Source organism: Protopterus annectens, chromosome 2.part1 (assembly GCF_019279795.1).
Source record: "Protopterus annectens isolate FY-2018-M chromosome 2.part1, PAN1.0, whole genome shotgun sequence".
Taxonomy (NCBI): Eukaryota; Metazoa; Chordata; order Ceratodontiformes; family Protopteridae; genus Protopterus; species Protopterus annectens.
This window is the reverse complement of record NC_056729.1, coordinates 1,563,602,998-1,563,675,086: the sequence shown is the minus strand read 5'-3', so window position 1 is coordinate 1,563,675,086 and position 72,089 is coordinate 1,563,602,998.

The window sequence follows — 72,089 nt, the reverse complement described above, 5'->3', positions numbered from 1 at the left end:
AGCATTCCTGTCATACCACGCCTATGTCTGTTGTTGGGCTTCTGCCAGGTTCTCCTGGGCCAAACCCATGAGTTCCCTGAGCCTTGTCCTGAGGTTTAAGACGTATGCCACAACAGACTCCTTCTAAGATTCGCACTCACCTTCCCACTCATCTCAAATTAAATCTAGAGGTCCCTTCACCCTATGCCCATATAGCAACTCAAAGGGTGAAAAACCTGTGGATTCTTGGGGAACCTCACTGTAAGCAAACAACAGATGGGGCAAATATTTGTCCCACTCCCTCTGAAACTGATCTGCAAATGCCTGTAGCATGGACTTGATTATAAAGTTTAACCTCTCAACAAGACCATTAGTCTGGGGATGGTAGGGGGTGGTCTTCATGTGCTTCACCCCACAGGACTTCCACAGACAAGCCAGCAGGTCTGACATGAAATTGGCACCTATGTTAGCAGTATTTCTTTTGGGAAACCTACCCTGCTGAAAATCTCTAACAAAGCATTTGCCACCTTCTCTGCCTCAATGGAGGACAAAGCCACTGCCTCAGGGTATCGTGTAGCATAATCCACTATCACTAGGATATGCTTTTTCCCTGTGGAACTTGGGGTACTCAGAGGACCCACAATATTCATAGCTACTCTCTGAAATGGCTCCTCAATCACAAGCAAAGGCATCACAGGAGCTCTCACCTTGTATCCTGCCTTGCCTACCTTTTGGCACTGCTTACAGGTCCTGCAGTACCCTGTTACATTCCTGGAAATTCCAGGCCAATAGAAGTTCTGCATAATATGCCTCTTTGTACGTTTTATGCTCATATGACCTGCAAAGGGAATATCATGGGCTATGGCTAGAAGTGCCAGATGGTAGGCTCTAGGCACTACACCAAGTGCTGTACTCTCTCACCACCTAGCCCTCCCTCAGGGGTCCACTCTCTGTACAGTAACCCTTCGTCCCAGTATACAGATTCCCCCTTTCCTTGAGAATCAGGTGCCTCCCTAGCTACCTGCCTCAGGCCTTGCAATGTAGGGTCTGAGAGCTGAGTTGCTATCATATAATTTTCTTGTAGAAGGCTTGTGGGAAGACGTGAGGATATGAGTAACTGCAGGTGAGAAATCATGAAGCCTGACTAGGGATGGAAGTGGAGCAGCCACGCTGTCAAGTTGAGGGTGTGGAGGCAGGGGTGGAAGGTGCCTGACGTGTGTCAGAAGGTCTGGTACTGGGTCCAGAGTCCATGGATCGTCCAGAAGGTGAGGCCCAAGAAAGGGGAACCAAATCTGACGAAGGCCAGTAAGGAGTGATAAGAATCACTCTGCTTCCCAAGGTCTTTGCTTTCTGGATCACTTTTGATATCAGTGGAAAAGGAGGGAATGCATAAAGAAGCCCTGGGGGCCAATTGTGAACAAGTGCGTCTCTCGGTGTCTCCCCCGGGGGCATAAGGGAGAAGTAGCTGCTGCATTTGGCATTGACTGGACTGGCAAACAGATCGCAGTAAGGCTGTCCCCATTTGCGAAAAATCTGTTCTGGGACTTTCTGATTAAGAGACCACTCGTGAGGCATCAAGATTGCCCTGCTGAGCTTGTCGGCTATCAAAATGGTTGTTCCCGGTATATGCGTTGCAACTATAAAGCATTGGGAAGAAATCGCCCACTGCCAAACACGAAGAGCCTCTCGACATAGGGGGTAGGATCTTGTTCCTCATTGTTTGTTTATATACCATACCACTGACATATTTGTTTGACTGGATTGCTATCATCCCTACAGGAAGAAAGTTGTGAAGTGCTTGCAACGCTAGTAGCACTGCTCTCATCTCTAGGACATTAATATGCAAGTGAGCCTTGTGATCTTGCCATGTGCCTTGGACAGTCCTGCCTAGTAATGCCCCCCCCCCCATCTGGGAGGCATCCGTGGTCACAGTAGCAACGGGTTGGCGAGGAATGAAAGGGGTTCCTATTGTTAGTTGATCGGGCTGAATCCACCAACAAAGGTCCTGTTTGCAAGATTCCGTTATCAGAATAGGATGAGACAGGGGCAGTTGTTGAAGAGACCACTGGGAAAAGAGTAGCCATTGAAGGATTCTCATATGTAGTCTGGCTAGTGGAACTAGAGTGGTAGTAGAGGCCATGGTTCCTAAAACTTTCAGCACTGTCTTGGCTTTGACTCTTTGTTGAGGAAGTAGACTGTACTGTATATCTCTTGTCTCAGATTTTGTATTCTGTCTGCAGGAAGACGAGCTATGATGGCGACTGTGTCTATTTCTGCGCCTATAAAAGTCACATATTGAGAGGGTGACAAGGCAGACTTTTCCCAATTTATCGTAATGCCTATCTGAGTGCAGAGCTGGATGGTTGAATCCCTGGCTTGTAGAAGTAGGTGCCTGGTGGTGGCGGTCAGGAGCCAGTCGTCCAGGTATGAAAACACTTGGAATCCAAGACGTCTCAAGTGAGCTGTCACTACCGCCATACATTTGGTGAACACCTTGGGGGCTGTGGTGAGACCAAAGGGCAGAGCACGAAATTGGTAATGACTGGCTCCCAGCCAGAAGCGTAAATGACTCCTTGCTGCTCTGTCCATTTTTATGTGGTAGTACGCATCTTGGAGGTCTATGGAGCACATCCAATTGTCTTTCCCTAACAGAGGATGTATAGACTGCAGTGTTACCATTTGGAACTTGGACTTCTTCACTGATTCGTTTAATTTGCTGAGGTCCAAAATGGGCCTCTAGTCCCCTGTTCGTTTTGGCACTAAAAAGAATCTGCAATAAGTTCTGAATCCTATCTGGTCTGCGGGGACGGTTTGGATGACTCTCTTTTGAAGCAACTTTTGAACTTCTATGGTTGCTTGATCCCTGTGATTAGGTGGAACATCTGGGATTTTCTTGGTGGTAAGGGGTGGGAAAGAGAAGGGTATGGAGTATCCTCTGGTAATCATTCTTTGTACCCACTGTCTTGGGTGATGCTGCGCCAGGCTTCTATATACAAAGATAAGCGACCTCCGACTGGCTCCAGAGAAGCGTTGTTGGGCCCCACTTCAGGAATGCTGATAGGGACGGCCACAAAAAGAATTGTGGCCACCCTGGTTTTGCGGGGCCCCCCTGCCTCTAGGGCAATATCTACCATTACTTCCTCCTCCTCCTCTGCTTCTGAAGGAGGAATCACCCTGTGCGTCTGGGAAAAATCTCTGAGATTTCTTGAACCACATTTTACCGCCTCTCTGACCTTTAGGGTATGGTCTAGAAGGGATGGAAAAACATACTCCCACAGCAGAGAGGGTTTTCCCTTCCTGCTCGCACCTGGAGAGTGTATCTTTTACCTTTGGTCCAAACAGAGAGGAACCGTCAAAGGGGGCATTGGTAAAAGTAGATTTGAAGGGCTCCACAAAGTTACATAAATGCATCCAGGAGTGTCTCCTACGGGAAATTACTGAACCCGCTGCTCTACTCGCTCCATCTGCTGCAAAGGATATCAGCGTCATGGAAGAGTTAACAACAGAGTTTAAGGTGGACAACTGAGCAGTAACCTTCTCAGGGACTCCTTCAGCTAATGTACCTTGCAGAGTATCTCCTAGCTCCTTTAGATCATCTCTTTGAAGCCTAGTAAAATGGGTGAGGTAATTCAGCAATCTGAGTGTAAATGCCGCTGAGGAGAAGATATGCTTCCTGTATCTATCCATCGTTCGAGACTCCTTGTTCGGTGGATGGACAGATGAAGTTTCCATTAGTTCCTTCTTTGCAGCTGCCGCCGCCGCCACCACAGTGGCATCTACAGGCACACCTTTAGTCAGAAAGTCTTTCTCTTAGGGGGTTGAAGGAAATTTGTTGGGCCTTCTAGGGACTGGTTCCACGGCATCAGGAGTTTCCCACACATTTCGACTAACTAGGTCCAAGAGCTCATCAAAAGGTGGAGACACCCAAGAGGCTGAAGGTCGAGACCTGAAAGCCTTCAGGTACACCGACTCCTCATCAGAAGGGGTGACAGTGGGCCAGCCACCTCTCTGTTTCAGGATCTCTAAGATATCTACAAAGGAGCTATCATCAGAGGACGACCTAGGGGACCCTTCTGACTCCTCGAGGTCAGTGTCAGAGGTGATGGACTCATCAGAGGAGTCTAAATGCTTCCTCTTGCAAGTTCTCTTCCAGGGGGGCTCCTCAGAAGGGTATTCTGGGGAGGTCTCAGAAGACTGGGGGCCACCCAACGGGGGTTCCTGAGGCTGCGGGTCTCTGCTGCCAAGAGAGAGAGAGATGGTGCTGAGACAGAGGTCGGAGCTTGAGGGGGAACAGCATCGGCACCCTTGTGAGGGGCTGAAGACCCAGAAAGCACACTCCTCATCATCTCGAATGCAGATCTCTCTGGCTCCGAGGACAGTCCCGGTTTCGAGGAAACCGAAGTAGCCCTCGGCTCAAAAGCGATCGGATCCAAGATGGATGTAGGATCCGAGCTCAGTTTAGCCGACCCACTGAGAGGTAGGCTCGGAACCGAAGAAGTCCAGGTCCAACCGTCCCTGTTGGGGCTGACTGGTGAGCTTCGACTCCTAGACACCAAGGACGGCGCCAAAGATGTCGGAGTGGAACTCGGCTCTGAGACAGACATGAGAGGTGCTGGAAGCAAGGGTTCCACAAGTGGCACCGATAGCTCTGACTCCGAAGGACCAACATGGCTCGGAGGAGGAATGGCAAAAAGGAGTATAGTCTTAGACGGCTCCGGAACCGATTGGGTTGGAGCCAACAAAAAATTAGCTAGCGCCGACGACTTCCAAGAGTCTAAGCACTACTCTCTCTACATCCTCGTCAGAAAGACTCTTGGAGGATCTGGAAGATAAGGTAGGTGACCTAGATCTCTGCAAATTGTGATATCTGAGAGTTGGGGAGACCGGCAATAACTCTCTAGACCATCTCCGAGGTAAATGTTCAGTAGTCGGCTCCGAAAAACTTGGGGCCGACACTGGAGTGTCGATATCGATAACCTTGACCGGCTCTGAGGACAGTGGAGTCGAAGAGGTAGAAGGTTTGTCCAATTTTGAGATTTTCTGAGGAGGTCCAGATAAAATAGTTGGTGTGGGAGAATGTCTCTTGGCCGACTTGACCTTCTCTTTTTTTGAAGGAGATCTGGAATGTGAGGATGAAGATCTGGCTAAATCCTCCTCAAAGGAAGGCTTAAGGAGACCTTTCAGGATCAGTTTGTTCTTCCTTTCCTGGAGAACTCGAGAACTGAAAGAGTGACAGAAAGAACATGTTTGCTGAAGATGTATGGCACAGAGACAGCAAACACAATTACTATGTCAGTCAGTTATTGAAATTTTTTGAAAGCATTTGAGACACTTTTTAAAACCCGAATGTTTATGATCCTTAGACTCCTTAGACATCTTTACTCAAACAGAAACACGAGGGAAGGCAGAAAGAGAGGACAAGGTCCTCTAACTTAAATGGGCCTAGCCCTGCAAGAATATTGCACACAAGGAAAAACAACAGAGGACTAGGTCCTCTAACTTAAACGGGCCTAGCCCTGTCAAGAACAACACACAAAGACGAGCAAAAACAGAGGACTAGGTCCTCTAACTTAAACGGACCTAGCCCTGCTGAGGAAACAACACCAGAAAAGGTTAATAGAGAACTAGGTCCTCTATCTTAAACGGACCTAGCCGCAACAGAGGAGAAGCTAAATAAAAAAAAAAAGCTACCAAAAAATTGCAACTTCAACAACACGCTAATTACTAATTAATAAGAATTAGTAAAGACACTCCACATAGCTATCAATTATAGTACTATTCTAGTGAAAAATACAATATTAGAATAGGTCCTAACCCAAGCATGGACCTGCGCTAAGAAGAGTAAATATAACAAAAACTACCACACAAGAAAGGGATACCACTCAGGGAACAAAATAGGCCTGCAGAAGCAATGGCCAACAAGTTCTCAATAACAACTTCACAAATTGAAAAAACAAACTACAATTCTTATCTATAATAACTACGACTAAGCTATATAAACTAAGCTAATACTATTATGACAAAAATATCACTATGAACAATAATAGTAATATCTTTCGGCTTTTCCCAGTTAGGGGTCGCCACAGCGGAACTCCGGTCCGCTTATGATTGTCAGTAAATTTTTACGGTGCCGAGGTGCCAGCCCAACCTTCAACGAAGGCACACCCATTCACGCACACACCTACCTGCATGTCTTTAAATGTCACTCGACCATGGGGAGGACATGCAGACTCCACACAGAAGGAGCTCCAGCTAAGAATCGAACCGGAGAACCTCTTGCTGTGAGGCGACAACGCTAACCGCTGCACCACTGTGGCCTAAATCATTATGATGAAGAAAAATCCAACTTAGCCATGGCCAAGAAAGAGAGCCTGAACTCGTAGACGCGGCAAACGAGATCTGGGGATTCTTACTAGTGCATTATGGGATACCTACCTTGCCACGAGCCAACTGAGTGACTTCGAGCTTTGTAATCGGCTCTGAACCCATATGTAAAAATGAAGGCGAGATAGGACTACAGAAGATACAATGATTCACAGCCATTTTTGCATGTTCATATTTTGAAAAATATATATTAAAATAATAATGGCTAGATTCATAGATGTGATTTAACTCAGGCCCACAAACAAAATGCTATTCAGAAAGAGGGCTCCAAAAAGAGACCTCAAGAATAATTAAGAATCTTCTAGCAGTAGCATAACCAGCCTTTACTTAGTGAGTCACTGTCTCCAGCAATCTGGCACTACATTGACGTCAGAGGGGCATCTCTCATTGAGCTACTCAGCAAATGGCTACAGATTGCACCTGAATTTATTATAAAGTAAACAGATGAAAATACATTGCCTCCATCACTGTGGCTACACATGGAGCTCCTTCAATATACCACATTTATTAACAATATACTAGCTGTGCAAAACTTGGATGCTGTCCCGGAAAACTCCAACTTTTGAGTCACAGGGCTGCTTGCCTGATGCTGTTACTTCCAAAATGTTTTGGATCACTTATTATACATACAGCAGTGACAACAAATAAGGGTCTGTAACATGGTAGGACTCCATAGGATTAGGATTGTCAGTTACAGAATTAGGGTGTCCTCTTTAAGCATATCTATACTTTCAATTTATAGGCATCCACACAAGACTACTAACTTATTACCCCCAGTTATTATTGTTTTTACTATTATTACATATTTCAGCATAGATTTCTTGCTAAGCCAGACTAATAAATGATTGCTTGTTTGCTTTAGCTAATCTTTCAGAACATATCTATTGATTGCTTTGTATTTTCCCATTACATGCCCCATGCTATCTCCAACTAATTTAAATGAAAAGGAAGTTATGTACCTACCATAACGTTCGATGTTTGTAGTCCATCTCACCATACATTCTTACACTAGGGATCGGAGCCAAACCTCGGCTCCAACTCAGCTATACTCTAGCTCAAAAACTTCTGGTTGGCTCGTGGCTAGGAGGTATCCCATCATGCATCACCCACATTCCCCAGATCTTGTTTGCTGCGACAAAATACAGAGACAAAGACACAGAACAAACCAAATTGAAAGGACCACAATAACAGTAGGTACTCTACTCCTAGGTCCTCAAGGAGGGGGCAGGAGGGCGGGTTTGTAAGAATGTAAGAAAGTAAGAATGAAAGGCTACGGAGGTAGACACAGACCTGGTAGAATGAGCTTTCACCTTGAAAGGCAGATCTTTACCACTGGAGGAATAGACGAATGAAATGCAAATGGAAATCCAGTGAGATAATGTGACTTTAGAAACTGGGAGGCCCTGTCTAGAGTCTGAAAAGGAGATAAATAACTGGTCTGATTTTCTGAAATTTTTAGTTCTGTCCAGATAAAAACGTAACTGTCTATGGACATCCAATTGATGGAATTTATGCTCTGCTTTGTTTGAAAATTCAGGGGAAGAACACAGGCAATTCAATAGACTGATTAATGTTGGCTTGAGAAGAAACCTTAGGAATGAAGGAAGGGTTTGTCCTCAAGGAGACCCTATCTTTATGAAATACCAAATAAGATGGCTTAATGGAAAGAGCTTGCAGTTCAGACACCCGTCTAGCGGAAGTGATCGCCACTAAAAATATAGTTTTCCAAAATAAAAACTTGAGGTCACATGTCGCTGAAGGTTCAAAAGGACTGGACGTAAGTTTCTGGAGAACAAAGTTCAAATCCCATGAAACCACAGGATCCATGACTGGAGGTCTTAGTAACGTGGTCCCTTTGAGAAAGGCTCTACAAAGCCTATGAGCCATAAGATTAGGTTCGTTAGCAACATGAAAAGTGGAAATAGCTGCCAACTGGACTTGAATAGTTGCTGTTTCTGAACCATGATTGAATAACTGTGAGAGGAAGTCTAAAACAGCAGAAATGGGAGCTGTGTAGGGATCAAGGTTTCTCTCACGGGCCCAAAGAAAGAATCTTTTCCATTTACTAGTATAAATCTTCCTAGTGGAAGGCTTGTGGGAAGATGACAGAATGTGTACAACCTCAGGGGAAAAGTCATGAAGCCTGACTAGGAATGGAATTGGAGCAGCCAAGCTGTCAAGTTGAGGGCGTGGAGGGAGGAATGAAACGCTCCTGACATGTGTGTCAGTAAATCTGGAACTGGATCCATAGTCCAAGGTTCGTCCATTAGATATGGTCTGAGGAAGGGGAACCAAATCTGTCGAGCCCAGTAAGGAGCAATTAGGATCATCCTGCTTCCCAAGGATATTGTTTTCTGAATTACCTTCGAAATGAGGGGGAAAGCATAGAGAAGTCCCAAGGGCCAATTGTGAACGAGTGCATCTCTTGGAGTCCCCCTGTCCGCGGGAATCAGGGTAAAGTAGCTGCTGCATTTGGCATTGAGAGGGGTGGCAAAGAGATCACAGCAAGGCTGACCCTATTTGCGAAAGATTAGTTCCGCAATGTAAGTGTTCAAAGACCGCTCATGAGGCATCAGAATAGCCCTGCTGAGCCTGTTGGCTATGACGCTGGATTTCCTCGGTATGTGCATTGTCACCAGAAAGCGCTGGGAAGACACTGCTCACTCCCATACACGAAGGACTTCTCTGCAGAGGGGGTAAGATTTGGTTCCTCCTTGCTTGTTTAGGTACCATTCCACTGACATGTTGTCTGAGTGGATTGCAATCATTCCTAGAGGGAGAAAGCTCTGAAGTGCTTGCAATGCTAGAAGCACTGCTCTCATCTCCAAGACATTGATATGCAAATTAGCCTCGTGATCTTGCCATGTGCCTTGGACTACTCTGCCAAAATAATGCCCCCCCACCCTATCTGGGAGGCATCCGTGGTCACTGTGGCAACTGGGGGGGGGGGAACAAATGGTCTGCCTGTGTTTAGGTTGCTGATCTGGATCCACCAACAAAGATCCTGCTTGTACAAATTCGTTATAAGGATAGGATCAGACAGAGGGAGCTACTGCAGTGACCACTATGCAAAGAGTAACCACTGAAGGACCCTCATGTGCAGTCTGGCTAATGGAACTAGTGTTATTGTGGAAGTCATGTTCCCTAATAGCTTGAGCACCACCTTTGCTTTGACTTTTCTAAGATGAAGTAGGGTCAAGAATTGTTCCCTTAGACTCTGAATTCTTTCGATAGGCAGGTAAGCCCTCATTAACACAGTGTTTATTTCGGTGGCAATAAAATTCACATGCTGAGAGGGCGACAATGTAGATCTTTGCCAATTTACTGTAATTCCTAGCTGTAGGCAAGTTGAAATGGTGGCATCCCTGGCCTGTAACAGTAGATGCCTGGTAGTGGCAGTGTGGAGCCAGTCGTCCAGATATGGAAACACTTGGAATCCCTGATGACTCAAATGAGTCGTTACCAGTGCCATACATTTGGTGAACACCCTGGAGGCTGTGGTGAGACCAAAGGGCAGGGTGCGGAACTGATAATGACTGGCTTCCAGCCGGAAGTGTAGGTGACTCCTTGATGCCCTGTCCATTTTGATGTGGTAGTATGCATCTTGGAGGTCTATGGAGCACATCCAAATGTCTTTCCCTAACAACAGGAGTATCGACTACAAGTGACCATTCGGAACTTGGACTTCTGCACAGATTCGTTCAGTTTGCTGAGATCCAAAATGGGTCTCATGTCCCCTGTTCTTTTTGGCACAAAAAAGAATCTGGAGTAAGTTCCTAATCCTACTTGGTCTGCGGGGAGGGGTTGGATGACTCTCCTGACGAGCAACTTTTGGATTTCTAGAGTTGCTGAATCCCTGTGATTGGGTGGCACATCTGGGATTCGTCTGGTTTGAGGGGGTGGAAAAGAGAAGGGAATATGATAACCTCTGGTAATTATCTTTAATACCCACTTGTCTTGAGTGATGTCGTGCCAGGCTTCTGGGTATAAAGAAATACAACCCCCGACTGGCTCCAGAGACGCGCAGTCGGACCTCCTTTCAGGAGCGCTGATAGGATCGACCACGAAAGGAATTGCAGTCTCCCTGGTTCTGTGGGCCTCCTCTACCTCTAGGGCGGCGTCTACCTTTACTTTCTCCTCCTATGCCTCTGAAGAAGGAATCACCTTGTGCGTCCTGAAAAAACCTCTGCGATTTCTTGAACCACATTTTGCTGCCCTTTGGGATAGGGTCTAGAGGGGATATAAAAATGGACTCGCACGGCAGTCAGGGTTTTTCCTTCCTGCTCGCACCTAATGAGTGTGTCCTTTACCTTAGTTCCGAACAAAGAGGAACCGTCAAATGGGGCGCTGGTTGTTGTTGTGTCTTTCGGCTTATACCGGTTAGGGGTCGCCACAGCGGAACTCCGGTCCGCTAATGTTTGGTAGTGGATTTTTATGTGCAGACTTACCAGCCCTGACGTACAACCTTCAACGAAGGTACGCCCATTCACGCATGCCTCCACACAGAAGACGCTCTAGCTGAGAATTGAACGGGACAACGTCTTGCTGTGAGACGACAACGCTACTGCAGCACCACAAATGGGGCATTGGTAAACATAGATTTAAAGGCCTCTGCAAAGATGCACAAGCGCATCCAGGAGTGTCTCCTGAGAGAGACCCCTGAACCTGCTGCCCTACTCGCTCCATCCGCTGCGTACGAAATCAGCCTCATGGAGGAGTTCACAATAGATAAACATCTGTACGTTGACCTTCTGAGATACAGCATCAGATACGTTACCCTGTAGAGTATCTCCCAGCATTTTTAGGAGATCTCTCTGGAGACTTGTGAAATGGGACCGATAGTTCAGCGACCACAGAGTAAAGGCCGCTGAAGCAAAAACACACTTCCCATACCTGTCCATCGTTCAAAACTCCTTGTTCGGAGGATGGACAGTGGAGGAAGTTTCGGCAAGTTTCTTCTTGGTGGCTGCTGCCACCACCATGGCATCTACTGGAACACCCTTAGTCAAAAAGTCCTTGTCTTGGGGTTCTGACAAAAATTTATATGGTCTTCTAGGAACCGGTTCCACAGAATCAGGAGATTCCCACACCTTTCGACTCACTACATCCAGTAGCTTGTCGAAAGACGGAGACACCCAAGAGGGGGAGGGTTGAGACCCAAAAGCCTTCAGGTACACTGACTCCTCATCAGAAGGGAATTTGGTGGGCCAGCCGCCTATCTGTTTCAGGATCTCGAGGATATCTGAGAAAGAGATATCATCAGAGGACAATTTGGGGGACCCTTCTGACTCCTCGAGGTCAGTGTCTGATGTAACGGACTCATCGGGGGAGTCAACATGCCTCCTCTTACAAGTTCTCTTCCTATGTGGTTCCTCAGACAGATATTCTGGGGAGACCTCGGAAGACTGGGGACCACTCATGGAGGCATCCTGAGGGTGCGGGTCTCTGCTGTGTAGGGGGAGAGAGAGGGAGTTGAGACTGAGATCGGAGCCTTACGGGGAAGAGTGTCGGTACCTCTGAATGAAGCTAAGTCCTGGACAGCACACTCCTCATCACCTCGAATGCTGATCCCCCCCGGCTCAGAGGATGCCCTCTGCTCCGAAGATACAGCGGCAACCCTCGGTACCGAGGAGATGGGCTCCGAAGCAGATGTGAGGGTCCAAGCTCACCCGCAACAAAACACAGAGAGGTAGGCTTGGAACCGAAGAAGTTCGATTCAAAGCATCCCCCTCAGGCCAGACTGGAGAGCTAAGGATCCTCGACCCCACGGACGGCACCGAGAGGGTCGGAGCGGATATCAGAACTGAGAGACCAACTGAGGTAGCTGGAACCGACCTATCCACAACCAGAGGCACCGACAGCTCTGGCTCCAAAGGCTCAGAGAAGCTCGGAGGAGGAACATCAATCGAGCAGGATGGAACATTGGGCTCCGGAACCGATTAGGACAGAGATGAAAGCAATTTGCCAGCGTCGAAGTCTAAAGCAGTCTACGCACCACTCTCTCGACATCCCCATCAGAAAGGCTCCTAGAGGACCTAGAAGATAGAGTGGGGGATCTGGATCGCTGTAAAAACGGCGACCTAAGGGTCGGAGAAACCGGCTGAAGATCAGATGACCGGCTCTGAAAAGTAATGTCAGTCATCGGTTCCGAAGCACCTGGAGCCGAGACTTATGGATCCACTAAGCTACCCTCTGTCGGCACCGAAATCAGTGAAGCCACTTTAGCAATTTTGTCTGGCGGCTCTGGCGAAACAGATTTGGTGGGAGACTGCCTTTTGATAGTTTTTGGTCTTTCCTTTTTGGAATAGGGGGGAGACTTAGAGCTGGATGATGAGGATCCCAATTCCTCCTCAAAGGAATGCTTTAGTAGTCCCTTCAAAATCAGTTTGTTCTTCCTCTCCTGAAGAACACGAGGACTGAACGCATGGCAAAACAGGCAAGACTCCTGGAGATGGATAGCCCCCAAACAGTAAACACAAAAATTGTGCCCATCAGTAAAGGGCATCATCTGGGCACATTTGGTACACTTTCTGAAGCCCGAAGGCTTATGGTCCTTAGAGTCTTTTGACATAATCCCCAAACAAAATACTACAACACACAACAATGAAAGAGAAAGATAACGGAGGACTAGGTCCTCTAAGTTAAACTGGCCTAGCCCTAAGGGGAAACAGAATAAACTGAGGACTAGGTCCTCTAATTTAAACGGGCCTAGCCCAGGGAGAAGGAAAAACAGAACCGAGGACTAGGTCCCTCTAATTTAAACGGGCCTAGCCCAACTGGTGACAAAACAGCAGAAAGAGGACTAGCCCAAGAGGAAAACAGCAGTACAGAAAAGCAATACAGGGATACTAGAACGGCCAATGGAAAATGGCCAAACAACAGACACAGAAAATAAGCAGCAAATCATCCGAGACAAACAGAAACTGCAAATACACACACTAAATAGCAAGACAATACAGCAATATCCAAAAATGACAATTCAATATATTGAAAAAAAAAATCACTTAGCCACGGCCAAGAAGAATCACGTCTGCTGAACGAGCAGCAAACGAGATCTGGTGAATGTGGGTGATGCACGATGGGATACCTCCTAGCCACGAGCCAACCAGAAGTTTTTGAGCTAGAGTATGGCCGAATTGGAGCCGAGGTTCTGCTCCGATCCCAAGTGTAAGAATGAAGGCAAGATAGGACTACAGAACATCAATAGTTTTAATGTATTACTCCGAAAGGGCCTTCACATTTATGGCAGGCCATGAACCTTGCTAGCTAAGTTTTTCTCACACACACACACACACACACACACACACACACACACACACACACACACACACACACACACACACACTCACACACTGTTCCAAGATTCTCATTTCCGACCGTGTACATCACCTTTAAGTGAATAATTCATGTAAATATAAAAGCCAGAGTAACATACTTAACATACTTCAGCTTGCAGATGTTACAAACACTGCCCCTCCAACAAGCCATACCAATGATAATTCAATAATAATTGTGTAACTGCCCTCTAGGTTCACACACAGCCTGCTGTCCCACCACCAAACAAAAAGACAGCCTTATTCTTTACACTACTGATGTCCTAATGAAGAAAAAAAATGAAAGACATAATAGTCATACTAAGGAATTTCTATCTTTTGCTATCAGACACTTGCACTACAGTGCTAGCCATATCAATGATTATTCAATAATGATCATGTAAGTTGCCCTGCATTCTCACACACACTGCACAACTCCTCACTTCTTCTCCAAACTCTGATGTTCAGTTGTGAGAAAAACAAAACAAATAATGACCACAGTAATGTAGTACAACTTGCTGTTCTTGGACAGAAATACACTGTACCTCAAGAAGTCATATCATTGATTGTTCCACATGGGTCATGTAAACGGTCTCAGCTTTTACAGAAGCTGCTCCCCACAAAAGACAGCCACTTTAGGTAGACATTTCTGATGTGTGATTAAGAAAAGAAAAATGAAAGACACCATGTCCTTATTTATTCTTCTCAACTGTAAAAAAACAACAAATCCAACACTAGCACTTACAGATGCCAAATAAAAAATAACCAAAAGGAACAGCAGATGCGGTGTCCCAATTGCAACGCCACATGAAGGGTAAAATCCAAAAATGTATTAATACAATTCAAAAAGAACTGGTTAAGCACTTTTGTCTGTTTAACATCTTTTCCACTTCATCAGGCCCATCTGTAAAACATTATTTCCTATATACCAGTTTCAATATCATGCGCATTACCTAGAAACAATTAATTTAATGTTTACCTAAATATGCAAAATCAGTGGCTAAAAATTACATAATAAATAGCAGTGACCATAACATCAACTTTTTGTGCTTACAGTTAACCTAAAACAGCTGCCCTTCTCTTCTGCACACTGTTAATACTAATACTTTCATTAAGCCCTTGTGGTTTTAGTAAGATCCATTTTAATCTGCCATAGCCTCCGTATAATCTAAAAGGGTCTTCCAATCCCCTCCCCTAAGAGGTACAATTGATTTCCTCCAAAATCAGAAATAAAAAAGAAACCAGAGAACCATTTGCATGCCTAGCAAGAACGCTTTTGACACCCTCCCCTTATGTATACTGTAGCCTCATATTTTTTGGTATGCTCTTCATAAAATTTGTGGATTTCTGGCAAATCACTGAGAACTGAAGTCACTAAATAATGACTTGTAATTGTGTTTCAGAACTCATATCCTTCCGATAATGCACGTTAACACAAATTCTGTTACTCTAGCAACTTTCTAAATTTAGAAGAGCAATATTTAAGATCTGTCCCTACTTTTGGGCCTTTGTCCCTCTGTTATTTTAGGCTTTGTCCAGATTTCTTGTACTAAAAGGCTGAAAGGTATAGTACACTGTGAATATACTGATGCACACTTTCTCAAAAGGAGTTCTGTTTTTCCTACGTAAAAAACTCTGCATGTCTCATGGCAGGACAGGTATACCACACTTTGGGTGTTGCAAATAAACCTCATTGCTTGTCTCCATTACTGTATAGTTTTAATAACATCTCCTTTTTCAGGGATAAATATACAGACATTTAAAGGTTCAGGCAGCCCCATTACTGATAAAAACAGAACCCATCTTTTACAGTAATTTTTTTTATGTTGGGTTTTCTTCTGGACACAATATTCAAGTGACAACGTGTCCTAGTACCTCTAGGCGCTTAAGAACTTACCCATTTTGGTGTATGATGCAGAGTAAATGTCCTGGTGCGTGGCATACTGCTTCTCTTATATCCTGTGCACTATGTTTTTCTATGCGCATTTTAAAGTTTCTTGTTTTTCATAAATTGCTATGTGTATTATGGTAAATGAATCATACCTTTATACGAATAAGGCATTTAGCTAGCACATATTGATTTGCAGTGCACACTATAACATCTGAACCACACCTTCAGTCAGTCTCTACAAGTTATAAGGATAAAACATTTAAACAGACAAGGCTTGTCAAACATAACTCATAATACCAATCTATTTTAATTTATATACTATCTGTTGACCAGGGTAAAGCACTGCTCCAGGTGATCCATTTTTAGGCTTATTGCAGAAAAAGCAGAAACAATGTTATTGCAGAAAAAAAGTAGCGGTTTACAGCATAGATAAAGAATACAAACACAATACATGTAAAAACGTTACAACATTGCAGTAGTCTATCTAGCATAATGGGTGTCTGTCTAATATAATATCCAGTATGCAAAACTTTATAATGATAAAGTACAAGACTATCTAACAAATCAATCTAATTTTAAGGTATGTTCAGTTCTGCTTACAAAGTTATTTTAGTTTTGGCTATAGTGACAGGACATTAAGGTGTATGGTTTAGGACAGATAAAACTGTGAGGATGGGAAGTGGTGGAGAGTGTGATGCAGTGACAGTATGGGGAAAAAGAAGATGCAGGAGAAAGAGACAGAGGTCAATTAAGCATGGCTGTCTGTGTTGTTAAGAGACAAATTTAGTGAGGTAGGACAGAATAATCAAAGTGGAGTTAAGTAATACCTTGTAAAAAAAATGTTTACAAGTCTAAAATTGTGGAAGGCGATGATGTGTCTCACGTCTGCAGGGAGTGATTCCCATATCTGGGGTGCTATTACTGAAAAGCTGTGGCCAGTGAAGTTAATTTTTTTGAGTGGGGTGGAGAGAGGGAGAGAGAAGACTGTGATCTGAGATTAGCAGAATGCAATTCTACAGTAGGCCACAGAAGAAAATAAGGAAGTTGTTATAAGACTTTGTGAATTAGGCATGTTAGTAAGAGTGTGTACCTTTCACTTATGGAAAGCCATTTTGCTTTAATTAGGAGTATCTATTTATCCATCCATCCATTAATCCCATTGTCCTGGTGAATGTTGCAGTGTTAGCAAGCTGAATAGTGCAGCCCAGACTTCCCTATTCCCATCAGCAGTCTCTTCGTGGTTGATCTCAAAGCATCCTCAAGGAAGCTATAGAGACAATATATTTAAGGTGAACTGGGCCTGCCCTAGGGTGTCCTCCTAGTAGGCTGTGCATGATGCACATCTTGGGAGAGATGCCTACAAAGCATTCCCACTGTGTCCAACTAACATGAACTGACTCATACGTTCATAGGTTCACAGGTAGGTACTAGGCTATTGGCCCTAGGGTCTATACAAGCCTAGCCAAAAAGGTACCCTGGCTTTTGCCACCCAAGAAAATTATTTTCCTGTGCCCCTGTCGAGCAGAGCCACAGAGTTGAGCCTCGGGGTGAATTTCCTATTTCCCATCCAATCATCAAGATTTTTCTTGAAGAATGCTAATGAGGAGCTTCATTTGATATAGATAGGTAGTTTGTTCCAGAGTATGGGAAGTCTCTGGGACAGGAATCCATCCCTCCAGCATGTTCTGTTTATTGTGGTGACAAGGTTTAGGTCCCTATAGCGTGTAGCTCGGACGGATTGGGATTTCTTTAAGTGGAGCATGTCCAACAGCTCTGGGTTTGGCATAGTTTTGTATGTTAAGCAGAGATCGCCTCTGAGTAGACAATATGCCACAGAGTATAGCTGGAGTTTTTTTAGACGGTCAGCATAGGGCATCTGCGTTAGGCCTGTGATTCTTTTAGTGAGATATTTCTTAGGCCTTTCCAGCTGCTGCAGATGTTTTGTGAGGTACATACCAAATGAGGTGTTATACTCTACAATGGGTCTGAGGGATGAGTACAGTGGGACAATGACCTTCTTTTTTCTGGATGAAAAGCCCTTAGTGATGAGGTGTGCCACATAGAAGAATTTTCCAATTGTTGTGGCGATGCGGTTATCGAAGGTGAGACCACTGTCCACCTGTGTCCCTAAGTCTCTCATAACACTTTCGGTGTTTAGTGTACTGCCACCTATGTGGTAATTCATGGGTACATGTTTTTTCCCAAAGGGGATAATAAGAAGTTATGTACCTACCATAACGTTCCATGTTAGTCTTCATCTTGCCTTCTTTCTTGCTGTTTGGGATCCTCGGCTCCGACACGGCCATCTTCAAAAGCTCGAGAGCTGTTTACTGGCTTGAGGCTACCCCTTATCCCATAATGCCTAGCAATAGCTACCCAGATCTCGTTTGAAATAGCTAAACCAGACATAAGAGAAAAAACAGTTATCAAAAAACTGGTTGTTCCTAGCATTCTAATATCTAGAATAGTGTAGGAAGACCTGGCCAGAAGAATAACAATAAAAGAATACTCAGCCAGTGAAAAAAGGAATTCCTCTCAATCCACTAGGACGGGGGACTGAGGGAGGGACGCAAGAAAGAAGGCAAGATGAAGACAACTAACATGGAACGTTATGGTAGGTACATAACTTCTTAATGTTAAGTTGTCTATCTCGCCTTCATTCTTGCTGTTTGGGACAGCATCCCTAGCACCTAACACCCTGGGTGGCTCAGTGGAACAGACTCTTCAGAACAGTGGAACCAAAGTCAGCTCTGCTCCGGGAGACCATATCCACCTTGTAATGAGAGATAAAGGTACGATGGTTTTCCCATGTGGCAGCTGCACAGATGGAATCCATGGGCAACCTAGACTGAAAGGCTACAGAGGTGGCTAACGCCCTAGTAGAATGACCTTTCGGTTTAATTGGTAACTCTTTGTTCCTTAACTGATAAATAAAAGTAATAGTGTGGGACAACCATCTGGATAAGGTCACCTTGGAAACTGGGAGACCTTGTTTGTTTAAGGCATAAGAAAGGAATAATTGGTCTGACTTTCTTATTTCTTTAGTTCTGTGCAGGTAAAAACGCAATTGTCTATGAACGTCCAATTGGTGAAATTTGTACTCTGCCTTGTTGCTTTGATTTGGGAAGAACACAGGGAGATCTATAGACTGGTTTAAATTATTTTCTGAGCAGACTTTAGGAAGAAACGAAGGATTAGTCCTCAGAGCAACTCTGTCCTTGTGAAACACCAGGTAGGGAGGACAAACACATAATGCCTGGAGTTCTGAGACACGCCTAGCTGAAGTGATAGCTACCAGAAAGAGTGTCTTCCAAGACAGAAACTTGATGGAGCAGGAAGCTGCTGGTTCAAAAGGGGGCAGAATTAAAGAAGTTAGGACTAAATTAAGGTCCCAAGGGGGAGCAGGATCTCTCACTGGAGGTCTAAGAAGAGATGTTCCTCTCAAAAAAGCTTTACAGAGCTTATGAGACATAATGTTAGAATTTGACCAACCAATATGAAAATTAGAAATGGCCACTAATTGTACCCTGATCGTAGCGGAAGTGTCCCCGGAGTGAAACAGTTGTGCCAGGAATTCCAAAATTTCGTGGAGTGGGCCTGAGAAGGAATCCACATTCCTAGACTCCCCCCAACAAGAAGTTTCCATTTGCTAGCATAAGTTTTTCTCGTTGTAGACTTGTGAGAGGAGATGATAATCTCACGTACTGCTGGGGAAATGCTGGGAAGCCTGGCTAAGGTTGGAAGTGGAGCAACCAAGCTGTGAGCTGTAGAGTTTGGAGGGATTGATGCAACCCACCTGATTGATGAATCAGATCATCTGGAATTGGGTCCAGAGTCCAGGGTTGATCGAGAAGGTAATGGTGCAGGAACGAGACCCATATCTGTCGAGGCCAGTAGGGGGCAATGAGGATCATTTTGCAACCTGATGATTTTGCTTTCTGTATGAGTTTCGGTATCAGGGGAAACGGAGGAAAAGCATAAAGAAGTCCCTGAGGCCAATCGTGGACTAGAGCGTCTCTGGGTATGCGACCTGGAAGCGGAAGAAGGGAGAAGTAGTTGCTGCATTTGCTGTTGAAGGGGGTAGCAAAACGATCGCGGCAAGGCTGTCCCCATTTGCGGAAAATAAGATCTGCAACTTCCTGATTCAGAGACCACTCATGAGGCATGAGGATAGCTCTGCTGAGCCTGTCCGCTATGACGTTGGATCTCCCAGGGATGTGCGTCGTGATCAGAAAACGTTGGGAGGAAATCGCCCACTGCCAAAGTCTGAGTGCTTCTCGACACAGGGGGTAGGATCTGATTCCGCCCTGCTTGATGATGTACCACACTACTGATATGTTGTCTGTTTGAATTGCAATGGTCCTGGAAGGAAGAGAGTCTTGAAGAGCTTGCAACGCTAGGAGCACGGCCCTCATTTCTAGGACATTTATATGCAGATGGTACTCGTGAGGTTGCCAAGTGCCTTGGACTGTCCTGCCCAGATAATGCCCCCCCACCCTATCAGGGAGGCATCTGTCGTCACTGTGGCTACCGGAGGGGGGTTGTATGAAAGGTCTTCCCTGAGTAACTAATGGCGAGACCATCCACCAAGAAAGGTGTCTTTTGCATGCCTCCGTGATAAGGATCATGTGAGACGTGGGTAGCTCTTGGAAGGACCACTGTGTGAAAAGAAGCCACTGAAGAATTCTCATGTGGAAGCGCGCTAGTGGGATTAGAAGAATGGCTACTGTCATGGAGCCCAGAGTTTGAATGACATTCCTGACTTGGATCCTTTTGCTCTGCATTAGAAATTGCACTTGTTGGCGAATTGTGGACACTCTTTCTAGTGGTAACCTTGCGAACATATCCCTTGTGTTTAAGTCTGCTCCTATGTAAGTGATAGATTGACAGGGCAACAAGGCAGATTTTTTCAAAACTTATTGTAATACCTAGCTGGGTGCAGGATGTGATTGTATAATCCCGCGCTTGTAGGAGTTGATGCCTGGTGGTAGCAGTGAGGAGCCAGTCGTCTAGATATAGAAACATCTGGAATCCTTGACGTCTCAGGTGAGCCGTGACCACTGCCATACACCTGGTGAACACCCTAGGGGCTGTGGTGAGACCAAAGGGCACAGCTCTGAACTGGTAATGACTGGCCTCCACCCGAAAGCGAAGAAATCTCCTGGAGCGTCTGTCCATCTTGATAATGGTAGAATGAAGATCTATCGAGCACATCCAATTGTCCTGGCCCAGAAAGGGTAGAATGGACTGTAGCGTGACCATCCGAAACTTTGTTCTTTGTACAGACTTGTTTAGTCTGCTGAGATCCAGAATCGGTCTCCAGTCCCCTGACTTTTTTGTACCAAAAAGAACCTTGAGTAAGTTCCGGATCCGTGCTGGTCTGCGGGGACTTCCTGGATGGCTCTTTTTTTCTAGCAGTTTTGAAACTTCTATTACTGCTTGCTCCTTCAGATTGGGTGGCACATTTGGAAGGATTTTCTTTGACTGTAAGGGGGGTTGATGGAAGGGAATTTTGTAACCTCCAGATATAATGGACCGTACCCATCTGTCTTTTGTTAAATTTAGCCAGGCTTTTGGGTACAATGAAAGTCTTCCCCCGACTGCCTCCAGAGGTGAGCAGCCGGGCAACCCTTCAGGGATGCTGGAAGGGCTTATCAGAGAAAGATTCTCTGTTGCCCTGGTTCTGCGGACCACCTCTGCCACGAGGGTGGCGTCTATTATTATTGTTTCCCCCTCTGCCTCTGGAGGAAAAATCACTACGTGTGTCAGGGCAAGGCTCCCTGAGATTTACGGAACCACATTTTCCCACTCTTCTGACACTTGGGGCAAGGTCTAGAGGGAGTGGAAAAATGGACTTCCACGGCAGAGAGAGTCTTGCCTTCTTGCTCACACCTAGTCAACATGTCTTTCACCTGTGGCCCAAAGAGAAAGGAGCCATCAAAAGGGGTAATGGTCAAGGATGCTCAAAAGGGTTCCGCAAAGTGACACAGCCGCATTCACGCATGCCTCCTAAGGGCTACACCCATGCCCGCGGCTCTACTTGCACCATCGGCTGTATAGGAAATGAGCCTCATGGAGGAGTTAACTATAGAATTAAGCATGGCTAGCTAGGAAGCAACTTTGGCTTGTGCTCCCTCAGCTGTAGGATCTTGAAGGGTATCTCCAAGCTCTTTAAGGAGATCCCTTTGAAGTCGAGTAAAATGACATAGATAGTTCAGTGACCTCATGGAGAAGGTTGCTGAAGCAAACATTCACTTTCCGTACCTGTCCATCATCCAAGACTCCTTGTTAGGGAGATGAACAGATGAAGAGGTCTCTGCTAGCTCTTTTTTGGTGGCTGCTGCTACCACCATGGCATCAAAGGGCACACCCTTAGAAAGGAATTGCTTATCCTGGGGGGCTGTAATAAATTTACTAGGTCTCCTCGGAGTTGGTTCCACTGTGTCCGGAGCTGACCAAGCCTTACGAGCCACTACGGACATAAGTGGGTTGAAAGGCGGAGAAACCCAGGAGGTGGAAGGTCGGGAACCGAAAGCATCCAGGAATACAGACTCATCCTCGGTAGGGGCTAGGGGATTCCAGTTCCCCCTCTGCCTAAGCATTTCTAGGATGTCAGAGAAGGAAACATCTTCAGAGAGGGATCTCAGGGACCCTTCCGATTCATCTAAGCCTGTATCAGAAGTGACAGACTCAGGGGAGTCAATGTGCTTCCTCTTGCACTTCCTCTTCCGAGGGGGCTCCTCTGAGTGATCAGGGGAGGCCTCGGAAGAAGAGGAAATACCCAATGGGGTGTCCTGGAGCCTTGGTTCCCCACGCTTGGGGTCTGGAGGAGGAGCAGAGGTTGGCACAGGCACTACGGGGGACAGAGCTGGTGGGGCCAGTAGTGGAGCTGACTCTGGGGACAGCACACTCTGCATGACCTCAAAGGCATCCCTGTCTCGAGGCAGAGAAAGCTCCGGTTCTGAAGAAATAGGAATCTTTCTCTGCTCCGAGGGGGACGGCTCCAAGGCCGATGATGGAGCCGAGCTCACCTGCGCCGATGCTCCGAGGGAGAGAACGGGGTCGGACAAGGGTCCAATGCCACTCACCCCCTCGGAGCTGACGAGGGAGCCACAGCATCCAGATCCCTCGATGGAAGGTACCATCGAGGTAATCGGAGCCAACATCGAAACCGAAGGGGATATGGTTATCGGAGCTGACGGTTCCACTACTCGAACCCCAATGAACTCCGGCTCTGAACTCATTGGAGTCGGAGGAGGAACATCAAGTGTAGTGGACGGAGCCGATACCTGTTGAGGAGGGCTGGACAATAATTTAGTTAGTGCCTGCAACTTTAGCAACCTACTGAGTACTCTCTCCAGATCGTGATCCGACAGCCTAGAGGATCGAGAGGAGTGAAAGGATCGGTGGCTACGCTCACTTTGAAGTAATGGAGACCGAGGAGCCGAATGCACCGACTCTAAGGAAGGGGACCTCAGCCTCTTGTGGCTCTGTGACAGCTCCAAAGCATCCGATGGAGCCGACAGGGAGGTTGTCTTGTTGGTGCCAGCCGGAACAGACTTAGAAGGTGAATCCTGCACAGGAGTCGGCTCCGAGGGTGGAGCCGACGGCTTAGTGGATTTTGGGGATTTCACTGGCTGTGAACTCTTTGTTGGTGAATCCTGGGGTTTTAACAGACCCCTAAGAATCAGTTTGTTCTTACGCTCCTGCATGACTCTTGGACTAAAAGCATGGCAAATAGAACAAGAGTCCTGCAGGTGAACAGCGCCCAAACAGTAGACGCAACTAGTGTGCCCATCTATCAGAGACATTTTCTGACAGCATGAGTCACACTTCTTGAATCCAAAAACCTTAGCTTCCTTAGACATTACTGTACCAAAAAAGGGAAGACTAAGTAAGTAAATACAGACAAAATAAAACAGTACTACACTAGACAAAACACACCAGTACCATCTATAACTATGAAAGAAATCTAAGATATAATATAATTAAATATTATTTTATATATATATATATATATATATATATATATATATATATATATATATATATATATATTTTTTTTTACAATAAGGGAAAAAAGAAGTAGAAGAGCCTCTAAGTTAAACGGCTAACCTAGGGATGGGGGAGGGGTGGAGAACTCTCTAACTTAAACGAGTTCTGTCAAAAAAGGTAGAGAATATAAAAAATATAACTACAACACGTATAACTAACTCTAAAATAGAAAGGATACTAGAAAATTTAAATTCTAAGGAAAGTTTACACAAAAAGTTAAATATACGAGCCTGAGCCAGAAAAACGACACCCTTGCAGCTGAAGCGGCAAATAAGATCTGGGTAGCTATCGCTAGGCATTATGGGATAAGGGGTAGAGTCGAGCCAGTAAACAGCTATCGAGCAATTGAAGATGGCCGAGTCGGAGCAGAGGATCGGCTCCAATCCCAAACAGTAAGAATGAAGGCGAGATAGACAACTTAACATCTATACATTTCTTGGCATTTAGCTTGAGCCCATGGCTCTGGTGGCAAGCATCTGTTTCTGTAAGGCCCTTTTGTAGAGTATCCACATCATTTGGGGATTCAATAATGGCTCCCAGTTTGCAGTCATCTGCAAACTTTGTTAGCCAGAGTCCCTTAGTGTTGGCCTGTACTTGAGGGAAGTAGATGCCACACAAGAGCAGTCCCAGGACTGAACCCTGAGGTACTCCACTTGTCACTTGTCTGGAGCTGGATTTGGAGTTGGCTAATTTTACAGTATGGGTTCTGTCAGTAAGCCAGTTGGCAACCCATCGAGTGACGTAGGGGTTTATGCCCAGCTTAGTAAGTTTATCTATGATTCCAGAGTGGGGGGTGGTGTCGAAGACCTTGGCGAGGTCCAGATAGGCTGTGTGGACCACCTTACCCTCATCCACAGCTCTGGAGACTAATTCGAAGAAGTCAATCAGGTTCAGGAGACAAGATCGGCCCTTCACGAACCCAAACTGGGTGGGGTCCAGTGTTTGAAGGTTGCCAATGTCTTTGTTTATAAGTTCCATGACAATGCATTCTATGCCCTTGCAGATCAGGCTCGTCAGACTGATGGGACGGTAGCTCCAAGGATCCAAGGTGGATCCCCCCTTGTGGAGTGAGATAACTGTAGCTGTGCGCCACTCAGTGGGCACGAAGCCTGAGGTGAGGCTATGATTAAATATGACACTTAGGTGAGGTGCCAGTTCATTTTGTAGTTCACGTAGTACACAGACTGGGATGTCATCTGTTCCCATGGATGCTGTATTCTTAGCTTTGGAGAGTGTGGTTTCTACCTGTGTAGCGGAGATTACCGGAATTTGGCAATCTTTTGGTATTGAGATGGGCCCTTTAGGGAGTGAGAGGGGGGTGAAGTTGGCACTAAATCGATCTGCCAGGATATTGGCAGTATCCTTGGGATCGGTATATTTAATGCCATTCTGTTGTAGCTCAGAGCAGATCTGAGCACTGCCAATTAGATTCTTCACATAACTATAGAATGCCTTGTGGTTGTCTTTGGCAATTTTATTTTCGTAACTAGCTTTGCAGGATTTTATGAGGGATCTCAGCTTCTTACTGAGGCTGGTAAGGGAGTTTTTTTTGCATCCTGGGATTTTCCTATTTTCTGCAACAGTTTCTTCCTTCTGTTGTATAGTTTGTTTATGGCAGGGGACCACCAGATTGGCTTCCTTTTTTTGGAGGAGAGCGTCTTGGTTCTATTTGGGATGACACAATTCATCCACGAGTGGATGTGCTCGTACAGTGCCTTAGAGTAGGATTCAGCAGTCAAACTTTCAGCTCCCGTCTGCATGGGTGTCATGACGTTTGTCACTTCTGACTTGAAAAGCATGAAGTTGGCTTTGGAGAAGTTTTTTATGGAGGTTTCCTTACTGGGGGTGGGGGTGGGGGGTGGGATGTGGATGTCAAGGGTGATTTGCTTATGGTTAGACTTGACCAATGAGGGTGTGACCACTGGTGTGGAGCATCTATCTCCCATGTTGGTAATGACCAGGTCTAGGATATTGGAGCCCCTGGTGGGGCAATGGATTAGTTGATCCAGGGCAATGGAATTTATGAATTCCAAGAACCGTTGGGAAAAGGTGTTGGTACCCAAGTAGTTTTCCCAGTTAATGGCAGGGTAGTTGAAATCACCCAATATTATGGTGTTTGGTTGTATCATTATATTTTCCAGTATGTTTAGAAAGGTGTAGTGAGAATCTTGGGGCATGGTGGGGGATCTGTAGAAAGCCACAATTTGGATTGCAGTTTTACCTAGTGTTAGTTGCACCTGGAGAATTTCAGATGCATTGTGTTGTGCGACTAACCTGGAGGTGTGAATATCCTTGGTGAATATGGATGCTCCATCAGCTTTAGTGTTTCAGTCTTGGTCTGGTGGCCGAAAAGTGGTGTGGTAAGAGTTGTAGCCTGGTATTGCAGGGGTGCACTCTAGAGCCTTGAACCAGGTCTCAGTTACTGCACAGATATCGATGTTCTCCATTTTTAGGAATGCCTCGAGAGAGTGCTCAGGGCTAGGGTCATACCTGCCTGGGCCACATGATCCAAGAGCTCTTCCATGTCTCTTTTCATGTAGTCTAGGGAGGTACGTTTCAAGTTATTCACTCCAACATGGACAATGACAGAGTCGTATTTGTACTTGTTGTTGAGTGACTTGAGTGCATGGGTTATGTGGCGGATCCTGGCACCCGACAGGTAGCTGACTGTAATTTTCTCCTTGTTCAGCCTGGTGAGTGGGACATCACTGCGCCTGACCACAGAGTCACCAATGACTAAAGTGTTGGGTATATTGTCTTGCCTTAGGGGCTGTTGTTGGGTGGCACACTGGTGTTGTGAGCTACGTGTCACTTTGGTTGTGACTGGTGTTTGTTTGTGTTTCAGCTTCGGAGATCCTTGTTGCTTGGGCAGGTTAATGTTAGGGGCCTCCGCATATGTGGGTTTAGTGTTGCTATGTGTGAGTGTTGATGGTATGGGTTTTGAAGGGCTATGTGTTGCTTGAGGTGTAGTGCAGGTGCTAACCTTCTCCTCTTGACTGTCTAGCACAATCTTGGCTGGAGTGAGCTTTGCTTCCAGTTTGGCTATGTAAGTGCATCTCTCGTAGGTTGTAGTGTTGGGTGGTAGGAGGAGAGGGTTGTCTGTGTACAAGAGGCAGTTGTTGCCCCAGTATGCCCAGATTCATTGGGTAGACAGGAGAAAACACTCCTCTCATCAAGGAATACTAACCTCTCTCAATAAAGACTAGAAGTAGTACTAATACAGGATTCTCTCCAAGTACCAAATGTATTCCTGCAAGACATTCATTGTTATCCCCTGTATTAAGTGATCCTAACCTTTCAGTCACTACTCACAGATCATCACCATAGATGAAGACAGGGTTGAGGACTAATTTGTAAAGAGACAGTTTCATCTTGCAACTCAACTACTGCTTCGCAACCACAGTCTGGTACAGCACTTGCAGTAGTACCTCCACTACACCTATGTACTGATCAATGTTCCAGTCTCTTCTAGCATCACATCTCATAAATAAGACCTTAGATACTTAACACGGCAACCATTTCAAATGTCAGGACCCGCTAGAGAGAGAGAGAGTCCCAAAACAAGGAGACTTAATGGCAGAAAAAAACAGACTTACATACACCAAGACTGAGACTGAGACAGCCATTTCTCTGAATATTCCTTTTCTCTGAGTTATGGAGAACTGGGAGTTTGGGGGGGGGGGTTGCCCCCTGCAAAAAAGAATTTTAAAGGAGAATAGTGAAGTTTGAGATTTGCTTTTGTCCCGCAGTTTCGTTCTTTATTTTTTTGGCTTAAAAGCACTTGGCATTTCAAGCGCTGACATTTCAATAGGGATCCACTTAAAACTCTTCCACTACATGTAGCTGCTCACTCATCATCTGCTGAAAGTAATCCACTACTTTCTGAGACAAAATAAAGACATTCAGTCTGAGGTGCCGATTTTCATTGCAGGTATTTTACATTCATCAGTGAACTGCATCAAAGTACACCAGATATCACACTCACTTGAGGTAAAGAGGATAATAGCAACTGGGCATAAGAAATGCCAAAATGGGTGCACAGTACTAATCTTACAGCCATGCTTAAACATATTCACCTGTGTAGTAATATGATTAAGAAAACTGCCCTACTAAACAAACCATTTACACAAATTCCTGGCATAAATTTACCCTATCCCATTCAATCTCCAAGGCTGGTTTTGAAGGTGAACAATGGTTAATTTGTTTGATGTGGAAAAGGAGTTTATTTTAGAGAAGTGATGCAATGAGTTATGAAATTGTCATGCCAGCAGATCTTGTTAATCCTTTGATGATTAAGGGTTAAAGCAGAGGTATTTGGTACACCAATGCTTTTATAAAGGTAGAGGTGACTGAATAATGAAGGATCTTTCACTTCAAGAAAACCTATACAGAGGTGACCCCCTCAGAAACTACACAAGGTGAAGCAGAGGTAGAGGGCTTTTAATCTATCAGGAGAGCTTAGGTTGCATAATCTGCTAATCTTTTTTGATAAGAATCTTTAGGGTCCTTCAAGTTAGTCAAGTTGCTTAGGCATATACATTCCAAAAGGGAAAATATACACAAAAGTTATGTACTTACCAAAAAGCTAAATCCGTGTTGTCTATCTGTCCGGTTCAATGAATGGGTTGTCAAAACTGATCAGATCCAACTTTGGCATCTCTTTTCCAGCTTTTGATCTGGGGCTCAGGCTGCTCACCTATCCATAATGCCCTTCTTCTCCCTGAAATATCTCAGATCGAGTTTGCCCCCATATATTGCACATAACCATTAGATATGCTTATGAAAATCCTAATATAGTGCCAATACTGATAACAGGGAAGATCAGCTCAAAGGCAGAAAGTATGACCAGATTCTGTTCATATTCAATTGGTCAGTCAAGAATTGAATGGTATACTTTTGGCAAGGGGGATGGAAGAAAGGATGTTGAGCTGGACGGATAAAGACAACACAGAATTAACATTATGGTATGCACACAACTGTTTTATCTGTTGTTGTCTTAGCTGCCCAACTCAATGAATGAGATAGATTCCCCAGCTGCTAAAACTCTAGAGTGGTTTCAGGGAAGGATACTCAGAAGGCTGGTTTAAGTGAGACACAAGGGTATTAACTGTAGACCAGCACAAATCTTGTCTATAGGAACTCTGACAAAAAAAGACAGTGGAGGCTGACACCCGTCTGGTTGAAAAAGCCTTAGGTTTTATGTGGAAGAGCAAATCCTTTTTCTTTGTGGATGAAGGGAATGCAATTGGACAACCACATTTACAATATAAGTTAAGAAACACCTTTGAATATAAATTATAAAAAGCTGATCTGTTTTTCTGACTTGCTTGGTCAGAATTAAATAAAATCTCATTTGATGGTGAAAATCCATCAAGTGCAAGAAGTATTCATGCTTGTTAGAAAAATTTGGAAAGAAAAATAGTTAATAGTCTGATTAAGAAAGGTTTCAGAAGCCACCTTAGGAAGAACATTAGGGTTAGTTCAAAGGGAAACCCTGCCCATATAAAAAATCAAGTAGGGAGGTTTGCATGATAAGGCCTGCATCTCTCTGAAATTCTCCTCACGTAAATGAGAGCCATGAAAAAAAACAGCTTTCCAAAACCAAAACCTCAAATCTACAGAGGCCGCTGGCTCAAAAGAGAGTTTGGTCAAGGCATGAAGCATTACTGTAATATCCCAAGGAGGACTGGGATCTTTGATAGGATGTCTTAGTAGAAAGTTTTCTTTGAAGAAAGCCTTGGACAACTTTTAAGGATGCAATACGATTGCAGTTTTCCCAAACATGAAAGCTGGATATGGCCGCCATTTGAACATTAATGGTTGGGAAACTAGCACCTTCTTGAAATAATCCTGCAAGAAAATCCAAAACAGAAGGGAGAGGTGTTGAAAAAGGATCTAAGCCCTTAACGGAAGCCCAAACAACAAATCATTTCCACTTACTTCAGTAAACTTTCTTTGTGTTAGGTTTCTGGGATGACAAGATATGGGTAATAGAAGTAAAAAGCCTGGCATCTCTGGCCATCACGGGAATTGCAGAAACCATACGGTTAGTTTTAGAGCTTTAAAGTCTCACTGAGGCTGACCAGGGGGATGGGACACAAGACCTGGATGAGGATTGAACATCCAAGGAGGGTGTTTCAAGATGCAGCCAAAAGTAAGGGAAAGAAACTTGCCAAGGCTATAAGGGGACAATGAAAATTACCAATGCATTGGAAATTTGATTATGAGGGGAAAGGGTGGAAAGACGTACAGAAGACCAGGTGGCCAATTGTGGACCAAAGCATCCTCTGTTGACTGACCCTCCAGGGGAATCAGGTCATAGTAGCTGTTGCACTTGGTGTACAGATGGGAAGTTAAAAGGTCTCTGCAGGGCAGGCCCCAGTAGCTGAAAATCACTGATGCTATTGCTTGGGTGAAGGACCAGTAAAGGGGCAGAAAAGTAGACTTACTCAGTTTGTCCTCTAAGGCAGTGGAACTCCCCAGGATGTGAACTGCTACCAAAAGCGTTGAGAAGACATTTCCATTGACAAATCCTCATGGCTTCTTAGCATATGGGTAATAATGTGTTCATCCTCCAATTTGTTGCTATATGAGACTACAGCCATGTTATCTGTCTGCCTGGAGATCACACCTTTGGAAAAAAAAAAAGAGTCCTGAAATGCCTGCAATACTAGGACTGCTCTCATCCCAAACCAAAGACATGACGGTTGACCTCAATTGTAGACTATGTTCCTCGGACAGTTCTCTCTTCGATGCCACCCTATTCTAGAAGTAAGGAGTCCACCGTCACAGTGGCTGTTGAGGATGGATGGCAGAATGCTTGACCCCAAGAGAAAAGAGGAGAGTTCAGTCACTACAGAATTTGATGCCTGCATACTGGAGTGAGGCATACTGGAAAGTAGAGAGGCTGACGTAACACTGACCACTGAACTGGCAGGTTTCACTGTAGTACTTTCATGTAATAACTTGCGTGCAAGACCAAAGAGTCAACACAGCCATCAATCCTAAAAGACAGAATTAGTCTTGCTGGGGGATTCTGTGAATCAAGAACTTGTGAGGCTTGAAGATGAATAGAAAGGTGCTTGGTTAGCTGGGATGTCATGTTCATGTGGCACCCTATATAAACTCTATTGCCTGATGGAGTCAGCTAGATTTTTGTGAAGTTTATAGTGACTCATAAGTAATGGGAGAATTGAAGCAAGGAGTCCCCACACTGAATCAGCTGATCTCTGGTGGGAGTGGTAAGGATCCAGTAATCTATTTATTTTTTATTTTACATTTGTTGACCGGAATAGTCCGACTGCATGCATGTCCATTTTCAGCAGAGGCCCAGGGAGAAAAGCTCCAAGGGTAAGCAGATACAGCATTACATATTACAAACAGACTATTTACAGAGATTACATAAGTAAGCAAGTTAAACAAATTCCACAGGTTAGAGTTAATCCTGAGCGCAAGTCAGAATTAAATTAAATTACACAGTAAACTGGTTAACAGATTTTTTACACATTATAGAGAGAGTTAGCCAGCCTTGATACATTGATATAGCCAGTTAAGTGACAAATGTTGTTTGAGTCTAGTTTTAAATTGACCTAAGATGGAAAGTAAGGTAATATCAGCTGGAAGAGAGTTCCAGGATCTACTTACAGAGTTTGCAGAGAGTCACAGGCTGTGTTATTAATTTTGCTAGTCTGAATTAGTAGTTTGTTAGAGGATCAAAGCAGTCTAGGATTATTATAGGGGGCGATAATATTTTTAAGTGCAAGAGTATTGTCCAGATTATAGAGGATTTTATAGGCCATAATCAGTTGGTTATACTGGATTTGGCTGGGTAGTTCAAGCCACCCAAGCTGATTTAGATTGATGCAATGATGTGTCCTAAAAGGCAGCCCAGTGGAAAAACCTGGCAATGTGGTTGTAGCAAATTGAGAGTTTGTTAAGGACAGTCTTGTTTAAATTCGAGAATAGAGGGGATGCATACAAAAGGGTTGAAAGAAGGTGAGAGCGAGTTATGGCAATTTTAGCTGGAGGGGTTAGGAAGGCTTTTATTCTGTAAAGTGACCCTAGTTTTTTATTGATGGTTTTGATAGTTTGGTTAACATGTAGGTCGAATTTTAGATTATTGTCTATGATGACACCTAATAGTTTTGTAGATGGGTCAGGGGAGAAACCAAACAGCAGTGCTCTGAAATGAAAATGGCTGGCTCTCAGCTGAAAGTGGAGAATCCTTCTGGACTGCTTCACTGTCTTTACATGGTAGTAAACTTCCTGAAGGTCTATCGAACACATCCAGTCATCCTTCCTCAGAAGAGGTAAGATGGACTGTACCATGAAAATCTGGAACTCTGCCTGCTTGACAAACTTGATTTAGGTGTCAGAGGTCCAGAGTGGGCCTGAGGTCTCTGTTTTTTTCTGAAACCAAAACAAATCTTGCACAGACTACATCCCTGCTGGTCTGGTAAAAACACCTGGATGGTTCTCCTTTCCAGCAGCTTTGCTACCTCTGCTGCTGCTGCTACATCCCACTGACTAGGTGGAACACTGGGGATTCTCTTTTTGTTGGATGCAAGGAAAGCAAATGAAAAAACATGTCCTCTGGTGATTATTAGGCATCCAAGAATCTTGAGTAATGGCTGGCCAGGCATAAGGGTGCAGAGATAAGTGCCTTCTGACCGCCTCCAGACTGCAGTAGTTAGGCAACTATTCAGGAGCACTGGAAGATTTTCTTGGTGAAGGATCAAAATCCTTGCCCCTGGGGCCATACCCACTGAAGTTATTCTCCCCTCTGTGGGGAGAGGGGGGCTGTGTAACCAGAATCATTCTGGGCAAAATTCTGGGATTTTTAAAACCAGAGGCTCTCTCCACTTTTCTGATTCCAGAAAAACTCCGGCGGGGGGGGGGGGGGGGGGGGGCGTGGAAATATGTATCCCTATGACAGACAGAGTCTTGCCCCATTTCTCCCTTCTGGTTAGTGTTTCTTTTACTCTGGGTTCATAAAGAGTTGATCCATGTAGAGGGGAATTGATGAAAGATGTCTTTAAACTTTCTGCAAAGTCACGGAGAGGTCTCCAGGCAATGCTGCTGCCTGCTGCTCTCGCAGTGCCATCTGCCCAGTTGGAAAGGAGGTCCATGGACATGTTAGACATCGACTGTAGGGTAGATAGCTGGGATTCCACTATTTTTTTGGATATCCATTTGCAAATTACCTGAGAGGGACTTGGAACATTCCTTAGTCAAATCGCTCTGGAAATGAGTCATGTGTGTCAAGTAATTCAACAGACAAAGTGCTAACATTGCTAGAGCATACGTCACTTTTTAAATCTCTCCTACTCCCTGGACTCCCTGTTAGGGGGATGGGCAGAGGTGTTCTTGTCAGAAAGCTCCTTCTTTATGACTTCAGCTACCATTATAGCATCAACTAAGGGACACTTGCTCCAGTGTCACCAGTGTCATGCAGACGAATACCTTGTCTGGCTTCCTAGGAATCAGCTTTACTACATCAGGTTCCTGTCAAGCCCACTGAGAGACCAGGCCTATGAGCTCTTCAGCAGGGCAGAACCACTGAACCAGTTGATGCAGCCCCCCAATACCTTAAAGAATACCGAATCCTCTTAAGATGTGGCTTCAGATGATCAGCCCCCCCCTTTGCTTCATCAATTCTGAGGCCTTATCTGTTCTGCCACTTCTCCAACAGATTTACAGAATTTATCACAAAGCACCTTTAATAAGGTGGAAAACTGGCTCACTCACCGGCGCCTTCTATTAAATCCAAATAAAACAAAGTTGTTACTCTTCACCCCACTCGTAAAGTTCCTTTGCCATTACTTACCATAAAATCCAACAATGAAACCATAATTTCCCCAGAACCTACAACTAAGCTACTGGGTGTATTAATCAACAACAATCTCAAGTACGATGTTCACATCGACTGAACTATTAAGACAGTAAATAAGAAACTTGGCTCTTTATATAAGATTAAACAACTCCTTACCCTATATGCTAGGACTGTGAATGCCCAAACACATTTACTTTCAACCCTACTGTATGCCTCTCTTGTTCTTACAAATCTAAGTAAATCTGACCTAAATAAACACACTACCTGCTACAATAGCATTGCCAGATTTGCCACAGGTTCATCACATAGACAACACCATAGTCTGAAACTTCTAACTCTAGGCTGGCTAGAACTACCCTGTCAAATTCAGTATAATCAATTAATAGTTGCACACACAATTCTCTATCAACCAGAAACTACACCCATATTTAAAAATATCATCATCCCATACAGCAACCTAAAAACTCTCCGCTCATCTAATAGAATGCTAGTTCAAACTGTTAAAGCCAACAACTTAGCCAGTGACTCTCTATTTACCAGCTCTGTTGGAAAAATCTGGAACTTACTTCCTGCTCAACTCACTGCAGTCCCCTCTTTAACTCGGTTTAAAACATCCCTTAAAAAACACTTAAAATACATCAGCTATGCCCTTGTACAAACCCTGACTAACCCCTTCTCTATTTACTATGCATCCCTTAAAATTTGGCTTCATGTTGAAACTATCATAACCATAGCTCTTATACCTCAGCTGATGCAGATGTTTGATTAGTGTACTCATGAACTACAAGAGAACTTACAGATCTATGTACAACTAAAATTACTATGTTGTGCATACAAGTTTATAATCCTCAAACCTGTTACAGAATCTGGCACAACTAGAATAGCTTTCTGCTAGTGTTTCCATACAAAGTATATAAGTGTCAAACTATGAAACTGTTCCTGTACAAAATATATATGTATATAATTGTCAAAGTCACACTGTCTGTATGTATGTGTCTATGGAGCTTTTCTCCCTGGGCCTCCAATGAAAATGGACCAAAATCCAGTCAGACTTTCCTGGTTAACAAATGTAAAATAAAATAAATAAAATTCTAGGATCTCTCTCTCTCTGAAAGAGATGTCTTCCAGGGGGAGCTCTTCTCTTCCTCAAAGTCAGTATTTTGTGACTCCTGGGAGTAGTTAAGCATGCTTACTACTCTTACATGTATGTGTCCAATGACTCTCCTCTGGGGGGGTGGTCTCGTAATTTGAATGAGAACTCAACAAAACAAGGACACTCAAGGCTGAATGAGGTTGGCTGTCCTTGATGAAAAGGATATTTTCTAAAAGCAGCAGAATCCAGGGGGCATCAGGAAAGAGTCAAGCTAGTGTGAGGAATCTGCTTTCTAGATTTGGAGAGGATCTTTTCAAAATCTTTGAATGCCAAAGTCGAAATCAGAACAGGAGATGGTCTCCTAGCACCCAAAGACCTTAAGGAAGGAGCACCCACCACTCCAACTGGGTTCCAAAGCTGACGTTGGAGCTGTACTGTCAAAGGTCAAGGCACCAAGATTAAGAGATGGCTCCAAAAAAAAATCTCAGCCCCAGCCCATACCCCTCTGTTCTGTGAACATTCATGATCTGACAAAGCCAGAGAAAGTCAAAAATGGTATTAGAATGAGCCAGGGTCAAAACAAAAGGTGCTCTCCACTCTGACAAGATTCTCTCACAAGCTTCACTCAGCACTGTGGAACCCTGGACAGAGGAAGAAGAAACTTTTGAGGGGGGGGGGTTGCTGGGAGGACCCCTACTTGGATTTGAGTATGAAGAAATGTTCTTATCATCCTACTGATGTTGGCTTCAGAAAAACTTCTTGTGAATTGAAAGGGTCTGAGGGAGGAAGCCACTGAAGTTGGACTCCAAGAAAAAGATCGATGTAGGATGGGTGAATATAATCTCAGACTTGCCAGCTCAGGGGAGATGTAGCTAAGAGGGGATGGAGTTCAGAGCTGCTGCTGCTCCTGCTGTGGTGTCAGATCTATCGACTTTGGGGTTTTAGGTACCAGTGAAGAATGGGGAGTCAGATCCAGAGGCTTGTATCTGTGCCTGTCCTTTTGTTTTTCTTTTTCCTTTTTCTACCTCTTTCTTCTTACTCTTTTCCCTCAGTATATCCTTATCTTTAGAGGTCTTTGGTTTATCTGTCCCTTTGGTGGAAAGAGAAGTTGCTGAAGAAGCAAAAAGGGTAGATTCTCCCCCTAGGGCAGTAAGAAGACCCTTTAATACCCATTTGTTTCTGTGAACTGGTAAAATCCTGCCCCAGAAGAGGCACAGGGCTCGCATGGTACATTGAGGTGGTCAGTCCCCAAGCAATAAATGTACAGGTCCATTGGGACCGTGTATGGGGATTTTGTGCGCACAGGCAGTACATTTAAGTAAGAAGCCTCATCCAAAATTTGCTAGAAATATCTTCACACACACACACACACACACACACACACACACACACACACACACACACACACACTAGACAAAATACACAGTTGTAACAAGCACTAGGGGAAAATAATTATGAAAAATATAAAAAGAGATTTTTTTAAAAAAAGAATGCTTTTTACTGAGTCGCTCTAAAAAATAAGGAATAAGAGTGAAAACTTTGCATACGAAACACAGACAAGCTGATTTCAGAAAAGCATTCAAGGTTGGTTTTGCTGATTGTGATAATGAGGTATCAGAAGTAGCAGCAGGAATCAGCAAAACCATCATTGAATGCTTTTCTAAAATCGGCTTGTCTGTGTTTCTTTTGCAAAGTTTTCACTTTTCTACCTTATTTTTGTTACTTTTTAGAGCGACTCAATAAAAAGCATTCTTTTCTTAGAAAAATCTTTTTTTATATGTTTTACTTTTTAGTCTTTAAGTAAAATATTGTCTGTAGTGTGCAAGGATATGGGAGAGAGAGAGAGAGTGTGTGCGCGTGTGGAGGAAATGATGTAGGATTTCATTTAAGGCATATTGTACTACAGTGCATCCGGTTCTGTCCATCTTTGGTCCTGTCACATCTTTGTGGGTGTGTACCTCGCCTATGAGCAGCTCAGCATTATTTCCGTCTTGTACTGTTGCGTCTCTGGGAGTGTGTGTGTGTGTGTGTGTGTGTGTGTGTGTGTGTGTGTGTGTGTGTGTGTGTGCTCGCGCGCATTTCTTGTTTAAGGCCACTCATAGTACAGTACGTCCCCCACTCCATGTGTGTTGAGGAAAGATACTGGTAAAATATTACAATAGTTTTAGTCCACACTGTATGGATGGCCAGTATTTGTAAATGTATTAGTGTTTTGGACACAGTGCATCTGTGTGTTTCTCGATTAAGGCCTCTCGTAGTACAGAGCATACCACGCTGTGTGTGTGTGTGTGTGTGTGTGTGTGTGTGTGTGTGTGTGTGTGTGTGTAGGAAATGATGTATGGAGATGCCAGTGTGCGTGCGTGTGCATTTCATGTTGAAAGCCGCTTTTAGTATAGTGCATCCCATCCTGGGTATGTGTATATGTGTTCCTGCTCTGTCCCTCTGTGGTTCTGTCTCATCTTTGTGGGCGTGTCCCTTGCCAACGAGAAGCTTGGTGTTTTTTACTGTCTGATGACAGCATGACAGAACCACAGAAGGACATAGCCAAAAAGCTAATCTCAATAAAAAGCATTCTAAGAAATGGCTACAGCTACATCATTTCATGGCATTCAATCAATTAAAAATTACCCCAAAAATACTGTTCAAGCTAATAAATGTCTTATAACATCTTACAAGTATCTAAATCAAGTAATATTTATGGTGAGTGTTTATTCCAAGTTTCTTTAGCCAAATTATGGAACACTATCACCCCAGACTTTAGAACTGAAACCAATCAAATCAGATTTTCCACAATTATCTAACCTCCAAGTGGTTTTCTTCTAAAAAATCAGGATATTTCTGAATTTTCTAGTCCCCCTCACCCACAGGAACATAACTGCCCAAATCATGCTTCTCTTACAAAAAGAAGGATAGGTGGTAATCCGTAAATTACATGTTTATTACTCAGAATACAAAGTACATGGTCACACAAATAAGCCTGAGATGACTACATCAGAAAACTTATGTTGGTCTACTAAAAGAAAAGATAACACATCAATTTTCTGTTTCGGTGTGTACTGATTTGGAAACAGAATAAAACAGGACTAAGTAACTGGTAAGAAATGCTTGAAAAAAAAACACATAACAGCACAACATTACTTACTGCAGCATATTTTCATAGATTAGTACTAGGCTAACTGCCCTTGCGAGCTATTTTAAGCCTAGGCATTTATCCCCTGTGAGATTCAAACCCTATACCTTGTATTTGTAAGGCAAACACTTTAACCATTAGGCCACCCTCCCAACTCAGAGTGTACTCAGACTCACTAACACTTTACATCTCCATACTACAACACCCACAAACTACCAGACGACTTCCATCATGTCTGAACGTGCAGATGATCCTGCTCTGTGTGTGTGTGTGTGTGTGTGTGTGTGTGTATATGTGTGTGTAGACGTGTTTGTGTGTCTGTATCTGTGTATCTGCGCACATGTCTGTATATGTCTATGTTATATTCTGAATGGAAAATCCCAAAACACAAACTCCAAAAACTGAAAAAATTGTCCGAATCCCAGAATCCCAGTGATAACGTCCACAAGAAGCCTTTATTTAGAAGTTAACTAAATGAAAAATATACATAAATATAAAATCACGTTCTTGCTATTTTACTACAAACAATTTTCGAAAAGCACTTTAGTTTTCAACCCGAAACCTTCATCAGGTGAATTCAATTATAAAATGAAATGTTTTAAAAAAAAATGTTTATTCACATGTAATAGCCAAGCCCACTAAAAGAACCTATCACAACCTCAAATGAAAAATCAATTATGAATACTAATTGGTCAACTATATACCAATCTCCACACCTGATTGGTTTGAGGGCTGGATTAGGGCTGACCAATTTTTCATTTTTTGCTTTTTAGTCTGAATGGATCTGGTGTGTCTGTGTGTCTGTGTGTCTGTGTGTGTGTGTGTGTGTGTGTGTGTGTGTGTCTGGGTGTTGTCTCACTAATGACAAAAAAAGACTAAAATATTGTCCCTCTGTCATTATTAGAGTACTTTATACTGAAAGTGGCTTCGCGAGACATAACCACAGAGGGACATTGAGACATAGCCACAACGTCAATTTCAATAAAAAGCATTCTAAAAAGGCCATGACAACATACTATACAAAAATACTATAAGAGAAAAAAACTATATTACTTATTTATTTTTTAATATATGAAATAGGTAGGGGAAATCTGAGGGAAGACACTTCCCATGACAACAAAGGTCAGTCAACAACAGCAGGTATAAGGGGACGAAACAGCACTAAGAACTACTACACTAGTTAAACAAACATATGCTGCGACAGAAATAGCAAATTATTTAAAGCTTGAAAAACTTAGCTGATGTTCAGCACAGAGTCCTTGCAGCTTACGTCTCGTATATTCAGGCTGCAAATGAGATCTGCAGTATTTCAGGGAGAAGAAGGGCATTGTAGGTAGGAGAAGAGCATAACCCCCAGATACAAAAGCTGGAAAAAAGGAGCCAAAGTTGGATCCAACAACTCATTTGTTGAGTCGGACTGATAAGACAACACTGAATTCAAGGATTGTCCTAATTAAGAAATAATACAGTGGGTTCAAGACTTCCTTTGATATTGATGAAATACCCAACAGTTAAGCTATGCAAGGCAGAAAGTCTTCCTAACCATGACTGAGTAATGGTAATCAGTAGGTACCCACGTCTTTGATAACTGTGTTTTGAAAGGAATACCATCGATCTGGTAAGAGGAGGGGGCAGTGGCCTTACTAAAGGTAACTATACTGTACTTTTTGCCATTTAGGACAAGTCCATTGCTGACACACCAAATGCTGATTTAATCCACACCTTGCTGAAGAATCTGATTATCAGAAGGGGGAAATGATCTCTGCACCCATTTTGCAGTTGTCTACAATATTAGTAATTCATTGTCCTATTAAATCTAATTTAATTTTGCAAAAGTAAATAGATACTGAAGAGTAAGGGACAGAGTATGGAGCTATATGAAACACCACTGGTAACATTTCTCACATTAGAAGAGGTGTCACCTACCTTCACAGTGTGCATTCTGTCAGACAGCCGTTAACTATTCAGCAGAGAACACAAGGGTTAATGTTGAGCTAGGGCAATCTATCTCTGAACAAGGGTTAATGTTGAGCTAGGGCAATCTATCTCTGATACCAGCATATGGATATTGTAAAAGGCTTTAGAAGGTAAAAGTAAGTTGCATGTACTGTCCAACCCTCACCTTGCCAAAGAACTCAATTAGGCTGAGTAAACAGGGTTCGTGTTTTACAAATCTAAAGTGGTTCTAGTTAAGGGTATGGAAGTCTTCTACGTCATTATTAATTAGCTCAACAATAATGTGTGTCATAAACAGGCAAGAAATATTAAGACAAATAAGTTTATAATTAATGGAGTAGGTTATGGAGGTGTCTTTGAGTAGGGATACCATTATGGCTTCCCTCCAGGATTCCAGGAGTAAAATGTTTTAAGATTGGTTGGGCTGTGTGGTGCTTTATCAGCAGAGGGCTGAAAGAACTTGATCTAGGATTATTTTGGGAGGGTGGCATCCTGTGGGAATTGGACAGGTAGTGGGCACAAACTTACTGCTAAATTTGGTCAAGAAAATATCTGCTGTAGCATCAGAGTGGGATGTGCCATTAGAAATAGGTTCATTGTAAAGCTGTGTGTTGTTTCTGAGTTTCTAATGAAACTACAGAAGGCTTTTAGAGCATCTTTAGTGTTGACAGCAAGTATTAGCTCATAATTTGCCTTACACTCTTTGATCATATGTTTACAAGTTTTGCTTAGCAATTTTATGTAACTTCTATAATTTATCATATGCTTATGGCAGATGGCAACAGCCTCTTCAATGCAAATATAAAGAACAGAGTAGATTCCATGATGTATGCAACAGCATCAGGAGTTAGGTTGTTAAGAGAATCATATCATTTATATTTATTAAAAATGTTGGTAAGTAGTAATAGTTTTTGTTTTTTATAAAAATCTCACACTATAGAATTATTTTTATGTCAAGGTTAGTTTCCATGGTGAGCATTACTGCTGGATGGTCATACTTAACCAATGAGGTAGTGTTATTAGGGTTGGCACAAGAAGGGGAGCACAGCTGGTAAGGACTGAAATGAGAACGTAATCAACTTTGCATATACTATCTATATAAAACTTTTTTATTAGTGTTAAATATATAGTGAGCTAAGATCTTGACTCTAATACTATACACTAACATACTGTATACATGTTCTCTTGTCTACACCTGGTGCAGGTCTAAAAATGGTCCGTACTGAACAATGCTCTACTCTGATTAAAAAAAGAATAATGATAAAAAGGCTATCAACTCTTCTTAGAAGCAACAACATGATCAAGGATGTTAGCATTTATTAAATCAAGAAATCCCTTCTAGCTGTGTAAGTTTACCACATAATGGCTGGATAGTTAAAAACCTCAATAATAACCACACATTAAACCAGGAAGGCGTATAGTATGTGAAATAAACTATGGGTTGGTTAAGCAGATGCTGATGATTTATGCTCAGAAATAACATTATTTAAATAAATAAAGTGAATGTTTTGTTGTTTTCTTTGTCTCTCATAAACGTAAACATATTTTGTAACAACATATAAAACAGAACAACCTTTAATACGAGAGGCTCTATTAATATAGTTTCATAGTTTAGTACTAGGCTATCTGCCCTGAGGCATTTGCAAGCCTATCCCTAGAGATGTGGCTTTCGCCACCCCATGTAGTGGTACTAAGGTATATAGAATAAATTTAGAATACTGTGCCTTTGTCTAGTAGTGACACATTGAAGACCCCATAACTTATTAAAATTAGTTTACTGTGCCTCTGTTAAGTAGTGATACAGGGGTGACCCCCGGGGTAAACCTACGATCTCCCATCCACTTGTCAAGATTTCTCTTGAAGAGAGTCAGTGAGGGGCTCTGCCTAACATGGACTGGGATTTTGTTCCCGAGTATGGGAAGCCTCTGAGTTATGAATCTGTCCCTCCAGCATGTTCTATTCATGTTTGTACTGAGGTTTAAATCTTTGGCTCTCGTGATTCTTATGGATTTTGATTTTTTGAGGTGGAGCATGTCCATCAATTCCTGGTTCGACATGGCCTTGTACGTCAGGCACAGATCACCTCTGAGCAGGCGGTATGCTACTGAATAGAGCTGGAGTTTCTTTAGCCTGGCAGCATATGATATATGTTGGAAACCCTTGATCCTCTTGGTGAGGTACTTCTGGGGTCTCTCCAGCTGTTGTAAGTGCCGGGTGAGGTACATACCCAATGGGGCATTGTACTCAATCATGGGCCTGATAAGGGAGGAGTACAGGGGCACGATGACCTCCTTTGACCTGGATGTGAACCCCTTCATGATACGGTGGGCAAGGTAGAAAGTCTTTCTAACCACTTTGGCAACGTGGGTGTCAAATGAGAGGTCACTATCAACTTGGGTCCTCAGGTCTCTGATTACTTTTTCGGTACTCAGTGGGTTACTGTCTATGTGATAATTTGTGGGTACTTTGTTTTTCCCAAAGGGGATGACTATACATTTCTTGGCATTCAGTTTAAGGCCGTGATTCCGGCACCAGTTGTCCGTTTCGGTGAGGCCTTTCTGTAGGATGTGTGTGTCAGCTGGTGTATTGACTATGGCGCCTAGTTTGCAGTCATCTGCGAACTTTGTCAGCCACAACCCTCCCATGTTTGCTTTCACATCTGAGAAGTAAATGCCAAATAAGAGGGGTCCCAGGACACAGCCCTGTGGGACACCACTTGTGACTGGCTTTGAGTCTGACATGGCTCCCGCAATCTTGACTTTATGGGTTCTGTTCTTTAGCTAGTTTGCAACCCATCTTGTGACATATGGATTTACTTTTAAGCTGTTTAGCTTTTCTATGATCCCCAAGTGGGGTATTGTGTCGAAGGCTTTAGTCAAGTCCAGGTAGGCTGTATGGACTGCCTTGCCCTCATCAATGGCTCTAGTGACTGTTTCGAAAAAGTCAACCAGGTTCAAAAGGCAGGATCTGCCTTTTACAAAGCCGAACTGGGTGGGATCAAGTGTCTGTAGGTCCCCAATGTAGTTGTTTATGAGTTCCATAATAATTCTTTCCATAGCTTTGCAAACCAGGCTGGTCTATATCTATTTGATATGTGATTGGGCATAACCAAAACTCCACTAAGAATGGAATAAGAAACTCATTCTAATTGTATGTTAAAAAGGCTTCAGAAACATGCTTTGATCACTAATAATTTTTAATTCAGTTATCATTTAAAGGATGGAAAAATATGCTAGCCTTTCGGTTCTACAGAAATTTAAAATCAGTGTGCTACTGGTCTTCCTGTACACTCCTGTTATTCAAAAATCTCATTAAAATAAAGAATGCATTATTCCTTCTGTCTAAACTGTATCTCTGGGGGATTTATGTAAAATTAATAGAAGCCAGCTGTCACCCAGCATGGCATCATACTTCACTCAGTATTCTCTGGCATTTAAATGCTGAATCATTGTTAAATATTCTCCAGCTTTGGTTTGACGGGGTAAACACCACACATGTTTATGTTTATCAAACCTCAAAAGAAAAGGTCAAGGACATATCTACTCTGCTTAGATTTCTGAGTCTGTGATGCACAGACAGCTTTTAAAACATCAGCTTTTCACGTAGAAGGCAAACACTAAATGAATTCCCAAGTGACTTTTGGATGACTGTAAAAAAATGAATGAGGATTATGGTTAGATGAAGCAGAAATGCACAAGGACACTTTAAGAGACTGATGCAGGATCCACTGTCCTGCTCTATTTTATTCAATTATAATAAATGGAATCTCTCATAGGTTCCTTCAATGTAATTATGCAAGATATTCCAAGAAGTTGTCTCTGTATAGGAAACAGTTTTTACGTGGTAGGCAACTGATCCAACATGTAGATCTCATAAGTGATTTATAAATGCAGCACCAAACTATCTGTATGATAGTCAAAATGATAACTGATATGTGTGTAAATATAACTGGTGTATGTGTATGTGAATATATAAATAAAGAAATGTGTGTGTGTGCATATATATATATATATATATATATATATATATATATATATATATATATATGTGTGTGTATATCAAAAAAAGGAAAAATTTGTACAGGAACGATATCGGCATACAAATTACTAAAATAAACTGTCATATCCTCTAATATGAGATTTGTGTCAAAGATCACTTTGTATTCTTACTAAAAATGAGAAAACAAGATTCAAACTGGTATTGCTTGTTTACACCAAAGTTTAAAAACAAGATATGAACTCTTTCGCCTTTGTCAGTGCTTCATCAGATCTGTCATAATATAAGTAACAAGTAAAATAGTAATATAAAGTTTTCTACTTTCCACATAAAAAGCCATGCATATTACAATGAAGGCATTAATCCAAGAGCACTTAAACAGATCACATTCAATGATAGTGATTGGAACAGTGGTACATAGACATTTTTATTGAGATGGGTGCTGTTTACTCCTTGTCTAAATAGTACAAAATCACGGTGAATCTGGCTGTTGATCAGTATGCTTACATGGCAAACAACACCGTAAGCATCAAGTCCCTCACTTTTATTATATTAATACAGCATATAATATAATATAAAAGATAGCAGAGAGACTATATGGGTTGTCAGATCCAAAATCGTCACCGACTTTGAAGCTTATCAGATCCAAAGCTCTGACTCCTCCCTACCCATAATTCCACGGCTGCCCCTCAGATGCTCTGATCTCATTTGCCTCCCCTAATCTGGAATACATGAGAAAAATAAATACTTGGGGGAAAAAAAAACCCTTCCCAGAAAGAAATTCATTAACTTGGTGATCTCACATTGCTGAGAAAAAGTAATTACAGTCTCATGACAGTGCACAGACTGGGAGTAACATCCATTCAATCATCTCTAAGCCACAGTTAACAATTTGGAGGGGAGGGGGGTTTGAAGTGGATGAAAATCAGAGAATATGGATCTAACCCTTGACATCCACATCCCACCCCTCCCAAGTAAGGAAACATCAGTAAAAAACTTCTCCAAAGCCAACTTCATGCTACTCAAGTCAGAAGTGACAAACTTCATGACACCCATGCAGACGGGAACTGAATGTTCGACTGCTGAATCCTACACTAAGGCATTGTACGGGCACATCCATTCGTGCATGAATCGTGCCATTCCCAATAGAACCAAGACACTCTCCTCCAAAAAAAGGAAGCCAATCTGGTGGTCCCTTGCCATAAACAAACTTTACAACAAAAGGAAGAAACTGTTGCAGAGAAGAAGAAAATCCCAGGATGCAAAAAACTCCCTTATCAGCCTCAGTAAGAAACTGAGATCCCTCATAAAATCCTCCAAAGCTAGTTATGAAAATAAAACTGCCAAAGATTCCAAAGAAAACCACAAGGCATTCCACAGCTATGTCAAGAATCTAAATGGCAATGCTCAGATCTGCTCTGAGCTACAACAGAATAGTATTAAATATACTGATCCCAAGGATATTGCCAGTATCCTGGCAAATCGATTCAGTGCAAACTTCACCCCCCTCTCACCCACTAAAGGGCCCTTCTCAATTCTGAAAGATTGCCAAATTCCAGTAATAATGGCCACACAGGTAAAAAAACGCACTCTCCAAAGCTAAGAATATAGCATCCATGGGACCAGAAGACATCCCAGGCTGGAACTACAAAATGAACTGGCACCCCATCTAAGTGTCATGTTTAATCATAGCCTCACCTCAGGCTTTGTGCTCACTGAGTGACGCACAGCTACAGTTATCCCACTCCACAAGGGGGGATCCACCTTGGACCCCGGGAACTACAGTCCCATCAGTCTGACGAGCCTGATCTGCAAGGCCATGGAACATATTATCATGGAACTTATAAACAAAGACATTGTCAACCTTCAAATACTGGATCCCACGCAGTTTGGGTTTGTGAAGGGCCGATCTTGTCTCCTGAACCTGATTGACTTCTTCAAATCAGTCTCCAGAGCTGTGGACAAGGGTAAGGTGGTCCACACAGCCTATCTGGACCTCGCCAAGGCCTTTGACACCATCTCCCACTCTAGAATCATAGATAAACTTACTAAGCTGGGCATTAATCCCTACGTTACTCGATGGATTGCCAACTGGCTTACTGACAAAACCCAGACTGTAAAAGTAGCTGACTCCAAATCCAGCTCCAAACAAGTGACAAGTGGAGTATGTCAGGGTTCAGTGCTGGGACCTCTCTTGTTTGGCATCTACTTCTCTGAAGTACAGGTCAACACTAAGGGACTCTGGCTAACAAAGTTTGCAGATGACTGCAAACTTGGAGCCATTATTGAATCCCTAAATGATGTGGATATTCTACAAAAGGGCCGTACAGAAACAGACGCTTAGTGCCAGAGCCATGGGCTCAAGCTCAATGCCAAGAAATCTATAGTTATCCCCTTTGGGAAAAAACATGTACCCGTGAATTACCACATAGGTGGCAGTACACTAAATACCAAAAGTGTGATAAGAGACTTAGGGACACAGGTGGACAGTGGTGTCACCTTCAATAACCACATTGCCACAACAGTAATGGAATTCTTCTATGTGGCACACATCATCACTAAGGGATTTTCATCCAGAAAAAAGGAGGTCATTGTCCCACTGTACTCATTCCTCATTAGACCCATTATAGAATAGAACGCCCCGTTTGGTATGTACCTCTCAAGACATCTGCAGCAACTGGAAAGGCTTCAGAAATACCTTACTAAAAGAATCACAGGCCTAAAACAGATGCCCTATGCTGACCGTCTAAAAAAAACTCCACCTATACTCTGTCGCACATCGTCTACTCAGAGGTGATCTCTGCTTAACATACAAGGCCATGTCAAACCCAGAGCTGTTGGACATGCTCCACTTAAAGAAATCCCAATCCCTCAGAGACACACGCTCCAGGGATCTAAACCTTGTCATCACAATGAACGAAACATGCTGGAGGGATAGATTCCTGACCCAGATACTCCCCAGACTCTGGAACAGACTGCCCATACATGCCAAGCAAAGCGTCTCTTTGGCCCTCTTCAAAAGGAACCTTGATGATTGGATGGGAGATAGGAAATTCACCCCGGGGATCACGTCAGTTGCCCTGCTAGACAGGGGTCCAGGGAAGTAAATACTGTGGGAAGAAATAGCCAGGGAATTGTTATGGCTAGGCTTGTATAGGCCCTAGGCTGATAGCCTAGTACCAACCTATGAACCTAAGTAGGCATTCTGGACATCTATAGAGCATATCCAATCGGTTTACCTTTAGAACAGCGAATCACACTTAGGTGAACACATAAAAGTCAAAAGTACCTTATCAAGATTGCATAACGTCGATCTGAATATGTTCGAAAAACTAAAGGTCGACTGCGCTATGTAATTCGTTCATTAAACATTCGCACAACTGTAGTATGACCTTAACTACCATCGCATAAGTAAATACGTAGTTTCCGCATTCCGTGTTAGGCTGAATGGTCCCAACTGCTTTGGTAGCATGCTGGAATTATGTAGTTCGTCTTTCTGGATTAATTTGTAAAGTGGATAGCATTGGAGAATGGAGGTATGAACCCCTGTAAATAGTGTTTAAAAAACAAAAGGTATACCAAGCTAGTAGCTGTTAATGTGTGCCACTGTGACAACTGTATCAAAGTTACTGATGAATGACATGACAATTCAAGTTTTGCTGCCAATTACTTCGCAAAATGTTGTCGTTAAACTATGTTGTTGACAGTAGCTCCTAAAGTATAGTCTGTGGCATTATGTTATCCCTGAAAGTAACCAAACGTGCAAATATTGCATCGTTAGTAAGGTCTGAGAGTAGCTTAGTGGCTTATATTCTGATGTATGAAATGTTGAAAAAAAACTGATTAATCAAAGTAAAGCTGCAAGGTATTCTTCACTCAGTCCTAGCTGCTTCTGTATAACAGTTTTATAGGACTAAACAGCACTGAGTAGAGAGTATGCTCCATGTAGTATGGTTATACTGTGGCAGGAAATCTTTTGGAGCAGGTTAAATGTATGTAATGTCATGGACAACAGTGCATGAAGTAACGAGGAGGTTTACATGTAGCATGTGTATGTTGTGGCAGGGAAACAACAGAAGCAAGGGTAAATTGTTTTACATTTAATGGCATTATACCTGTCCTGTACGTGCTCATATGTGTGTTTCAGTGTAGTTCCATGGAATAATGAGTGTGCTGTCAAATGTCTTTCAGGCTGGGGAAGGTGGTTCACAGGAATATGCTCCGGGTACATTGAATACTGTGTACAGTACAAGCAGGACCCAAAAGGGACGTGAATTGCATATGATTGATGGTTATCAGTACTACCAAGAGAAGTGTGCACAAGTTAAGCAATACTGGTGTTGTACACATAAAAATAAGGAAAAATGTAAGGGTAGATGTGTTACAGAATTGGACATAGATGGCTATAGACTGGTTAAGAGCAACCCCCATTACCATGCACCTGATGTGTTGCAAGGAGAGGTAAAGACAGTGAAAGACCAACTGAAACGTCGTGCAGAGCAGTCTGTAGAAGACCCCTGCAAAATAGTTGCTGAAGTGCTAGCTGGTACATCAGCGGATGTGGTGAATGAGTTACCAAATATTAGTGCCCTGAAACAAAGCATTGGGAGGCAGAGGTACAAGCAAAAGTTGGCCATGTTTAAAGATTTCCGTTCTCTGAGGGAAATGACTGCAGACATGCTACCTTTGAAGACTGGTTCCTTTCTAATACAGCATAGCGCAGACATGCCTAATGACACAAATGATGTGATAACCACAAGGGACATTCTTAGTATGATGTGCGAGTCGGAATACATTCTGGCAGATGTCACCTTCCCTATCAGCACGAGTGAATGCAGACTGATATATACCTTACATTGTGCACTTAATGGTGATGTGAGCAAAAAAGTTTTACCAGTGGTGTATGGGAGTATGGGATTCTGCCCAGTAAAAGTGAGGACTGTTATGACAAGTTTTGGGGTTTAATAATGCAATTGTGCAATGACAATGAACTCAGATTGTTACCCAACATGGTTCTGACGGATTTCGAACGTGCTGCAGTTAATACTATTAGGAAGCATCTACCCAACACCTTAGCTGAGGGCTGCTGGTTCCATTTTTGCCAGATAGCGTGGAGGAACATCCAGAAATTGCATCTGGCAGGTAACTTCGGAAGCAGTTTGTCTTTCGCCATGTTATACAAGGAGATACTAGCATTGGCATTTGTTGCACCTGAAGATATCAGTAGCACCTTCACAGAAATTGAAGCTGACATGCTGGAGGAGGGTAAGCCACTATGTACCTTTTCTAAAGAAACATACATCCATGGCAGGCCATGTAGGCATGGTATGCGTGGTAATACTTCTGGCACAGGAGACCACGGTATACAGAAAAAATTATAAATTTCAACAGCTGGCTAAGCTTCTGGTGTCATTCAAAGGGAATCCAGTGTCTGTCAGCCTGGGATGACATGCTTGACAAGCCACGCTGCTTCACTAGAGACGGTTTGCACCTGTCACCCTTAGGCTTTTGAATACTGGCCAAGGCTCTTGCCACCCCCATAGTGCCTTTTTTAGGCAAGGCTCAAAAGGCAAACCCACCGCCGTAAATAGCACAAGTAACAAAAAACTGAGGGTAATGCCGCTCAATGTCAGAAGTCTAAACCTCAAAATGCACGCACTCAAGGCACTCCTCAGTATGGAGAAAATCAATATATGTGCAGTAACAGAAACCTGGTTTAAGGCTCCAGAGAGCATCCCAGCACTACCAGGCTACAACTCATACCATACATTTCGGCCACAAAACTCAGACTGAAATACAAAAGGCGGGGGCATATCTATATTCATCAAGGATAGCCACACCTCCAGGTTAGTGGCACAACATGATGCTTCAGAGATCATCCATGTGCAACTAACAACGGGCAAAATTGCAATTCAAATTGTAGCTTGCTACAGATCACCCACCATGTCCCAGGACCCCCATTCCGCATTTCTGGAAACACTGGGAAACATAAAGGGTCCTACCAAACACCCTAATATTGGGTGATTTGAATTACCCAAACATTAACTGAGAGAACTACTCAATTGCCCAACATTTCCTAGAATTTATAAACTCAAACACCATGGATCAACTGGTCAACACCCCCACCAGAGGTGACAACAAACTGGACCTGGTCATCACCAACAAGGGTGACTGATATTCCACACCGGAGGTCAACCCCTCGCTGGTTAGATCTGACCATAAACTAATCACTCTGGATATCCACATTCCACCCCCACCCCCAGTCAAAGAAACCACCGTGAAAAACTTTTCAAAAGCAAACTTCACGTTACTTAAGACCGAGGTGGAAAGTTTCAAAGCCCCCATGCTAAAGGATAACGTTGCCCAATCTGCAAAATCCTTTACTAATGCACTCTACGGGCACCTACAAGAATGCATGGATTGTGCTATCCCAAGCAAAACCAAGACTCACTCCTCCAAGAAAAGGAAACCAGTCTGGTGGACCCCTGCCATAAACAAGCTATACAATAGAAGGAGGAAACTAGTACAGAAAACAGAAGGTAAGACATCCCTGATCAGTATCAGCAAGAAACTACGATCCCTCATTAAATCATCCAAGGCTAGCTTTGAAAGAGAAATTCCCAAGGACTCCAAAGATAACCACAAGGCATTCTTAGCTATGTCAAGAATCTAAGTGGCAATTCTCAGATCTGCTCGGAGTTAGTGCAGAAAGGCACAAAATACACTGAACCGACCAATATCGTCAACATCCTGGCAGACAGGTTCAGTGCAAACTTTACCCCCCTCTCACCCCCAAAGGCCCATAACCATACCAGAAGAATGTAGTGCCCCTGCAATCACAGACACTCAGGTTAAAACAGCCCTCTCCAAAGCCAAAAACACAGCATCAATTGGACCGGATGGTGTCCCAGGCTGCGTCCTACACGAGATCAAAGATGAACTAACCCCTCACCTAAACACACTGTTCAAACTCAGCCTCTCCACAGGCTACATGCCCATAGAGTGGTGCACAGCAACGGTTATTCCGCTTCACAAAGGTGGAGCCACAACAGACCCTGGGAACTATCGCCCTATAAGCCTGACTAGCTTGGTCTGCAAGGCTATGGAGTGCATCATCATCATAGATCTCATTAACAGAGACATTATGAAACTCCAAACACTGGACCCTACCCAGTTCAGCTTTGTTAAGGGCAGATCATGCCTCCTAAACCTGGTGGACTTCTTTTAGACAGTTATCAAGGCTATAGATGAGGGAAAGGTGGTCCACACAGCCTACCTAGACCTTGCAAAGGCCTTTGACACCATTCCCCATTCTGGTATTATAGACAAGCTCACCAGCCTGAACATAACCCCCTACTTCACGAGATGGGTTGCCAACTGGCTCATGGACAGAACCCACATGGTAAGAGTTGCAGGAGCTAGGTCTGATTCTAAACCAGTTACAGGTGGCATTCCCCAGGGCTAGGAACCCGCCTGTTCGGCATATACTTCTCAGAGGTACAGGCAAGCACAGGAGGTCTGTGGCTGTCCATGTTTGCAGACATCGGCAAACTTGGGGCTATAACTGACTCTCCGGCTGACACAGACATCCTCCAAAAGGGTCTCACTGAGATAGATCCCTGGTGTCAAAACCATGGCCTCAAGCGAAATGCCAAAAAGTGCATAGTCATCCCCTTTGGAAAAAACAAAGTACCCACAAACTACCACATAGGTGGTAGCCCCCTAAATACGGAAGACGTATTAAGAGATCTGGGGACCCAAGTAGATAGTCTCCTTTGATAATCACATTGAGAAAGTGGTTAGAAAATCCTATGTGCCCAACCTAATCACAAAAGGATTTGCATCCAGATCAAAAGAGGTCATTGTGCCCCTCTACGCATCACTCATCAGACCCATCGTAGAGTACAACGCCCCATTTGGGATGTACCTTACAAGACACCTGCAACAGCTATAAAGACCACAGAAGTACCTCACCAAGAGGATCACTGGCCTCAAACAGATTCCCTACGCAGCTCGACTGAAGAAACTCCAACTGTACTCGGTTGCATACCGCCTACACAGGGGTGATCTCTGCCTGACATACAAGGCCATGTCCAACCCAGAATAGATGGACATGCTCCACCTAAAGAAAACCATATCCCCTCGAGCCACATGCTCTAGGGATCTAAACCTCACCACAACAATAAATAGGACGTGCCGGAGGGATAGATGCCTGTCCCAGAGACTTCCCATGCTCTGGAACAAGATTCCAATCTACATTAGGCAGAGCTCCTCGCTAACACTCTTAAAGAGAAACCTTGATGAGTGGATGGGAAATAGAAAGTTTACAATGGCTCTGCTGGGCAGAGGCACAGGGAACTAATCTAAGGGGGCGGCAAAAGCCAACACAATTCGGGCAGATAGCCTAGTACTTACCTATGAACCTATGAGAGTATCCCCTTTGTTTGATAGCTCCTTCTGGAACCAACACGATACCTGTGTGATGGGATACCCACGTAGTCAGAATGTGGTAGAGGGTTGGCACAGGTGACTACAAAGTTTAAGGGGAAAGAAAACCTTGTACATGTTGGATATTTTGCATGCAGTACAGCTGGAGCAGAACCATGTGGATGATCTGAGGCCTAGACACTTGCTGTGCCTGCCTTCATCCACAAAACGAAGAAGATTGCTTGATAAGGAATCTAGCTTTACTAATTTACTTGTGAAAGGAAAGAGTTCACAGGAAGGGGATTTGTAAAGCTGGTTGCTAAATACTGCTCCTTTTCATAAGGATTCATACTCTTCCGTGCATTTCCAGACAGGGATGTTGTTTCATGGTGTTCACATGCATATAATCAACCTATATTAACATGTCTTATCACAGAATGGCTGGTTTGGGATCATGGGACACTTCTACTGCTCTATCATTGGATGTTTGCTGTACTTTCAGGGAAATGGTGGTGTTGGCACTGTTTGCAAGCACGGGAAGTTAGGCGCAATGGTGTAGTTCAAAAATGTCGAAAAAAATATTCCACTATAGGATTTTCGACATTTTTCGAAATTCATGGTTCTAAATTCGGATATACGAGTCGCACAAACAAATATTCGGACATGTCCGATTCAATTTTATGAAGGTAAACCTATCCAATCATCCCACCTCAGAAGAGGCAAAATAGACTGAACTGTGACCATCTGTAATTTTGTCTGTCTTACAAAACAGTTTTGGTGACTGAGATTCAAAAATGGGTCTGAGGTCCCCAGTCTTCTTTGGCACTAAAAAGAACATGAAATAGACTCCAGATTTTAACTGCTCATGGGGAACCAGCAGGATTACTCTCTTCTAGAATCTTTGAAATTTCTATGGCTAAGTCCCACTGACTGGCTGGAAAAACAGGGCTTTTTTTTCTTTTTCTTGGGGGGATGGGGCACTGAATAGCCTCTGAATATTATTCTTAGCCCCCACAAATCTGAGGTTATCATGTGCCAGGCTTGAAGGTGTAAAGAGAGCTGCCTCCCCAACTGCCTCCACAATGCAGGAGTTGGGCAACAATTCAGGAGCAATGGAAGGCTTTCTTGGAGAATGGACCACGAAAGTCTTGATTATGCAATCTGCCTCCACCTCTTGGATGTCATCCATTAAAGTTGCCTCCACCTCTGCCATGGGGAAGTCCGTCACCCTTGGAATCATGGAAAGTACTTTGATTTATGGAAACACATCATCTTCCCTGGTCTCTGGTTCCTAGAAAATGTTTTATGAAGGGTGGAAAAGTGTACTCCCACTGCAGAGAGAGTCTTGACATCTTGTTGGCTCCTGGTGAGTGTTTCCTTGACCACCATAAGGGGTGTTAACAAAGGATGACTTAAAGCCTTATGCCCCCCCAACTCTCGAACTTCAGCTCCAAGTCTCATGTTGATGCAAAAGCACTGGAGTCTAGAGAGAGTGGGAGGCAGTGTGAAAAGATGCAAGCAGTTCTGGCACCAACAATGGTATTACTGTTCCAGCTGGTACCATTACTACCATTCCCAAAGAGTGGGTCAGTGTGGATACTTGTAAAAAAGGGGTAAGCTGGCCAACACTCTGTACCTTCCCAGGGGCTGGTGCCAGTATATCCCCAAGCTGCATCTGTGCTCTCAAAAATGTCTTCACCATCCCTTCAATGTCAAGTTCTGTGAGGCTTCTTGACGATCGAGTGGGTAATGCTATCAATGGTGGTCGAGAATACCTTCTTTCTTGTAGTATTGGTAACTGGAGTCTGGAACTCATTGGTTTGGGTGAGGAACTGGTGCATGCAGTAGGCGATCAAGCCCAAGTGGGCTCCAGATCTGACCTTCTAGGTACTTTGGGGTCAGGGCCAACCAAGGTTGTTGGCTCTGAAGATCTTTTCTTCAAAGCTTTAAGAAGGAGACTTGCTCCTTTCCTTTTCTCTTTTGTATTTTTCTTCTTTATTTTTCTCATGTCACTTCAACTTAGTTTTTTCTCTTTTAGAAGGTGAGGGATGTGAAGGGGAAGCCTCTGTCTGTGCAGGAAGGAGCCCCTTTAAAACAAGTTTCTCCCTTCTGGTTTGGAGGGACCATGCACTGAAAGCTGCACAGGACTGGTATTCGATGTCAAGGTGCATAGCACCAAGGCAAAATACACATTAGGAGTGTTGGCCTGCAGTGAAAGTCTGTGCCTTCACTCCAAGCATTTTTTAAATCCAGTCGATGCCGACATTTCAACTACCTAGAAGCAAGAAACTAAACAAATAGAAAGAACTTACTAACTCTTAACTTCAGCTACAAAGTACAGAACAGAGGCATAAGGCCTTAAGTCTAAAGTTAAATTAACTAAATATAAGCTATCAGAAATTATCTAAGTTTAGGACACACTAACTGTTCAAAGTGAGAGTAAAAACTCACATTAGGAGAAGAGAAGCAACAACAGTATGTGAAAAATAGCCTGTTGAAGAAAGCTCTAAGTACATCCAAACATTTGAGCGGCAAACAAGATCTCAGGTGCAGCCTACGGAATTATGGGTAGGGGAGGAGTCAGACCACTGGATTTGATAAGCTTCAGAGCAGAGGTCGGAAAATGTTGGATATGACAACTCATATGTTTGAACGGACGAAAACAGACAGCACTGGCTTGGAAATTAAACTCTCTCATACAGATGAAATACTATAGCTATCTTTAACAACAACAAAACTAGTACTGACTTTTAGTAAAAGTAAAATATGCATAAAGTGTATGTATATACATATATATATATATATATGACATATATAGCTATACACATATAATTTTCTCCCTCTTTGTATCTCTCTCTCTCTCTCTCTATATATATATATATATATATATATATATATGGGTCTCTTGTGTTCTGTGGAATGCTGTTTTTGAGGGATGCAGTGGGTGTGGTTTAATGTCGAGGGTACAGACAAACAAGTGGTGGAACTCTTCATGGTGTGTAATGTCAGGACAGGTAAGTGGGGTTTGGAGGGGTGAGAGTGTTTGTGTATTGTTGTTTGTCATTTAGGTTAGGGTCAGGGATGAGTGAAGGATAGGCGCAGTATATTTGTGTGCGGATTTGTGTATTTTAGGGTCAGGGTAAGTTTAGGGGATAGATGTAGTTTTGTTTATGTATGTTTATGTCTTCAAGTGCATCTTGTGTACCGGCAGTGTTACTGGAAGGTTTTTATGAAGGTAAGGTGTAGTGTTACGATTCAGGGAAGGGGGCAGCATTGGAGTTAGCGTTAGCACACATTACTAAACAGTTTCCGTACAGCAGAGATGTGGGAGTCTTGAATAGATCCGTTGATGAGAATTGAGGCTGGGTAGGCAATAGAGTCTGCAGCAAGCTTAAAGTACTTAGCACGGCGATCATCAGCAGAAGTAGAACAGGTTTTCAGCTTCTTTAGTAGCTGTTTAGCATATGGTCTGGAGATTAAAGACATGAATGTCAAGGCTACTAGAGGTTTGAGGTTGATTCAATGGTTGGGGAGAGCTGGAGGTTAGACAAGTTATGATGTCTATGAAATTTTTTTCCCCATGATTTTTTTTTTTTGATTTCTATTTTCCTAATTGCTTTTTTTTGTGATCAACAGCATTAAACTTAGCAAGGCCTTACTGTGTCTAAGCAATTTGGTTTCTATATTGCAGCGTTAAAGAATCAATTTTCTGTGCCTCTACTTGTAGTCATTCCTATTGGTAAAATCTCCTTTCTCCATACCAGGGTTGGCTTACTATGAACTATAACCTAAGTCTACAGTATTAGTAGATGGGCAAGAACTACAGGGGCTACTGTAGTTCTGCAGTATAATTACTTTACTGAAAGCATACACTGAGGAGTAATTTGAGAGTAGAAAATGCACAGTTACAAAGATGGAGATGAGAATCAAATCCAGTTTGAGAAAGTCCTGTACTCAGCAGCAATGGTACCCTATCTCAACTATGACTTATGTAGAAGAATTATGACCTTTGAAAACAGTGGGAAGGGGATAGTGCTACGGAATCCAGAACAGCCCCTGTCGCAGAAACAAACTGAAACAGCTCACCAATTAGCAGGATACAGACACAACCACCAGCCCACATATATATCTGAAAAGGTTCCACAGGCAGGTGACAGCATGAGTTTCAGGAATTCCTTAATTTCAATGCCCCAGCAATGAACATTAATATATTTTGGTTGTCTTGGACTACACTACCAGGTTTCCCAATGCTATCTCCTACTCCGGAAAAGCTTATTCTAAAGCATCTGTGAAGAAGGAACTGGTGCTCCTATTGGACAGAACTGTTTACTTTCTCGAAAATGGGACTGTTGTTTCATTTCACCTATCACTTCATTTTTGGTTTGGTTCATGGCAATGTTAATCTGGTTTATGTTTTGCTAAATGAAACAACTGTCTTCACCAACAGTTTGGTGCATCTGCTGCTTAAAATTCCTCAGTAAACAGTATGTCAGTTGTATGTTCATGTCTAATGAATGGAGAGTTCTATCTCCTTTGTTCTGGCGATAAGGAAAGAAAACAGTAACTATTTAGTTTGGTTGAGGGACAATGCAATTATTAATTTTTGCATAAATGTGGGGTGGTTCTAAGACTGACCATTTTCTTATGGAAGTCCAAAAATGGTTACCTGCACATGACAGCCTGCAGTTCTGAAATTCTCCTAGCTGATGTAATGCCCAGAAGCAAAGCTGTTTGCCATGTTAGAAATCTTAGCCAGGGCCAATGCAGCAAGCTAAAAAGGGGGTTGTGCCTGCTCTTCCAGGGCACAGTTCAAGTCCTGTGGAGGAGCAATGACTTTTCTTGGTATGTTCTGATGAAACAATCTCTTGGAAAATGTTTAATAAACTGCAGGAATACTGGGAGGCAGATTCCGTGGACATGCATGCTGAAATGACTGACAAAATACCTTTAAAGAGGCATATGCCAAGCCTTAGTTGGAAAGCTCACATATGCATTACAAAATAATGTACAATGGTGCTGTGGTAGGGTGCAGACCCTTCTTATAGCAAAAGAGGGAAAATCCTCTTCCACTTGGGTAATTAGAATTTCTTTATGGCAAACTTCCTAACATCTGTAAGTAGAGTCAGCACATCCTTAGAGAACTGATACCTCAAGGGTAAAACAGTTATGTCAGCCACTCAGTGATATGCAGTCTATTTAGGCTGAAGTGTATCGAGCCGCCCCTCCCTGTCCTGAGATATAGGGGGTCCATTTGCAGAAGCAGCATGTGAAGTTTCATTTTGGACATCTGAATAAGGAAGGAGAAACATGGAGAACATCCTGGGTCCCTCCTCCCCTGCTTTCTGAATCATCCTAGGGGCAGAGAGATCAGAAAGAATGCATACAGAAAGAGATCTCTCCATCTGAAGGAGAAGGCATTCACTTCCCAGCTCTCTTTATGTGGTGTTTTACCAAACAGCTCTACTTTTGGGTCACTCCACATGCGAACAATCTGGGGAAAACATCCCAGTGTAACAGCCATTCATGGGGGATCAACATCTGATCTGCTTAGTCAGTCTGCTGCTGAAGTTCAGATGAGAATTCCTGTCACATCTTTCTATCAGGGAGTGAAAATTTTGTTTTACTGATTGCATAGTCTTCTCCCTTTCCTTTTTTTTAAGGATACCCAACATCTAAACAGTGAAGTTCCCAAACATCAGCTCCATATCAAAGGGAGACTTAAGAAGCCATAACTTGACATCTTCAGGCATCAGCTACGCTTGTCTGCTAATCACTGAGCCTATAGCAATCAACCCTGGATGCTGCATCCACAGCATCCTAACTGTACTTATTGGAGTGTTTAGCCACCTGACTGATTGCCTAGGTAATGTCAACACTCTTACAGATACCTCCCCAGTTTTCTCCTTCAGCTGGTCTATGATAGCAATCTGAAACTTATTTGTGTGTGTCTGATGTTTAGTGGCCCTGGAAGTCAGAGTGTTATGGCCCTGGAAGTCAGAGTGGTAACTGTATAATCTTTCTTCTCACATCTGGCCATCATTCCAAGAGTCAATTTACATAGCTGCCAACTCAGGTATTACTTACAGGTTTTTGAAATCCTGAGTGAAACAGCCATGACATCTGAGAGTTAATTCAACTGTAGTGTTGGAGACCACTGCTACACTTACATAAAACCTGACATTAGGAGCCACGTAAATCACGGCTGCCAAAGCTCCTGAACTAGAGAGACACTGTAACCATTTGTGCTAGGTGGATCTGATTTACAATATTTATGATGTGCATGATCCTCCTGAAGGGCAAATATGCCCAGTGTGAGAGTCAGGTGTACATCCAATGAATATCAGCATCTAAGTATGTACAATCTATGACTTTGCCATTCCCAGTGAATGCAACAGATTAAGAATAAACTCCCAGGCCCTAGTTAGACTTTCCATTACCAGGGCAGCTAGGAGACAGTCATACATGTACAGAAACACTCTTGCTTAACTGCAGTTTAAATTTAACTTCTGCCTACATCCTGTATACCCCTCCCTATTTATACTGTTATGATTTATCTCTGAATTGTTAATTATTATGTAAACGTTCGGACCTTTTATCCCTATGCCTCTGCTGGAAAGGGGCTCTGCCCAGTCGGATTATCCCAATAAACAAAGCATTTAAATAAATAAACAAACAAACAAAGAAACAATGGATATGCACTTGGTGAACACTCTAAGAGCAATGTCAGCCCAAATGGAAGCATCCAAGACTGGAAATAACTGGATCCATTAACTAAATATTAGGATTATGCAACTTACAATAACCAGTCCTACAATTTCTTTTTTTTATATACCTACTAGGCAATTTTTTTCTTTATTCACACTACAGATGGTACTGTTTGAATGTCCATACTGTTCTACATGTGTAATTTTATTCTATCTGTACTTAATGGCTCCTAATGCATACTAACGTAAACTCTATGAAGTGTAGAATTGTACTATGTTTGCCTCTTATATCTGTAACATTTGTTAAACTTATGTTAAACTTGTCAACTCTGTAATGCTTGTGGAGTTTTTCTCCCTGGGCCTCCAGTGAAAATAGGTTTCTGACCCAGTAGACTTTCCATGGTCAAAAAATGTCAATACATAAATAATTAAATAAATCCTGCCTGAAAGAAAAACAGGTCTCCTGAGTGATCTTGATGAGCAGATAGTCATATTGGAGAACCAAAGAGCGCATCCGACATCTTTCAGACTGTGACGCCCGTGCACTGGCCCAGCAATCAAGGAGCCTCAATCCTCATCACTAACACCAGTGAGGGGCGTCCATATAGGGAAAGGATAATAAATGCACACACAGTAAAATACAATTCGCCTTAACAGCACACAGAGATCACAGCAGATCTCAGCCTAGTGGGCAAGCTAAAACCTGCAGCACCCTCTCTGTCCAACCAGTGCTTTGTGTCCCTGCCCAAGTAGCTGACACACACACACACACACACACACACACACACACACACACACACACACACACACACACACTTTGAGATAAGAGTTATATACAACCACACAGACACTCCTGGGGAAGGCTGGCACATGTTCTCCAGCTGTGCCCCTTTTACCCAGACTATACAGTAGAACCACTTGCTACCACCCACTAATATTTATCAGCTACCAACAGGCCCTTATGAAAGGGTGTCCAATTATACTGTGCAATATTACTATCCAAATGGTAAGTGCAACTGAACAGCACGGCTATTGGGGGTCTATATCAGATCATCGAAATGGCTTATTATTGAATGCCGTAACATCGAACTGCAAAACCCGAACCCTAACAATATCAAAACCTCAAAACAGCAAAATTTTTCCCAGGGAAAAAATTGCTGTTCCGAGAAACACACACACACCACAAGCACACTAAAAAGCAGCAATCCACACATACATTTAAAAGTTACATCTAACCCTACACTACACTGCACATACACTATTATCTATCCACTTACCTTAACCCAGACCCTAACCCCAAGGTTCGTCACTATTACACACTCACCTCACCCGCGCCCTAACCCTAACTCACGTAACCCGCCCCTAACCCCAAATTCTCACTATCGCACACTCACCCGCACCCTAACCTTAACTCACTTAACCAGCCCCAACCCCAAATTCTGTCACAATCGCACACCTAACTGACCCTAACCGGAACGTCTGCACAATCACACACTTACCTTAACCCAAGCTGTAACTTTCCACCACATCACTGAAAACAGCGAAGCCACAACAACGGCCAACCAAATACTTTCCCTGGGTAAGAATTTGGTTTTGTGCAGCTTCGCTGTTTTCAGCATTCGCGATATTGGGTTTGATATTAGATCATTCTAAATTCTACCGTTTCGATGAGCTAATATAGACCCGGCTATTGGAGTGGCTTTGCACAATATCACTAAATAAATGCAATGCACTCTTAGAGCTTACATTATCCCCACACAAAACAGCCACAGTTGAAAGGTTTAAAAATATTTAATAATAAATAATAAAAACACAAGACAATACTTCTTATTACACAGTGCTACTCAAGAGTTCAGAGATCACAGGAAAATGCTTGAAATAATACAGCAGAACAGTTCTGACATTAACATAGAAAAGCAGTCTAATCTTCCTAATTCCTAGCTATTTCTAAAAGAAACACTAAAGTCTAAGATCCTACTTACATACAGACACAGGTAGAGTGGTGAGTTGGATGTTCTCAAGGCAAAATGCTCAAATGCTCTCTTCTTTCTGTCTTTAAACTGATAACACAGTACCACTGATTCATTTCAGATTACATAATTTCTTTCTGGTTGCCAGGCTAACAGAAATTCAGAGATTAATAGACATTTTGATCTTGCAGCTGGTCAGGAAGCCAGAGCAATAAAAAAATTATTCATGTAAATTCTAGACATTAACTCTGGCTTCCAAACAATAGGCAGAATGCCTCAGAGTTTTAGATCAAATAATTTCAAAGTGCTTGAATTATCAGCTTTGTTACAGCAAAGTGCACTGTTGTTACATTTTTGCAGTTCAACATCCAATACAGCATTTTCTTCCATTTAAGAGAACAAGCCTGTGGCTTACATTAATATTTACAAATGACAGAATTATCTACAAAATTCTATCTAGCTAGGCTGGCAGCCTTCACCTATCTTCACACAGACAAATAAGGAATGATGGACTGCACTGTGAAAATGCTGTTGCTTTTAGGATGAGCTGGTGTAGGTTGCTCAGCCATTCTTGGTTTTCTTTGGAGCTTAAAAAAATCTTGTGTAGTATCCTAGCCCTTTCTGCTGTGGTGAGACCTCTTGGACAGCTCATTTTGAAAGATGTTTAACCCCTACTTTTGTGTCACATTCTGATGATAGGGTGGGATGTCTGGCAGGGGAAGAGAAGGTTGCTGGTGGGATGTGGAAGGAAATTCATGTTGTCCCTTAATACTACTTTCATGATTCTCATGTCCCATGTGATGGCCATCCTATTACTATTTGAAAAGTTCACTGTAAACTTGTCTCGCTGTACAGAGCTAAACCTTTTTTGACCAACTACACCAGGCTTGCTACTGCTAGATCCCACCTATTATCTACCCTCCTGTACTGCTCCCAAATCTTTACCAACTTGCACAAAACTGACTTAAATAACCTAGAAATTTGCAATAATAAAATAGCTAAATTTGCTATTAATTTACCCCATAAGTCACTGAACTGCCTAGCCTATCTTTAAATCAACATTCCACTGTTCATAATATAATTTACAAATCCAACAACTGTCCTGCTCTCATTGAATTAGTTCAGTATTACTCTAGTAGTAGACAGCTTACTTCATCTGATAAATTAATTTTCAAGGTACCCAAATCTAATAACGTCAATAGGGACTCCCTCTTTTCAAATAAAATAGCCAAAACCTGGAACTCTCTTCCCCAACACATTTTAATAAAACCCAGATAGAAAATAGGATAGATGTGGACACCTATAAATTTTTACAACAAAAAAAGCCAGTGATACTGAATATTTTCGGTATACCAAAGGTTCACAAGAACATTGACAAACCCCCTTTTAGGCCTATTGTGACTAGTAGGGGGAGTAAGACTCATCCCTTGGCCATTTTTGTGGACAAATGGTGCAAAATAGTAGTGACCAAGACCCCCCATCCCCTGAAAGACTCTTGGGAATTTTTAGGAAAATTAAAAGAGGATTTATAGAAGGAAGGGCTTATTTTCCTCACTACTGAGGTAACGGACCTCTTTACTAGTATTCCTAAAATTAAGGGGATGGAACTTTTTTATAACTCCATGTGACAATTTTCTTCCCTTTCAGAAGACAGGATTAGGCTCTTAGTCCAGCTGATGGAATTCATTTTGGACAATAACTTTGTCCATTCTGAAGGTGAATTTTACCAGCAAATCAGAGGAGTTGCGATGGGAGCAGCCTGTGCCCCCACCTACGGAAATATTGTCATGCTGGGATGGGAGGATGAATTTATTCTGAAGAGTTCCTTTGCCAAGCACCTACAACTTTATGTGAGGTTTTTGTACGATATTTTTATTTTGTGGGATGGTACAGTAGACCAAATTAGTGAGTTTATGAAACATTTGAATGGTAGCAGTGGTTACTTTAGGTTTACACATTCTTGGGACTTTGAGTATTAGTTACTTGGATGTTAAGATTTCCCAATGGCACAACAAATTCATTTCCAACCTTTATAGGAAAGAAACCTTTTGTAATGCATACCTGCACTACAGTAATAACCATCTGTACCATCAGAAGAAAAGACTGGTAAAGGGTCAGGCCATATGGGTGGCAAGAATGACCTCTGATATTAAAGAACTGGACCAGGAGTTTGACATACTAAAGAAAATGTTTACAGAAAGGAAATATCCCCAGAAGATGGTGGATAGTATTTTTGAAGTAGTAAGGAAAGGTTGGGGTACCAAGTATCCACCCATTAGGGATGGATTTTACTAATCAAAATAGGAACAAGGGAGACAACAAATACAAAAAAAGCCCTAGTATTGGAACACAATGTTTACTGCCAAGAGATTAGGGAAGTTATAAAGAAGAAGTGGAGTATTTTTAAGGTTAATAATGAAGTTTCCCAGTTGGTTGGGCCTGAACCCCTTTTTGTAAGCAAAACTGGTGGGAATTTTAAACATAACACACTAGTAATAGGCGAGTCAATAGTCAGGCACACTGATGCCCCACTCACTAGGCTGGACAAGGAGAAGGTTACTGTTATCTGCCTATCGGGAGCCAGAATCCCCCACATAACAAGCACTCAAGTCACTCCAGAACAAGTACAAATATGACTCTGTCATTGTTTATGTCGGTGTGAATGACCTGAAATGTACCTCCCTGGACTACATGAAAACAGACATGGAAGAGCTCTCTGATCATGTAGCCCAGGCGGGTATGACCCTGACCCTGAGTAGCATCCTGCCCTCACCAAGAATGATACCTCAGTATAAAGAAAAAATTATCAATTTCAACAATTGGCTAAGCTTCTGGTGTCATTGGGGTCCAGTGTCTGTCAGCCTGGGATGACAAGCTCGACAAGCTGCGTTGCTTCGCAAGAGACAGCTTGCACCAGTCACCCCTTGGCTTTCGAATACTGGCCAAGGCTCTTGCTGCCCCCATAGTGCCCTTTTTAGGCAAGGCTCAAAATTCAAACCCACCACCGTAAACAGCACAAGTAAAAAAAATGAGGGTTATGCTACACAACACCAGGAGTTTAAATCTCAAAATGCATGCGCTCGAAGCACTCCTAAGTATGACGAACGTCGACATCTGTGCAGTAACTGAAACCTGGTTCAAGGCTCCAGAGAGCACTCCAGTACTACTGGGCTACAACTCATACCAAACATTTCAGCCACAGAACACGGACCGAAACACAAAAGGAGGGGGTGTATCCATATTCATCAAGGATACTCACACCTCCAGGTTAGTGGTGCAGCATGATACCTCTGAGATCATCCATGTGCAACTAACATCGGGCAAATCTGCAATACAAATTGTGGCCTGCTACAGATCACCCTCCATGACCCAGGACCACCACTCCGCCTTTCTGGAGACACTGGAAAACATGAAGGTCCTACCAAACACCCTGATATTGGGCGATTTCAATTACCCTACCATTAACTGTGAAAACGACTTGAGTACAAACTCCTAGGCTCAGCGCTTCCTGGAATTTATCAACTCAAATGCCCTGGATCAGCTGGTAAACTCCCCTACCAGAGGACACAGCATATTGGACCTGGTCATCACCAACATGGACGACAGGTGCTTCGTACCGGAGGTCAACCCGTCACTGGTTAGATCAGACCATAAACTAATCACTCTGGATGTCCACACCTCACCACCACCCCCAACCAAGGAAACCACAGTGAAAAACTTTTCTAAAGCAAACTTCACCTTACTTAAGGCAGAGGTGGTAAGTTTCACAGCCCCCACGCTAAAGGATAACACTGCCCAAGATGCAGAAACCTTTACATTTGCACTCTATGAGCACCTACAAGGATGCATGGATCGTGCCATCCCTAGCAAGACCAAGACTCACTCCCCTAAGAGAAGGAAACCAGTCTGGTGGACCCCTGCTATAAACAGGTTATACAACAGAAGGAGGAAACTAGTTCAGAAAAAAAGCAAATCCCAAGAAGGAAAGACATCCCTGATCAGTATCAGTAAGAAACTAAGGTCCCTCATAAAATCATCCAAGGCTAACTTAGAAAGAAAAATAGCCAAGGATTCGAAAGATAACCACAAAGCCTTCTTTAGCTATGTCAAGAATCTAAGTGGCAACTCGCAGATATGCTCTGAGCTAGTGCAAAATAGCACAAAATATACTGAACCTACTGATATTGCCAGCATCCTGGCAGATAGATTCAGTGCAAACTTCACCTCCCTCTCACCTTCAAAAGGGCCCACAACAATACTGGAAAAGTGTAGTGTCCCAGAAATCACAGAAGCACAGGTGAAAACAGCCCTTTCAAAAGCCAAAAACACAGCATCAATGGGGCCAGATGGTGTCTCAGGCTGCGTCTTGCACGAACTACAGAACAAACTAACCCTCCACCTAAACACGCTGTTCAACCTCAGCCTCTCCACAGGCTACGTGCCCATAGAATGGCGCACAGCAACGGTTATTCCGCTCCACAAAGGAGGGGCCACAACTGACCCTGGTAACTATCACCCCATAAGCCTGACTAGCCTGGTCTGCAAGGCTATGGAGCGCATCATCATGGAACTCATTAACAAAGACAATGGGAACATCCAAACACTTGACCCGACCCAGTTCGGCTTTGTTAAGGGCAGATCATGCCTACTAAACCTGGTTGACTTCTTCAAGACAGTCACCAAGGCCATAGACGAGGGAAAGGTGGTTCACACAGCCTACCTTGATCTCGCCAAGGCGTTCAACACCATTCCTCACTCGGGTATTATAGAAAAACTCACCAGCCTGAACATAAACCCCTACGTCACAAAATGGGTTGCCAACTGGCTTACAGACAGAACTCACACGGTAAGAATAGCGGGCTCAAGGTCTGACTCCAAACCAGTCACAAGTGGTGTCCCGCAAGGCTCGGTTCTGGGACCCCTACTGTTCGGCATATATTTCTCAGAAGTACAGGCAAACACAGGAGGACTATGGCTAACCAAGTTTGCCGATGACTGCAAATTGGGAGCCATAACTGACTCTCCGGCTGACACGGACATCCTTCAAAATGCCTTTACTGAAACAGACATCTGGTGTCAAAGTCATGCCCTCAAGCTAAATGCCAAAAAATGCATAGTCATCCCATTTGGGAAAAACAAAACACCCACGAATTACCACATAGGTGGCAGCCCCCTTAAAACAGAAGAGGTAATAAGAGATCTGGGGACCCAGGTAGATAGTAATCTCTCCTTTGACAATCATATTGCCAAAGTAGTTTGGAAATCCTTCTATGTGGCCCATCTAATTACTAAGGGGTTCGCATCTAGAAATAAAGAGATTATAGTGCCCCTCTACTCGTCACTCATCAGACCCATCATAGAGTACAATGCCCCATTGGGGATGTACCTCACAAGACACTTCCAACAGCTGGAAAGACCACAAAAGCACCTCACCAAGAGGATTACTGGCCTCAAACATATGTTCTATGTAGCCCGACTGAAAAAACTCCAGCTGTACTCAGTGGTGATCTCTGCCTGACTTACAAAGCCATGTCCAACTCAGAATTGATGGATATGCTCCACCTAAAGAAATCCAAGTCATTGCGAGCCACGTGCTCTAGTGAGCTAAACCTCGCCAGAACAATAAACAGAACATGCTGGAGGGATAGATTCCTGTCACAGAGACTCCCCATGCTTTAGAACAAAATTTCTAACTACATTAGGCAGAGCCTCTCACTAACACTCTTCAAGAGAAGCCTTGACGAGTGGATGGGTAACAGAAAATACACCCCTGGGATCACTTATGATGGTCGCCGCCATGGAACCCAATAACTGAAGAACTAACCTGGCTGGGACCTTCTTCTGGGGCAACAGAGCCTGGACCTGAGATTGCAACACAGTTATTCTTTCTTGAGGTAGAAAAACCCTCATTAGAACCGAGTTAATTCTGTGCCTATAAAGACAACACACTGTGAGGGCAGCAAGGCAGATTTTTCCCAGTTTATTGTAATCCCTAACTTTTGACAAAGATTTATGGTAGCCTCCCTGGCTTGGATGAGGAGATGCCTGGTGGAGGCGGTAAGGAGCCAATCATCCAGGTAAGGAAACACCCGGAATCCTAGACGTCTCAGGTGAGCTGTCACCACTGCCAAGCATTTGGTAAACACCCTGGGGGCTGTGGTGCGACCAAATGGCAGGGCTCGAAACTGGAAATGACTGGCTCCCAACCAGAAGAGTAAATGAATCCTGGATGCCTTGTTTATCTTGATGTGATAATAGGCATCCTTGAGGTCGATGGAACACATCCATACTCCTTCTTCCAACAATGGGAAGATGGATTGAAGAGTGACCATTCGGAATTTGGATTTCAGGATGTAGCAATTTAATCGGCTGAGATCCAAGATGGGTCTCAGGTCCCCTGTTTTTTTCGGCACCAAAAATAGTCTTGAGTAAGTTCCTGATCCGATCTGGTCTAGGGGAACCGGTTGGATGACTCCTTTTCTTAGTAGCTTTGATATTTCTAGCGCTACTTGATCCCTTTGACTGGGTGGAACATCCGGGATTTTTTTTATTAAGGGAGGGGGTGAAACAAAGGGAATGGTATAACCTCCGGGGATTATTTGAAGCACCCATCAATCCTGAGTGATGCTCTCCCAGGTTTGAAGATGCTTCGAAAAACGACCCCCAACTGGCTCCAGAGCAACACAGACGGGCAACCCCTCAGGGATGCTGATAGGAAGATCCACAAAAAGAGTCACGGTCTCCCAGACTGTGGGGGCCTCCTCTGCCCCTAGGACGGCGTCTTCCAGAATAATTTCCCCCACCTCTGCCTCTGGAAGGGGGCTCACCTTGAGTGGCTGGGAAAGACTTTTGTGATTTTTGAACCACATCTTCCCTCCTCTCTGAGCCTTGGGATAAGGCCTAGAGGGAAGAGAAAAACGGGTCCCTACAGCAGATAAAGTCTTACCCTCCTGTTCACATCTGGTGAGAGTCTCTTTCACTTTGGGTCCAAAAAGAGAGGACCCATCAAAGGGGGCATCTGTGAAGGAAGACTTGTAGGCCTCCGCGAAGTTACATAGGCTCATCCAGGCTTGTCTCCTCAGAGCAAGGCCTGAGCTAGCTGCCCTGCTCGCCCCTTCGGCTGCATAGGATATGAGCCTCATGGACGAGTTAGCTATGGAACCAAAGGTAGACAACTGGGCGTTAACGGTCTGTGCTAGCGCCTCAGGCATGTTACCCGTCAAGGTATCTCCCAACTCTTTGAGGAGATCCCGCTGGAGCAGAGTAAAGTGGCAAAGATAATTCAGGGACTGTAGTGTAAAGGTCGCTGAAGACAGGGTGCGCTTCCCATAACGATCCATACTCCTGGACTCCTTGTTAGGAGGATGGACTAAGGAAGAAGCCACGGCAACTGCCTGCTGAGTGGCTGATGCCACCACCATGGCATCTACAGGGACCCCTTTTGTCAAAAACTCTTTCCCCGAGGGAGCAGACAAGAACTTGTTAGGACGAATGGGCACAGGTTCCACGGAATCAGGATGTTCCCACACTCTTCGACAGATCAGGTCTAATAACTCGAAGGGTGGAGACACCCAGGAGGCGGTAGGTTGAGCTCCGAAGACCTTGAGGAATACCGACTCCTCCTCCGAGGGGGGCTTGGACGACCAGTCGCCTCTCTGCCTCAAAATCTCCAGTATATCGGAGAAGGAGACGTCATCAGAGGATGACTTAGGGGACCCCTCTGCATCCTCGAGGTCAGTATCCGAGGTGATGGACTCGTCTTGGGAGTCTATGTGCTTCCTCTTGCACAACTTCTTCCTGGGAGGCTCCTCGGGCACAGACTCTGAGGGGCCATCAGAAAGTTGGGGACTGCTCATGGGGGTGCCCTCAGGCCTTCGAGCTCCACTGTCCACTGATAGGGGGGCATCAGAGGCTCTAGCCGGGGTGTATGGGGACAGAGTGGTCGATCCAAGTGATATCGCTGATGACCTGGCCAGTGCTGTCCTCATGGCCTCGAAGGCAGGTCCCCCCGAATCCGAGGACTGACCCGTCTCCGAGGCCACGACCGGAGTTGGGATCCCCCGAGCCGAAGCACCGAGAGGGAGACTCGGGGCCGACAGAAGTCCCGATGTATCCCCCTTGGGCCCGACCGAAGAAACCCGAGTGCTGAAACCAGATGAAGGAATCGAAATGGTTGGAGCCGATGACAGCTCTGATGGACCCATCAGGGGTACTGGAGCCGGCGTAAGGACATCACTCGGTGCCGAACACTCTGGCTCCGATGACACAATGCTCAGAGGAGGAATCATCGGTACCGGTACGGGAATGGGCTCCAGAGCCGACTGGGTTGGAGCCGAAAATAATTTAGCCAACACAGACGACTGAAGGAGCCTCTGAACCACCCTATCCACGTCCAAATCAGACAACCGAGAGGATTTGGAGGCAACTGAAGGAGATGAGGATCTCCTACCTATCGATTCCTGAGTAACACTGGGTGACTGGCTCCGAATCGGTTCCAAAATGATCGGAGCCGAGGTCGACTCCAGTACTACCGATACTTCCTGCGGCCCCGAAGCCAATGGAGCCGAGGAAGCTGAGTCCAACACAGAGTTCTTCTCTTGCGGCTCCAAAGACAATGGAGCTGAGGAAGTAGTAATCACCTTCAAAATCTTCTCCGGAGGCTCCGAGGAACTAGATGGAGCCGGAGATCGTTTCTTAGATTTAGTGGACTTGGATCTGCCAGTAGTTGAAGCAGATTCTACATCCTCTTCAAAGGAGGGCTTGACCAGGCTCTTCAAGATCAGTTTATTTTTCCATTCCTGCAGTACCCTAGAACTGAAGGAATGGCAGACACTGCAAGATTCTTGCAAGTGTTTAGCGCCGAGGCAATAAACGCAGATGGCATGCCCATCTGTGATCGACATTTTGTAGGCACACTTTGAGCATTTTTTAAACCCAGAGGGTTTATGCTCTTTCTGCTCTTTAGACATGTCCAGCAAAACAAACACTCAACAACCACAACAGGAAGGAGGGATACACTAAGGAACTCTAACTTAAACGCTCCTAGAAACACTGACAAAACAACGAAGGAGAGGGCTAGATCCCTCTAACTTAAATGGGCCTAGCCCGCCAAACGCAAGGGCAACTACTCACACTCTCCACAAACTGCCACAGGCCAAACAACAGGCACAACACAACGTAGCTATGAAAATAGCTTTTGTTTCACAGAAAAAATATAGAATTTCACAAGGTTTTCTAGTAAAAAAAAAAGTACTTAGCCACAGCCAAGCTCGAGACCACGTCCTGACTCAAAAAGTGGCAAACGAGATCTGGGGGTTTGGGAGAATTGCATCCTGGGATACCAGTTAGCCCAGCCAATTAGAGACTTCGTGCTTGAAAATAGTCGGCCGAGTCGGAGCCGATTGTCGGCTCCGAACCCATCAGTAATGAATGTAGGCGAGATAGGACCACATAACATCCTTATTTTTCTGAGGGACGCTGGAATAGCTCTATGCATGTCGATAGAACTAAGGGTTTAGTAAGGGTGCCCCTTACCCACTCTGGCAACATCCGCAGCATTGAGAATGTTATAAAAAACAATTGGTCTGTACTTACTACTGATCAAGAAGTTACTTCTATTGTGGGCAAAAAGCCTAGTTTCTTATACAAAAATAAAAAGAATTTAAAAAGATTGCTATGTTTTCCAAAAAATGTTTCGAACAACGTCTTAAACATTATCAATGGCACTTTTCCATGTAAGAACTGCAACTGGTGCAAATTTATTGATAGTTCTAGTGAATTTTTGCACCCAGACACAGGTAAACGTTTACATTTTCAAGTCCAAGTTGACTGCAACACTTCGCATATAGTCTATCTAGATGTCTGTCAAGCATGCAATAGTTTCTATATAGGCAAAACAGACTGTTGATTTCGTGATAAGATAAGAGAACATATATACAATATAAATAATTCCATTTGCACCAGTGCTTTGGCTAAACATATAGTTTCACATGATGCTTCACATACCTTTAAATTTATGGTTTTAGAGGTCATTAATGAAAATATTCATAGGGGTGACATCGAAAATAAAGTGGAATCCGCTGAATTAAGATGGATTATTAGAATGAGGGGTAATAAAGGTAAAGGGCTAAATGACAAGATTTGTATTAAACCTGTTTTAAAGAATAGAACGTTTAGATGATAGAGTCTTTATACAGGATGATTTTGTGCATGACATGATTTTTTGTATATGAAGAATTTTTTTATGTTAGTTACAATTTTTAGTAAACTTTATGTAGTTTTTAGGTAGTTACATTATATTAGTAATATAATTGGTTGTTGAAATCATTGACTATGATTTCAATCGATTAATTAAATAAATGATTGTTACTATGTTTTTATTAGCTATAAGTTTTTCAAATACAACTTTCAATGCGTTTTCAAAATTGTCTGATGAAGCGGCATGGTAAGCCGTGAAAGTGCTCACAAACAAGCGTTTTTATGCCTTTTACGCTTTTATTGTGCCTTGGTTTGCTCTACCAGTATTTCATTACATACTGTTACTTGTGGTTTAAAGACTTAAGTGCATGAGTGATCTGGCAGATCCTGGCTCCAGACAGACAGCTCACTGTTATCTTCTTATTGTTTAGCCTGGTAAGGGGGATATCAGTATGTCTTACAAAGGAATCGCCAATAATTACATTTGGCTGTGTGGTGCACAGCTTTATGGGCTTGGAAGTGATGCTAATATGATTTTCAGAGTTGTGTGTTATGTGACGTGCTGTCTTTTGTGAGCGTGAGTGGTGGAACCACTAAGAGATGCTTTTAGGAGGTCTTGGGATGTTAGGGTAGATTATATCTGAATACCTCCACATATGTGGCTCTGTGTGTTTGTTCCTTAGTGTTACAAGTGAGTGTTCTGGCTGTAACACACTGACAATCTGGTTTGCATTTTTTTTTGTATATGTATCTACGATCTTTGTCTCCAAAGACATTGTGTATCTACATCTCCCACAAGCTGAGTTTGTTGCATCTAAAATTAAATGGTTGTCAGTGAACATATGGCAGTTACTACACTGCCTCAGGATGCCCATACCCATAAAGCCTGAAAAAGAGATGACAGGGAAGCACCTATCCATTATACCAGATCTTTAGTAAATGGGAAAGAGTACGGGTGAATCAGTTAAGGGTCTAAGTGAGAGTGTTTAGTAGTAGATTATAGGTTTTCCTGCAGTGGTGCTGCTCTCTATGCAAACTGGTAGCTCTTCAAGTAGCTACGAACAGTGGGAAGACTGTGGAAAGCATTTCCTATAGAGAATTTTAAACTGGAGAGGTTTCCATATATATAAGGCACGGGTAACAGTGTTTGCGTGATACACAG